Source organism: Schistocerca americana, chromosome 4 (assembly GCF_021461395.2).
Source record: "Schistocerca americana isolate TAMUIC-IGC-003095 chromosome 4, iqSchAmer2.1, whole genome shotgun sequence".
NCBI classification, from domain to species: domain Eukaryota; kingdom Metazoa; phylum Arthropoda; class Insecta; order Orthoptera; family Acrididae; genus Schistocerca; species Schistocerca americana.
Window position 1 is genome coordinate 624,396,994 of NC_060122.1, and position 72,089 is coordinate 624,469,082.

Consider the following 72,089-nt stretch of genomic DNA (forward strand, 5'->3'; position numbering starts at 1 on the left):
TGCGTTCTTCCTCTTCGTTCCAGCGCTTGGGGTTAAGCCAGAGCATCAACCTAGCCCTTCTTTAAGTAAGTGCCTAAAATTTATCTCTTCCCCAATTCGATTCAGTACCATTTCATCAGTTATCCATTTTACTCTTATAATCTTGAGCGTTCTCCTGTAGCATCACATTTACAAAGTCTCTATTCTCTTCTTGTCGGACTATTTACTTTTCACTTCTGGACAAGACTAAATTCCAGGCAAATACCGTAAGAATAGTGTAATATTTAAATATGTAGCCTATTTCATGTTAACAAATTTATTCTTTTCGTAAAGGCTTTTCTTTAATTTGCCAGTGTGTGTTTTATATGCTCTCTACTTAGACCACCGTGACGTATTTTGTGTACCTATTAACAAAACTCATCAGGTACTTCCAGTACATCAACTCATTTCCTAATGTAATTACATCAACATCGAATTACTTAATACGATCACATTCGACTCCTGGGTTACTTTCCTTGAAGTTCATCTCATAATATCCCTTAATGACGTCATCATCCTGTCAAATATTCTCGTAGGTCTTGAGATGTCTGGCATTACATAATGATCCCCGCAAATTTCAAAGTTTTAATTTCTCTCCCTGAACATTAATACCCTTCCCAAATTTTCATCGGTTTTCTTTATAGCTTGCTTAACATAAGGACTGAATAAAATCGGAGATAGGTTACAATTCTGTCTCCATTTATCTCTACGTACTGCGCTTATTTGATAAGCTACCAAAATAGACGCCAGCAGAAAAAAGGGCTTACAGCATTTTTGGCCATGTTGTGTAAATATTTCGAAGTATTTCACACCGTCTCCCATCACAACGACATACAGTAGTTCTTATGTCTTGATACTATTCATAACTATACGTATAACAGCACGGTCGCAACCTCGCAATCATTCACGTATCGCAGCTATACTCAACCATTGACCACTTGGTCTATGATGACAACATTGTCTCTAAATACTGCTGAGTATTACTGTCAAACTTAGCAAACGTATCTCGCCTGGCAAATACGACTCAATATGTCGCATCGTGTGATGTAAAGTTGGCCAACTGGACCGACCCTCCACGTATTCTTAACCTTTTCCTTATTTGAGGAACGTAACTTTGGCGTAGAATCGATATCTATCCTAAGTAGAAAATTCCAGGTCAATGTGAATGTGCTGATTAGTGTGTAATGTATTGGTCATCTGTCCTTTATATTGTTTCCATGTGGCCCCAGTCAGGTCATATGCTTCTAAAGTAATTTCTGACATCTGGAGATGATTTCAAGTACAGTGAAAAGATGTTTACTCTAATAACTGACGTGACATTATAGAGTTTGCACACGTGTGGCTGAATAAAACAGGTTCTCACAGCGAAATTAAACAATTTTGGAATAAATATCATTGCCACATTTTTCGTACCCAAAACATTCGAAAAAAATATGTAATGAGCAAACTGATACATCCATATCATCGGCTACTTCCCTGAAAATGTTTCGGCGATAGTTAAAAATTATTTCATTAATTTTTACACGATATCATAGGTTGTTAATGCAGTGGGACGTCATGAGCGCCCGTCGTCTTTAAGGTCTCCACGGTCTTCTTCCAAACTCTTGTAACACATGTAAAGCCTTGTTTTATTTAAAGCAACATTTCAGATTTCTAAAACTTTGCTGCACTGTATTCTTTTCCTACAGCTAAATTTACCGTCATTACTCCACAAAACGTGGATTTCGCTGAGGTGAGGTGGTCAATGTGCCTCTACGATGCAAACAGCCGTATCGTAGGAACAACCACATTGAAGTGGTATCTGTAGAGAGACCAGAACAACATTTGTGTTGTGAAGAGTGCCAAAGCATCTTTGGTGGTTGCCATGGCAACGATCTGGTTGATCGAGCAATATAACGAACATAGCTGCAATTCATTACTTTTCAATAAGAAAATTTAACGCAAGTACTATAATCCGTTTTTACGCAAAATAATATTTGTCGATGCTACGAAAATACGTGAAACCTTTTGACAGCTGACAGCAGACAATATCCAACATCGCTACAATAGTTTTCAAGACTTGTTTACCAATAGAACAGCGAAAATAACGTGCCAATCGGAGTCATACGCTGAATAACTAAACTCCCGGTTTTTAAATATACCCATTCTTACTAAATGCAAGTATTGTCACCCACACAGCGCACTCAAAAGTTGCAGGTTGTGACTTATCCATGTAACCAACATGAAAATACACAGAAATTATAAGGAATGCATTATGAATGTTTTAATCATTGCCTCAGTCACAATTTTTAATAAATCTACGGACTCTACTCAACATCAAGACGCACATGTTCTGACTGGGGAGGGAAACTGATGTTAAAAAGACTACTTACTTAAACAAGTAGCGCCAATACCGGTTTCGAACCGATAGATTCATCCTCAGACCCCTGTTCACATTCACATTAAATTTGTTGTTACTGTTATTTCCTGGTATGACAGTTCAAGCGTTCGTAAGAAAGTATTTATTGTCTAATATTTCTCACTATTCTTTGCAGCAATGCGGTGAGCATTATCGCTCATCGGTACATTTTCCTTAAAAAATTTTTGTATGCTGCATTATTTTGCGCTATTCGGAGATAACATTCGAAGATCTGCAACAAAAATAAGATGTAAATTGCCATGAATCTGTATCTGCAGCGATATATGAATCTCACTCGAACTTTCGAGGTGCTTCTTAGTGTCATTTACACTGTGTGTCAATGCTGTTAAGATGTTAGTTCCATTTCTTCCGTTAGTTGCTGTTCTGTTTTCTTGGCATATTTTACTCTCCACACTTCTAGAATCTAAAATTTTTAATACTAGCAAAATGAAATCGTGAATGCTTGGCGCGATCTGGATACTCTTCAGCAGAAAACCTTAGTGCTGCTCTAACAGTTTTGAGACATTCGTCACAAACGACATTCATTTTCTCTGCTGGTTTAAGACCAAGTTATTTGTTTGCTGCAACATGCTGATGGGCTTCAAATGCACAGGTAAACACAAGCACCACATCTGATGTTACGTTTTTGTGTGCATTTGTTATAACAGGGCAGAAGTCTGTGGAATCTCTTCCGCTGACGGCATAACAGTGGATTTACGGCGCTGTTATCTTGATATTTTTGATCAATTCTCATACATGTCATGTCTCTGAAGTTCAATTAAAAGCTTCTTTCAGATGCCCTGAAAAAAAATTGTGTAGTTACATTAGAAGAAACAAAGTCGTTGTAATTTGACGACTAAAAACAATGGAATTTACTTACGAACATCGGGAAATTTGCCGTATTGCCCTCACCTTGATATGTTTACTCATTATGGATATATGTGGAGTTGGCTGTCTTAGCTGCCTCACCCTGTACATGCCGGTTAATGACGAAAACACTAAAATTAGGGAATTTGGGGCTAATACCGAATGGCACAAACCGCCTTTCTTTCCACTTATCACCTTAAAATGGATAAGTGTGTGGAAATGGGGGCGCGGATGGGTGTGGAAGAAGTGAATGACACTGGTACACCACTAACTCTTTTCCACACATCGTACGGCGGCTTGCGAGGTAAAAATGTAGAAAATGTGGGCCATATGCAGACCGATCCCTGTGTATAATTTTGTGCTTGTAGTATAGTATAACGAAAATCTGTGCCTCTATGGAACATCTTTTCACGATGCCGCCATTGTACCAGATGAGTTATTAACAATACAGAAAGCATGCAGGGCTAAAAGAAGTGTGTCGGTCGGCACTCGTGAGCGTAACCTGAGAACAATCCCCTTTGTGAGAAGTTAACATTCGCTCACAAACATAACTATACTGGATTGTTCTACTTAATGTCTCTTTTTCTTCGAGCTATATGGCAGCTTTTTAGAACCGAAAGACTTTCACTCGTGCAGGCAGTGGTCCGTTGTCTAAATAAAGAACAAAGGGTGCCATAAACCCAGTGGCGTAATTTCTTATTTGGATAATTTTACGCCGTGTGCCGAACGCTACCATGTAAGAACTCAGAACCCTAATATAAGCAGGCGCGGCACCCAGAACAGTCATTCCGCACGGGGTGCAGGTGTGGGAACTTTTAGCGCAGAAACAACTCTACTACATAACCCAGCGCAGGTAAACAGGTAAGTCCTTCAGTTCTTCAGCAACATATCCGCCTGAATCGTTCATCTTCTCATATAATTTCATTTTCTTTATATTCTTCAGCTGTTCTTTCGATGATAAACTCCTGAAATCTGATTTATACAGTTGTTACGTTCTGTGTCACCTCATTTCAGAATAAACACTCAAGCGGAGGCGCTGCTGAATTTTGGTGACGCCATCTGCACTGGCTGCTACGATCATGAAGTCACCGCCCGCATACTTCGCGCTCTCCTTTGTCTTAGCGGTAAGTCATTGCTCAGAGCATCTGTCGCCTTGTTTTCTCAGTAACTGGAGATAATGTTCACCATTTTTAACTGTAGAGATCCGTCACTGTTTCGGGGTTATGGTGACGCCAACATTTGATAATGGATGAAATCTTGCACATGGATCTACATCTACAATTGCTCTCTGCAGTGCTTACGGGCGTGGTTTCCCCCTACGAATACATTTACGGATCTTGCGTCAGAAAAATACTGTTGGTGGTACCCCTCTGAATCTGCCAGAATGTGTCTAGTTAAAAAGTCGTGGCAAATTACACGAGATATAATATGCAGGAAGTAGATTGTTTCTCTACCTGTTTCGGAATTTATTTCAGAATTATATAACAATTTTTTTAAAAATTATTTAAGAATTTTTTAAGGATCTCTGAAATGTCACACATCTTCCACGTAACTGCCTCTCTTCTGTGATACATTCTTGCATAAGAAGCCCGTGACGATCCGTGCCATTCTTAATTGAATCGTTTCTATCTGTTGAATTTCACTTACTTCGCACTGGAGCCGACCCGGGAGAGTTAAGGGATCCAGTACTAGAACCATAATTTGAAAGAGCTTCGAAAGACTTAACATCAAATTAGGCACAAGAATTAAATAAGATTCCACTGGAATTTCTGAAATAACTGGGGAAGTGGCAGCCAAGGAACTATTCATATCGATGTGTAGAATTTGTGAGACCAGTGACATACCATCATATTTTAGGGAAAATCTCGGCCACACTATTCCGAAGATAGAATGAGCCGTTGTGGCCGAGCGGTTCTAGGCGCTTTAGTCAGCAACCAAGCTGCTGCTACGGTAGCAGGTTCGAATCCTGCCCCGGGCATAGATATCTGTGATGTCCTTAGGTTAGTTAGGTTTAAGTAGTTCTAAGTCTAGGGGACTGATGACCTCAGATGTTGAGTCCCATAGTGCTCAGAGCCATTTGAGCCAAAAGAGCAGATAAGTGAGAGCACTACCGCGTAATCAGCGTAACAACTGATGAATATAAGTTGCTGACAAAAATAAACTAGATTTGAAGGGAAAAGAGAAACGTGAATTTGTTAGATGCAAACAGTTTCGCTTTAGGAAAGATGTACCAGAGAGGCTGTCCTGACGTTGTGCAGAAGAAAAATCAAGACATCATCATATGATTTTCCGGCCTCGAAAAAGAGTTCGACAACGTAAAATAGTTCAAGATGTAAAGTCTGAGAAAAATAGAAGTAAGCTACAGGGAAACACACATTTTGTATACATTATTTACAGGAACCAAGAGGAAAAAATGAAGACCGGAAGACAAAGAACGAATTGCTCGGCTTAAGAAGTGTGTAAGACAGGAATGCAGTCTTTCGCTCCTAGTGTTCAGTCCATACATCGTGTAACATGAAAACTTGTGATCCCGAAGTAGACGAAATTTAAGGAACTCTGTTTTTTTTTTTTTTTTTTTTTTGCTTCCGTGGTAGCAAAATAGCCCTTGATGGGCGAAGCATAGTGGACGTAAAGAGCGGACTAGCACTAGCAAGAAGGGAATCCCTGGTCAAGAGAAGAAGTGTACTAGTATCAAACATAGGCTGCAATTTGAGGAAGAAATTTATAAGAATGTACGTTTGTAGCACAGTAAATATCTGATTTTGGGAAAACTGGAAGAGAAAGAATATCAGAGTCTCTGAGATGTCATGCTACAGAACAATGCTTATAATTATGGATGCTAGTAACGTAGGTAATGGGAAATTTCATCGGAGAATCGGCGAGGAAAGGAACGTATGGAAAACACTGACAAAAAGGAGGGACACGATAACAGAACGTGTGTTAAGACGTCGGGGAGTAACTTTTATTGTACATACTATTAGAAAAGTTGTAGAGTGTAAAAACTGTACAGGAAGACAGAGATTGGAACATACCCAACAAATACTTGAGGATGTATGGTACAGATGCTAATCTGAGGTGAAGAGGATAACTTAAAACTAAACTACGATCGAACAGGTCTCGGAAGACTCTAAGGTACTGACCAACCCCCGTGTGTTCCACAGCCTGTAAGCGTCACTGGTTGCGGGCATGGAGGGGCGTCTGACCAACACTCCGCTCTTCAGGTAGTTGTCAGTTTCCATGACCGTAGCCGCTACTTCTTAATCAAGTAGCTCCTCAATTTGTCTCATAAGGGCCGAGTGCACCTTGCTTGCTAACAACGCTCGGCAGACCGGACAGTCAGACATCCAGGTGTTAGCCAAGCCTGACAACACATTACTTCGGTAATCTGACGGGAACCAGTGTTACCTCTGAGGCAAGTCCGTTGGCTGAAGACGTTGGAGAGTAATTCGTGGCAGACTGCATCAAACCGGTCAAAAGGCTAGTGACTTAAGGAAAAAAGACATTATGCTGTCAAACCTGAATCTGGTGTCCGCCTCCCCCAAGAACATACTGGCGTGTAGTTACACCTTGAATGGGTCGGGAAAATGAAATTGGATACTTGAAGTTTGTGACTGTTTGCATTAATTGACCGCCAGTCGCGTTATTTACACGTATTGTATCACACGTTATATTTATAAGCTTTATATTACAATACTTTGAGTTCGGAGTTAACAGCTATTCCCTGTAACAGACACTGATTATCTGCAAGTCTTCATGAATTTCGTAACCAGTTTCTTGAGACGTCACCTCTGCACAACATACATAGTGGTTTGCAAAGAGTGTCCTAGAACTAAATCCACATCAACACTCCACAAGCTACCTTAGGATGTGCACCGGAGGGCGCTACTGGTGAAACTGTACGTCGCTCTCCCCCTTCCTGTCCCATTTCCGAATGTCGTGGTCTGAACAGTCGGACGAAAAGACAGACAGACAAACAGACTGCGAAGAATCCCTATAATGATTCCGCTGGCACCGAATGTTGTACGAAACCCAAAAAAATAACAAATTCCTCATTGTTCGAGGCGGAATCTTCAAGACAGACTTTCGTAAAGTGACGTTTTCTTCTGTTCGACAATTCTAACCTGTCACTTTTCACTGGCGTCGGTTATTAATCCCTGTAACCGGGTTGGACAATCTTTTCACTGGATGACGGAGAGAAAAACGTATCGTTGTCAGGCAGAGATCTATCGTTCGGGAAAGACTCAGTCTAAATTGATAAGCGAGAATGATGAAATTCCATTTACCGATGTCGTGCTGTTGATGTTAAAAGGATAAATAGACACGTTTGTGTAACTAAATAATTTTCTGTACAACTTTCTCTTCAAATTACGTTCGCTAAATCTGAACAGAATGGGGTTCACCATCACAATGACATCAAATAATCAGGGTACCCGTGAAAGATGGCAATACTGAGGAAGTTACTGATAAGCTAGCGGTTCTCTACGACAAACATTCAACAGTCCATACAGTCATAGTAAGAAAACTTCCTCCTTCTTTGGTGGCGCATCTCAAAAACGTTTCAAATCAAATTCAAAGGCACAACACTACGAAAAATAAAGAATGCAGCGAAACAGCGTAGGGCAATAACTCCGCAGTGCCAAAATCAGGTACGCTTTTTGTGTTGCTTGCAGCGAGACGACAACGGCGATTCTGTGATAGGATCTCCATTCTAGCCCTGTCAGTAACCTTTCCACAACTATGAACTCTGGAGAAAATCACCGGGCTACAGAACTAACTCTCACACTTTCCACCTGACGCGCATTACAAGGATATCGACGGTGAAAGAAATAATGAGAACCTCTTCTGAAGCGACCAAAAATAATTGGCTTGCCTAAAACGATGGATAAAAACATATCGCATTCAAAACGACTCCCAGTTGTCTGGAAATAGTGAATATAGATTCTGTAAAGGTTTCAAGGGACTCTTATAGCACTGTTCCTGCGAAACGATGGCTAGTTGGGATAATGATGATACAGGTGATAGCGATTACATACACTTCTGTCTAAATTAGACCACATATTGAGATCTGGTGATTGAGGTCGTCACGGTGGATGCGGCTATACATCCTCGTGCTCACTAAAGAAGTCCTCTAAGATGCGTGCGTTGTGAACTGGGACGCTGTCTCCTATGAACACAGCATCACCAGTGGGGAACAAACACTGGTATGGGAAGGACGTGATCACCCAAAATGGTCACAAAATCCTTAGCAGTAATGCGACCTTGCAGAATAACCATATGACCATGGAATAACATGAAATGACCGCTCAAATCATCACAGAAGCCTCACCATGTTTCACTCTTGGCAGCAAGCAGTGTGCATCGTAAGCTGGTCACATCGTACGCCAGACGCAAACTCGGTCTGATGTTGGAAACCGTATGAAACGAGACCCATCCGACCAAATGAATTTTTCCCCGTTGCTGCGTATGCCATATTTTATGGCTCGGTACCGCATTTCCCTATTACGGCGTGGTTTAGGAATCGAGCTCAGTCAGCACTTTCCAGCTTGGGGAGCACTTTTTTGTTTCGGTGCAAGCATGATCCACGAGCACGATATTCAGTTATGCAATGACTTTCACAGTCGTCGTCCTTTTAATACTTGTCACAGTCCTCTTTAATGACCGTCTGTCACAATCGCTCAACATACATTTTCGTCCACGTCGTAACTTAGCGGATGGCGCTTTTCCGCTTTCCCTGCATGCGATTTATATCTTCGATACGCCGCCTCTTGAAATACCAACCTACCTTGGCTACAGAGGCGCCCACGATACGAGCACGAATAACTGTCCACAATCGAATTCACTTAGCTCCGACGTAATGCACTCACAACAACACGTGACATTGTCCAGACCACGAATAACATCATTAACTCATTGAGGACATTGCACCTGAGCCGTTCCAAGTAAAATACTACAGTGCACCTTTCAGGAGTGGGTAGCATCTGCGTATGTTTTCAAGCTTGCATTTCTCGCTGCGTTTCCATATTTATGTGGAGTCCATGTATTTACCTATACAACTTGACCTTGGACATCATGCTGCTGTTACATAGGGCTTGTGGCAGTAATCGAAAACACGCTGACAGCTGCGAACCACCTGCATCCCTTCATGCTTGATGTCTTCTTCGACGGCGATGTCATAATTCAGAAGTATAATTGTTCGTGTCTCGGAGACAGACCCGTGGTACAGTGCTTTGAACATTATAGTTAACTCACGTTGATGCCTCGGCGGCCAGATTCACCTTATGCCTGTGGAACCCCTCTGGGTCACTGTCGGGCGTCATCACCACGTGCGCAAATTAGCGGCCCATTATTTACGTGAATTACAAGACCTGTACATAGGCATATAATGTCACACTCCTCCACACACCTACCAACAAACTTATTTTAAAGGGCCACACCAGCAGGTGACTGTTCTGTTGTTTATTTAAATACAATCCACGTTTCGGCCTATTACGCCATTTTCAAGTATTTGATTTTATGTATTTAACACATCTTGCAGGACACTTAACTGTTGTCCTGTAATATATGCTAAACACACGCTCTGCGAATAAACTGAAGTCTTTAGTTACACTAACCGATCAAAGTATCCGGACAACCCAATGTAATGCGAAATTCATCGATAGATGGCATGAGAGTTGTACTCGACAGAATAAAAGCACGTGGTGATTACTGTGTTTGCAGGAGGGCGTAGTAGTAGCAGCAGACTGGTTCAGTCAGAAGGACTCAGTAGCTTCGAATGTGGCTCGCAATTCTATGTCCCCTGTGTAACAAATATGTCAGGGACATTCAACCCTTATACGGCTGCGCATTCGACCTTTGATGATGTGGCAGTAAAGCGGAAACAGGAAGGAACTAACTACTTATAAACAACACCGGGCAGACCTCTGTACTGAAGGACTGGCAGCGTCGAACATGCCGAAGAGTCATTGTAAGAAATCGCATGAAATTAGCAGAAGAAATCACTCGTGAGTTGAAAAGTGGTTTGAGTAGCCAAGCTAGCACATTGAAAAGTACACTACTGGCCATTAAAATTGCTACACCACGAAGATGACGTGCTACAGTCGATAGATTTAACCGATAGGAAGAAGATGCTGTGATATGCAAATGAGTAGCTTTTCAGAGCATTCACACTAGGTTGGCGCCGGTGGCGACACCTACAACATTCTGACGTGAGGAAAGTTTCCAACCGAATTCTCAAACACAAGCAGCAGTTGACGGGCGTTGCCTGGTGAAACGTTATTGTGATGCCTCGTGTAAGGAGGAGAAATGCGTACCATCACGTTTCCGACTTTGATAAAGGTCGGATTGTAGCCTATCGCGATTGCGGTTTATCGTATCGCGACATTGCTGCTCGCATTGGCCGAGATCCAATGACTGTTAGCAGAATATTGAATCGGTGGCTTCAGGAGGGTAATACGGAACGCCGTGCTGGATCCCAACGGCCTCGTATCACTAGCAGGCATCTTATCCGCATGGCTGTAACGGATCGTGCACCCACGTCTCGATCCCTGAGTCAACAGATGGGGACGTTTGCAAGACAGCAACCATCAGCACGAACAGTTCGACAACGTTTGCAGCAGCATGGACTATCAGCTCGGAGGCCATGGCTGCGGTTACCCTTGACGCTGCATCGGAGCCAGGAGCGCCTGCGATGGTGTACTCAACAACGAACCTGGGTGCACGAATGGCAAAACATCATTTTTTCGGATGAATCCAGTTTCTGTTTACAGCACCATGATGGTCGCATCCGTGTTTGGCGACATCGCTGTTAACGCACATTGGAAGCGTGTATTCGTCATCGCGTCACTGGCGTATCACCCGGCGTGATGGTATGGGGTGCCATTGGTTACACGTCTCGGTCACCTCTTGTTAGCACTGACGGCACTCTGAATAGTGGACGTTACGTTCCAGATGTGTTATGACCCGTGGCTCTACACTTCATTCGATCCCTGCGAAATCCTACATTTCAGCAGGATAATGCACGACAGCATATTGCAGGTCCTGTACGGGACTTTCTGGATACAGAAAATGTTCGACTGCTGGCCTGGCCAGCACATCCTCCAGATCTCTCACCAGTTGAAAACGTCTGGTCAATGGTCACCGAGCAGCTGGCTCGTCACAATACGCCAGTTACTACTCTTGATGAACTGTGGTATCGTGTTGAAGCTGCATGGGCACCTGTACCTGTACACGCCATCCAAGCTCTGTTTCACTCAATGCCCAAGCGTATCCACGCCGTTATTTCGGTTAGAGGTGGTTGTTCTGGGTACTGATTCATCAGGATCAATTCACCCAAATTGCGCGAAAATGTAATCACATATCGGTTCTAGTATAGTGTATTTGTCCAATGAATACCCGTGTATCATCTGCATTTCTTCCTGGTGTAGAAATTTTAATGGCCAGTAGTGTATGTGGTACAATGGTCGATCAGTTCTACTTTATCTGCACTCTGCCGTGGTCAGGGGTAAGCAAAGATAGAGGAACAGTAAAGAGCGACGCCACTGGATTTCGAATAACCTGAAACAAGAGATTTGCAGTGTTTAACACGCTACACCCTATGGTTGTGCGAGGGTAGATTACAGATTTTGGCGAATTCCTTTAGGTTGTTAACTGACATTTGTGCAGCACCATTACTGAAGTACAGAGTGTTGCGTCGCTACTGTGGAAGTCAGCACGGACGCAAACAAGGAAGGAGAGAGGTTGCAGTGGTCGGTGGCAGGAGTCCAAAATGATCTGTACATTAAACTTCAAGATTAATTGCACATTTCATTTCTAAAAAGAAAATAAGCGTAACATCTTTTTATGCAGTGGCTTCTGTGATGTACCTTTCGCATTTCTTGCTTTTATGTTTTCGTTTTCTTCAAAGGCAAAGAGAAAAGGTGAAGCGGTAGCCCAGAGTAGAGCCCGCGCCTACCGTAATGTATTTTTGTTTTTCCAGGATTAAAAAACATAAGATGTTTTTTTCTGTTCCTCGGTAAAAGAGAATGGACTCCCTCTCTGTTAATGAACGAAGGTAGAGGCACCCTACGTGCACGTACATTAGTCACTATTACCACTCGGCTCAAGAGGGGCTGCCGTTCCTCCATAGACATTCAAACACCTGCCTTAAAGTGTCCCCATCACCGTTCGAGCCGTCGTCAGGGATGGAGCACCCCATATTAGAATTCACTGACAACTGGCCAGTTAGTTATGATTAAATTGCGTCTTTTCTTCCTAGTCTTAAAAGACAGACATTAAATTTTTCCCTCGTGAGTGGTAGATAACCATCTCAGTTGCAAAGTAGTACAGTCATGCCTGCCCTAAGAATGAAATCCCACAATAAATTTGTGACTTCTGCCCAACCAGTTTCTTACCCTCCATGTCCAAAGCCCAGTAATATATTATTCGCTATCATCTGACTGAATACTTCCGGAAATTCAACTTACACGACAAATATCAGGCTACGCTTCGTAAACACTACACTAATTAAGGTAACTAATTACCTGAATTAAGCTACGGGCAACCGTGATGCTCAAATACTGACACTGTAGCACTTCAGAAAAGCATTTTACACTGCCAGCTTTGCTAAATATGTTAGAAAATATGCACCAGCTAAATTATTCAGATAGTGTGCCGAAGTGTTTTGAAAGCCATTTGCAAATCAGACATGGGATGAGGAGCCGATCTGGAACGATATCCTCTCAGCACAGCCACAAGTCTTAATCCTGAGACCACTGTTCTTTTCCTTGTACATCAGTGACGTGCAGCTGATTTTGTGCTCCTACAAGCAACTATAATTTCTGCGCCGACAACCTTCATCCCTATCTTAATTCCACACCGGAATACATCAAAACGGTCATCGACGACGTGAATGACGATCGGTCTTCTGTGCTCAAATGAGTGCTAAACCTAGGATTTAACCGACATGGGAAAAAGTCCCCAGCAGTTCCAGTATCGCATCTTAAATGAATTAAATCCGAAATTTCGGAACAATTGTGTCCTATTCTTTCGATGGTGTCCTAAGAGCAGTACACCAGGAAATGTGAAGAGCCGGCCGCGGTGGTCTAGCGGTTCTAGGCGCTCAGTGCGGAACCGCGCGACTGCTACGGTCGCAGGTTCGAATCCTGCCTCGGGCATGGATGTGTGTGATGTCCTTAGGTTAGTTAGGTTTAAGTAGTTCTAAGTTCTAGGGGACTGATGACCTCAGATATTAAGTCCCATAGTGCTCAGAGCCAAATGTGAAGAACTTAATGTACCCTGTATGAACAGCTCAAGTAAGCTATAGTTACTGTCATCCGCTACAGGAAGACATTTGAGAAAGTTCAAAACATACAGACGTTTCAGATGATAGTTTCACAGACTATAAAACATACTCCCGTAGAACCACATTGTGCTGAAACTCAGCTACTACAACGTATTCCAGCACTGCATGATTAGTGAAGAGTCTAGTTGGTTAGAACTAACCATGGTTGTTTGTTGAACTACATCTGAAACTTCCATCTATTTGACCACGTCATTGCTTCATACTCCGAGTCAGGATGTTTGCGTCCAGTTTGCGGCCACACAAGTTTTGTGCCCATTTATATTATAAAACATCTCTGATCTGTTTCTACGTTTCGAGAAAAATCTGCTCCTGTTTTGAGTGAAATTCAATGCCCCCGCTGTTTTATGGAAAAATTATAGCACTTGGTTCTTCTAACCTTAAAATACAGAGAATAGACGACAGACTTCAGTTGCCAGAGACTACAATCATGTGTCTGTGAGTTGCGTTTGCGTGTGTGCGTGTGTGTGTCGACTATTCTTGACGAAGGCCTTGCTGGCCGAAAGCTTATTTGTGACAGGATTTCTGTTCTGCCTATCTACGACTCTGCATCTCCACTTTATGGTGGGTAGCAGCTTTCCTTTTCTTAATATAATTGCATTATCTTTGACTCCAATGTCAAAAATAATATTTATTCTGTGTTTTTACCTCACTCTAGATGAGTAACATCTCTTACAATGTTATCTACAAATGTTGGAACTTCTTTTACGACGATAATGTGACATTGTAAGCCGAAAACAGGTTTAATTAATAAATTAATATATCTTGCAGAATATTGAGTCTAACAAGTCCCTGTCTCTTTAAGCAAGCATCGTAGCTAATCGGTCAGTTGCCTTATTGTTGTTGTATTTGTAACGTGACACAGGCTGGAGTAAGCCAAGTTTACTGTCTTCAATTCTCTCTCTATGCTGTCAGCTTCCCATGAGTAATGGGGCTATTTTCACTAATAAATCGGTATTGTGAATCAGTGGTTCCCAAAGTTTGAAACGCTGCCTCAATTTTGTTACGTAGTGAAGAAGAGTTAAATCAAGCTAAACTACTGCTAATTGTTTCTTGTCTCTAAATGTCCCACCTGTCCGAATACATCCACACAGCAATGTCGTGCAGGAGCCCTTCAATAAGGTAAGAAGTCTAACGCTGCCACCGTCATGTTGACAGGAGAAATTCTCTGGTGCTAAGACATTACTTATAGACGAAAAAGGGAAGAAAGTGACATTTACATAAACGCAACAGCTCATAATTAACCAGGATACGGCCTGGCCCATGAACCGTTCCTTCCCTTTACCGTAATTGTACTATAAACCTCTTTTTTCCCCATTTAGATTCGGTACTTGCTAATTAATTATTCGATCTACTGGTTTAGGAAACCACTAAAAGTAGTCCTTGAAGGCACTTACCACCTTCTCTCACAGTGGGATAAAACAGTTAACGGTAACGGCGATTAATTTTGAAATAATAAACTGTTTACTTGTTTATCTTCCATTTGTTTAGGTTTTGACAGAGCCTTATCCTAGCTCAGTATTCGTTTCTCGCTGTGTATCTGAAACGAGTGCCTCTCTAGCATCACTCCAGTAGTAAGACTGTACAGTATTTTCCAACAGCTGCTATATGATTCCATCGAATTTTCAGAGTGTGTGCCTGCGCTATATAAGGATTTATCTCTCGATACCGTGTTCCTAGGATCAGTGTTGTAGACTGCGTATTTACACAAGGTGGTCCATTGATGGTGACCGGGCAATTTGTCAGCTACTGATGTGCGGATTAACCACGACAGCAGCTATAACACCTACTTGGGCATCATCATTTGTTGCAGGTCGTGGTTGACGTTTCGCATGTGGCTGAACACTTCCTGTTTCCTAAAATAACGTAACTATCCGGCGAAAGGTCCGGACACTTGGATGATGTCGTCCAGGATACCGAGCAGCATACATACACACGCCTGTTGGGGATTTTGAGCACAATAGCCATACATAAACGCGATATCGACCTCTTCCGCAATTGGAAAACCGTCCATTCTAACACGGATAATGTATCACGAAGCAAATGCCGTTCGCACTGGCGTAATGTTACGTGATACTACGTACTTACACGTTTGTGTCTATTATAGCGCCATCTATCACAAAGCGAAAAAAGTGGTCCAACTAAAACATTCTAATTTCTTTACGTACTACTCGAATTCGTAATAAAAATGCGGGTTCCTATTAAAAAAAAATGCAGTTGATATCCGTTTGACCTACGGCACCGCCACCTAGCGGGCCAACTATAGCGCCATCTGGTGTCCCCCTTCAAGCTAGACAAGTTTCGTTCTATGTAGTTTTTTCGTTTGACGCTTATTTCATGAGATATTTGGCCCGGTCATGATCAATGGACCACCCTGTATATGACTAAGCAGTTCATTTCTTTTATGATAATCTGCTATATTTTTTTAATTCGTACTTTTTACTTCTACAGGTCCTGTTCTTCTCGCAGGGCTATACTGGTTCCAGGTATGGTTTAAACTGTTCGTATTCAATGAAAGTCTTGCTGAAGATCGGCGTATTGTGCTGCTGCCAGCCTACCTGATTGTTCAGGTGTCAAAATAACAATAAAGTAAAAGAAAAAATGAAAGTCTTACACTTTAAGCAGTAGCGCCAATAATACACATAACATAATTTGCGTCGAATAAGAAGTATCAGCATTAATCAAATGCTAGTACCAATCTCAGAACAAAGGTACCTCTGAAACACTGCTAACTGATTACATCTACATCTACATCTACATCCATACTCCGCAACCCACCTGACGGTGTGTGGCGGAGGGTACCCTCAGTACCTCTATCGGTTCTCCTTTCTATTTTAGCAGTCTCGTATTGTTCGTGGAAAGAAGGATTGTCTGTTTGCTTCTGTGTGGGCTGTAATCTCTCTGATTTTATCCTCATGGTCTCTTCGCGAGATATACGTAGGAGGGAGCAATATACTGCTGGACTCTCCGGCGAAGGTATGTTCTCGAAACTTTAACAAAAGCCCGTACCGAGCTACTGAGCGTCTCTCCTGAAGAGTCTTCCACTGGAGTTTATCTATCATCTCCGCAACGCTTTGGCGATTACTAAATGATCCTGTAACGAAGCGCGCTGCTCTCCGTTGGATCTTCTCTATCTCTTCTATCAACCCTATCTGGTACGGATCCCACACTGCTGAGCAGTATTCAAGCAGTGAGCGAACGAGTGTACTGCAACCTACTTCCTTTGTTTTCGGATTGCGTTTCCTTAGGATTCTTCCAATGAATCTCAGTCTCGCATCTGCTTTACCGACGATCAACTTTATATGATCATTCCATTTTAAATCACTCCTAATGCGTACTCCCAGATAATTTATGGAATTAACTGCTTCCAGTTGCCGACCTGCTATTTTGTAGCTAAATGATAAGGGATCTATCTTTCTGTGTATTCGCAGCACATTACATTTGTCTACGTTGAGATTCAATTGCCATTCCCTGCACCATGCGTCAATTCGCTGCAGATCCTCCTGCATTTCAGTACAATTTTCCATTGTTACAACCTCTCGATACACGACAGCATCATCTGCAAAAAGCCTCAGTGAACTTCCGATGTCTTCCACCAGGTCATTTATGTATGTTGTGAACAGCAACGGTCCCATGACACTCCCCTGTGGCACACCTGAAATCACTCTCACTTCGGAATACTTCTCTCCATTTAGAATGACATGCTGCGTTCTGTTATCTAGGAACTCTTCAATCCAATCACACAATTGGTCTGATAGTCCATATGCTCTTACTTTGTTCATTAAACGACTGTGGGGAACTGTATCGAACGCCTTGCGGAAGTCAAGAAACACGGCATCTGCTGTGAACCCGTGCCTATGGCCCTCTGAGTCTCGTGGACGAATAGCGCGAGCTGGGTTTCACACGACCGTCTTTTTCGAAACCCATGCTGATTCCTACAGAGTAGATTTCTAGTCTCCAGAAAAGGCATTATACTCGAACACAATATGTGTTCCAAAATTCTACAACTAATCGACTTTAGAGATGTAGGTCTATAGTTCTGCACATATGTTCGACGTTCCCTCTTGAAAACGGGGATGACCTCCGCCCTTTTCCAATTCTTTGGAACGCTACGCTCTTCTAGAGACCTACGGTACAGCGCTGCAAGAAGGGGGGCAAGTTCCTTCGCGTACTCTGTGTAAAATAGAACTGGAATCCCATCAGGTCCAGCGGCCTTCTTTCTTTTGAGCGATTTTAATTGTTTCTCTATCCCTCTGTCGTCTATTTCGATATCTACCACTCTGTCATCTGTGCGACAATCTAGAGACGGAACTACAGTGCAGTCTTCCTCTGTGGAACAGCTTGGAAAAAAGACATTTAGTATTTCGGCCTTTAGTCTGTCATCCTCTGTTTCAGTACCATTTTGGACACAGAGTGTTTGGACATTTTGTTTTGATCCACCTACCGCTTTGACATAAGACCAGAATTTCTTAGGATTTTCTGCCAACTCAGTACATAGAACTTTACTTTCGAATTCATTGAACGCCTCTCGCATAGCCCTCCTCACACTACATTTCGCTTCGCTTAATTTTTGTTTGTCTGCAAGGCTTTGGCTATGTTTATGTTTGCTGTCAAGTTCCCTTTGCTTCCGCAGCAGTTTTCTAACTCGTTTGTTGTACCACGGTGGCTCTTTTCCATCTCTTACGATCTTGCTTGGCACATACTCATCTAACGCATATGTACGATGGTTTTGAACTTTGTCCACTGATCCTCAACACTATCTGTACTTGAGACAATACTTTTGTGTTGAACTGTTAGGTACTCTGTAATCTGCTTTTTGTCACTTTTGCTAAACAGAAAAATCTTCCTACCTTTTTTAATATTTCTCTTTACGGCTGAAATCATCAATGTAGTAACCGCTTTATGATCGCTGATTCCCTGTTCTGCGTTAACTGTTTCAAATAGCTCGGGTCTGTTTGTCACCAGAAGGTCTAATATGTTATCGCCACGAGTCGGTTCTCTGTTTAACTGATCAAGGTAGTTTTCAGATGAAGCACTTAAACAACTTTCACTGGATTCTTTGTCCCTGCCACCCGTTATGAACGTTTGAGTCTCCCAGTCTATATCCGGCAAATTAAAATCTCCACCCAGAACTATAACATGGTGGGGAAATCTACTCGAAATATTTTCCAAATTATCCTTCAGGTGCTCAGCCACAACAGCTGCTGAGCCAGGGGGCCTATAAAGACATCCAATTACCATGTCTGAGCCTGCTTTAACCGTGACCTTCACCCAAATCATTTCACATTTCGGATCTCCGTTAATTGCCTTCGATACTATTGCACTTCTTATCGCTATAAACACGCCTCCCCCTTCACTGTCCAGCCGGTCTCTGCGGTATACATTCCAATCTGAGTTTAGGATTTCATTAGTGTTTACGTCTGGTTTCAGCCAACTTTCTGTCCCTAGTACTATATGGGCGTTATGACCGTTTATTAATGAGAGCAGTTCTGGGACCTTTCTATAAACGCTCCTGCAGTTTACTATTAGCACATTAATATTTTTATTCCCTGTTGCATTTTGCCTACTCCTACCTTGCCGCGTCTCAGGAGGCGTCTTGTCGGGCCTAGGGAGGGAATTCTCTACCCTAAAAAACCCCCATGTGCACCCCACACATACTCCGCTACCCTTGTAGCCGCTTCCGGCGTGTTGTGCACGCTTGACCTATTCAGGGGGACCCTACATTTCTCCACCCGATAGCGGAGGTCGAGAAATTTGCACCCCAGATCTCCGCAGAATCGTCCGAGCCTCTGGTTTAAGCCTTCCACTCGGCTCCAAACCAGAGGACCGCGATCGGTTCTGGGAACGATATTACATATAGTTAGCTCTGATTCCACCCCGCGAGCGAGGCCTTCCGCCTTCACCAATTCCGCCAACCGCCTGTACGAACTGAGGGTGACATCTGAACCCAGACGGCACGAGTCATTGGTGCCGACATGAGCAACAATTTGCAGTCGGGTGCACCCAGTTCTCTCTATCGCCGCCGGTAAGGCCTCCTCCACATCTCGGATGAGACCCCCCGGCAAGCAGACAGAGTGAACACTGGCCTTCTTCCCCGACCTTTTCGCTATTTCCCTAAGGGGCTCCACCACCCGCCTAACGTTGGAGCTCCCAATAACTAATAAACCCCTCCCCCCGTGTGCCTGCTCGGACCTTGCTGAAGGAGCAGCCACATGTCCACTCACAGGCAGAGCGTGCGATGCCACACGGCCAGCCTCCACATTTACCCCCCGCCTCGTGCGCCGCGAACGCCACTGAACCCGCCACTCCCGTTGGGGAGAGGGTGGCCCAACCGCGCCCGGTACCCGCGAATATGTCTCGACAGCAGGGACACTGGGTGAAGCATGTAACACCTGGGGTGTACCTTGCGACGCACCAGACTCCCCACTGCCGCTACACTCCGAGGCAGCAGCCTGAAGACGGCTGAACGCGGCCATCAACACGTTCAGCTGTTCGCGAACAGTGGCCAGCTCCTCCTGCGTCCGTACACAGCAGTCACACATCCTATCCATCCTAAGGAATCAATTTACTGAAGAGAGTTAATCAACTTTTAACTAGACTGCTAATTCACTAAAGGCGGCCGACTATTGACTAAACTGTGATTGCTAGCCACTTCTTGTACAAAACAAAGAAAATAGCACTACCTGTCTCTGGACTGTATTGAAAACAAACACTAGCACTACTGTCACTATGGTTGACTAAAGGGACTCTCTCTGACTGTATTCAAAACAAACACGAAATCTATGGAACACTATTAGTAGCACTCGACAAATAAAGCTTCCTAAAAGCAAAAACACACGGAAGAAGAAGTGACAAGTAAGAAAAATACTGTTAATACTTAAATTAAGGTAGCTCGCTGCACAGCAGACGTGAAGCAGACGGCGGTTTTCAGTTACAGAAGCACGTTAGGCCATAGTAGCAGTAGGTAAATCACAATTCATGGCGACATGAAAAATGTGTTAGTCATTTTGGAAAATATATTTATTTAGAGAAGCCAACGTGTACGACGGGCAGAGTTACGAACTACCGCACTGGTCACGGTTATTATCGACGGCGATTCTTTACAAATTATCCTGTTAATAAGTACAGTAAAACAAAAGAAATGGTATTCGTAATGACATAATTTGGAAAGCGAGTCTCTAATTTGTTGTCAATAAGGTACCTTCGTAAACAACAGGTACGAAGCTGGGCATCCATGACGCCCTTTTTCCTGTGCTAGTTAATAGTCTATTTCATGTTAAAATTTTCCACAAATAGTAAGTCTTAGGGAAAAATCGCTATACAATGTCAGAAGCCGGTTAAATAAGTTTCTAACGGTACTTAATTAACCACTGTAGGATTATTATGTGTTGAGAAAAAGGAATGTTGACTTGAGATATAGTATACATGACATACTAAAGCTATGAATGGAGGTTTCTCTCTCATCAATCTCTCCTATAAAATACGTCATACGTCAATATTACCTACCGTTTTACTGCATTTCTCCTGAACCCAAACAGATCTAGCCCCAGACAGACATCTACGACTCGTTTCCTTCTGATGAAAATAATTCCTGTGATTATGTTGCATGAGTTGCAAAATTTGTAGCGACAAAAGTACTGCAACGTGCCGAACGTCGCTGCCAGAACAGGTCAGCACCGAGCACAACCACGACGTGGATAACGGCCAACTCTTCACTACTAAAACTGTATATACTGCTGTGCATCGCTGTTAATGGGAAAGCAACCCTAAGAGAAATCCGAGCAGCAGCGAATGCAAGCTTGAGGGCACAGAAGGAAAAAATTCCTATTGGCAGTGGCAAGCACCGTGACTGACGAGATCCTTCACGTTTTCTCGGTGTCACTGATTAATGATGAGCTTACATTTCTTTACACAATATTTTGACGACCCAGTCCTCTTCTTCAGGTGCTGTGAGTTGCGATATTATGTGCACTCGCTCCGAAAGAGAAGTCACGAATCTCTAATCTAATTTTCTGGCGAGATTGGTAAACTTCTAGAGAACAATGACATTTGCTGTGTTTCGCTCCCGTCAAAGAAGATAAAAAGTGTAGATATGAGTGATGTATGCTGTGTTTGATGGTCGAATATATGCTTTTCTGAAACAGTGTGACGGTTCCTTGAAGTTATTTTCAGTGCAGGTGCACTAGTACAGTCTACACTCCTACGAGAATCATTCTTTTGCGTGCAAGATAATTAATGGACGAGGGACCCTGCATTGCAGCGTACGATAATTTGAGAATTTGGTTTGGATGGTAAGCATGCTCGGATAGCAGAGGAAGTTAAGGAAACCGTTCTACGGACGTGGAGCATCTGAATTCAAGTCCCGCTATCGCACAAATTCGACTTTCGGCATTGCATTACCACAATACCCTAAGCGGCTGGAAGTCACGAATTCTCATACTTCCTTTCACATTCTTTCCCCATCCTCTGTTTCATATAAAAATATAAGGAGTGTTTTATAATGTTAAAGACGATCGAATTACCCGAAAGCCTGGTGTGTACCGTGTTCCATGCGAATGCGGCGCGTCTTACACGGGGCACACAATTAGAGAAGTCGAGGCGAGATACAGTGAACATTAGCGACACACCCGTCTAAAACAACCAAGACCATTTGGTATCGCCAAGCACTCTTTGAAATACGATTATAATATGAAATACGGGGCGATCAGTATTGCAGTGCAAACTCCAAGTTCGTGGAAGAGAGCGTTTAAGTAATATATCTAAATGAAGATTATGCAAAATATAATAGACGGGAAGGGAGGCTGCAATTTGAACTATGATTGAAGTCTGGCGCTTTATTAAGATCTCGACGGCTGTCACATCCATCACAGCTGGAAAAGACTGATAGAATATGCCTGTGCCTATACGGGATCTGAAAAACGAAAGAACATCAAAGTGCGTACAGGGCGTCGGGAGTCGAACACACAATCAACTACAAACAGCGGAGCGGTATCAACATTGGTTAACAGTGTGGCTGGAGTACATGGAGCGAGTGCACGTAGCACCGCAACTTGCAATACCTGAACACGACGGCTGCATAACTCCTCGAAACATATTCTGAAAATTGAACAACAACTGGGCTGTATACCCGCGAGTACACAAATACCGTTTAGTAAATTAAACAAGTTAGTTTCCATAGAACACACACAACGTGTAATGTCGTCATTTGCACATTTGAGCCGATATTTGCAATGCATTACAAATTTGGGCAAGAAATCAACCAGCCATGAAACTCCACGGATTTACACAACACCTTACCAGATGATGGGAGAATAAAGAAGACCACTTGACTCCACATTGTTTTAATTATGTAAATGCTTACACCCAACTGTCTTTTCTAGCGAGGGAGGGTAGATATTTTGTTAAAATGTTACATGGCCATTATATCGAACTGCCACCAGGATGAGTTTTTTCTCCATAATCACGAAGAAATTCATCGGTGCACGAAGTATTTTGCTGGTTTCAAGAAGCACAGACTGACAACTTAAGGTATGTCTTACTGTAGTCTTGAGTCCACTGCCCTGCCACGCACTGGTTATGTGATATTGTCTAAATGCTCTTCGTGTCCCCAAGCCTCATACATTCAAATGCTGGGTTCGAACATCTGCAACGCTACAACGAGGTGTGACTGATGGACAATGAATCTTTCCGAGACTTGTCAATTACTAAGGGCTGTAAACTGAAAGCTACTTCTACATACCATCCTAAGCCCAAACCAAGATGGAACGACTTCAGCACAAGTTGCAGTTTTCCATGTGAGCCAAATTACAGAGAAGTTGAGTAATAACTTACCCAATAAATCTTCTTGGTGTCCTTTATTCTTTGCGGTGTGGAGAAATGAAAACGCTAAAACGCTGAAATGAAAATTACCGAACTGTCAGTTTAAAAGGTGATGGTCGCAAAATACTAACACGAATTCCTTACAGATGAAGGGAAAAACGGGTTGAAACCGACTTCGGGGAAGATCAGTTTGGATTCCGGAACACGCTAGGTAGTACTGACCCTACGACTCCTCATAGAAGATAGGTTAAAGAAATGCAAACCTACGTTTATAGGAATTGCAGACATAGAGAAAGCTTTAGACAATGTTCACTGGAAAACTCTCTTTCTAACTCTAATGGTGGTATGGGTAAGATACAGGGAGCGAAAGCTCTTTACAGTTTGTACAGAAACCAGATGGCAGTTATAAGAGTCGAGGGGCATCAAAGGGAAGCAGTGATTTAGTAGGGAGTGTGACAGGGTTGTAGCCTATTCCCGGTGTTATTCAATCTGTATATTCAGCAAGCAGTAAAGGAAACAAAAGAAATGTGTGCGTTAGGAATTAAAATGAAGGGAGAGGAAAGATAAAGTTTGAGGTTTGTCGATGACATTGTAACTCTTTCAGAGGCAGCAAAGGACTGGGAAGAGCAGTTGAATGGAACGGCAGTGTCTTAAAAGGATGATAAACGATTAACATCAACAAAAGCAAAACGTGTATAATGGAATGTAGTCGAATTAAATCAGTTGCTGCGGAGGGAACTATATTAAGGAGTAAGACACTTAAAGCAGTAGATGAGTTTGCTATGTGTGCAGAATAATAGCTGATGATGGTCGAAGTGGAAAGGATATAAAATGTAGACTGACAATGGCAAGAAAAGATTAAGAGAAATGTGTTAACGAAAAGTATAGAATTAAGTGCTAGAAAGACGTTTCTGAAAGTATATGTCTGAGGTTAATCACGTATGGAAGTGAAACATGGAGGATAAATAGTTCATACATGAGGAGAATAAAAGCTTTTGAAAGCTTCTGCAGAAGAAAGCTGAAGATTAGCTGGGTAGATCAGGAGGTACTAAATAGAACCTGACTAGATGAACGGATCGGTTTGTAGGACACATTTTGAGACATCATTAACAATTTATTATGGAGGGATTCGTAGGTGGTAAAAAATGGTAGAGGGAGACCAAGAGATGAATACAGTAAGCAGATTCAGAAGGATATAGGGTGCAGCAGTTACTCGGAGATGAAGAGACGCCACGCGACAAAGTAGCATGGAGAGCTGCATCAAACCAGTCTTTGGACTGAAGACCACACAACAAACAGCAACTAAGTGTGGTAATACACTGAAGTTACGTAACCACTTCTTTCAGGAGCCTGAGATTGTGATATCAGTACAAGAAAATGTAACTATTACGTATAAATAACGAGGAAGATCCATTTTTATAATTACACGATTGCAACATAATCATCGAAAACAGTCGCATCCGTTAGATATCTGGAACAATACTAAAGCAAACTGTAAGCAAGCAGATGACAGTCTAAGATCCGATGAAAGTATCTTCAGGAACTATAGTCCACCCATAAGGAGGTAGCTTACAAAACCCCGTTCGACCAGTACTTGCATATTGCTCCCCAGTCTGGGATCCGCACAGATAAGATTCACGGAGGAAACAGAGAAGATCGAAAGAAGAGCAACGTGTTTCGCTGAAGGTTCTTCCGCACAGATGGGATTCATTGAGGAAACAGAAAAGATCGAAAGAAGAGTAACGTGTTTCGCTGGAGGTTCTTTTAGAAAATTCGTAAGCATCAGGAGGATGCTAAGCCAACGTCAGCTTCCGAGATCTTACGTTCCAGGTAGAGTCAACAAATTAATTGCTTCTTCCCATGAATATGTCACGAAAACACGATGAAGGCTTCTTTTCTTTCTTATTTAACAAGTAGTGGAGCCACATGACGCCAGCACTATCATGGTGACCAACACAGGACGTTCTACTGTCACCTCTACGAGTTAGTATTCGAATCTAGGAGTCACAGGAAGCGGGTCTGTAACACCTGTACGTCTGGGTGCGATACCCATTGATACGATCACTTCAGGGAGACACTAGACGGAAAGTGACTGTAGGCTAGCAGTTTTAAGTGCAGAGGCGGAAAAAGCGCTACGTTAAGTCGATTGGGAAAAGAGACCTCTGCAATTGTCTGGGCGGGAAATAGGACTGCCGATAAATTTGTGCCAGTAGCGGCAACTCATGCTTGGGTATTGGAAAATTTTAGTGGAGAGGTGATACCGGTGTAAATTATCTTTGGGGAAATCTCTTGGGCCACCAACAGTGTCTGCGTATCTGTAACTTACCAAGTCGTCATATTACTACTAAAGTTGACTATAAAACTGGCCGCTTGTTGCATAGAGTTGTGTGGGCTTTGTTTTTGCACGGAACGTTTCACGTCCCTGCTTGTGTTGAATCGTTGAACTGTACAGCTGGTGGTGCCTATCATTTAGCTTCAAAGCTTGTATGCTTAATTTAAGCCCTCCATAGATGGTTAATTTTCCCTAAGGAACAGAATTGTTGAGCGGTTATACTTCCACCTCTGGGTATGACAGCAGTTTCTCAGATTCAGATTGAAGGGTTTGTTCGAGTGTGTCGAGGCGTTGTAAAGTCGTGTGGCGAGTACTTTGAATACCTCTACAAGAGTATCGAAGAGGATTCCATTATATAAATTCTCGGTACATGCGTAACTTGGGTCACTGCTTATGATCTGTAATACCTCACTCTGTATGACGTGCAGGCGGCACGGATGTGATGGGGCTGCTTAACCACGGACTGTGGCTGCGTACGAGGGGGCTAGCCTACAGAAGTTCTCGCTGTGGGAAGGTACCATCTCCCGTATGTAGATGCGCCCCCCCCTGCTTATCTTCAGTCAGCAAACTAATGAACAGAACAAGCTACCTGAAACAAGAAGATCACTTCCGCAGCGCCAAAGCAATTCCAATCGCTCACAAGAATCTTCACGTACAAGCATATGTTCACAGAATTGACAGGATGAAGGGTACACTCATACAGACAAATAAAGGTCCTTGTAATGTAATTCAGTGACTTCTGTTGCTGTGTGCCACAAAGACTAAAGATGAGTTAATGAACTTCTTACTCATCGGCTCAATCCAGACATTTTACTCTCAAGGGGCTGCACAAGAGGATCTAAAATTATTAGATCAACTGGCAACTAACACAGATACGAAGATCTCCATACATCCCAAAATAAACATGTGGTTAAGTTCCCAACCAAGTTCTCAGACGTCATTGACTAACACCATCATTGATACGGCATTCCAAACTGGTGACCAGTAACGTAAAATGAAAAATTGCTCAAGGCATATTATCATAAAGTATTTTATCTTACTATTTGTTGATGCAGTTGTAAGGGAGAGGAACGTATGTGGGTGTGGAATAATAAACAATAACGAGGAAAGGGTTATTTCTGTTTTTAGATCTCGTACTAAAAGTCTTTAATTGTAAGGGAAGCTCTCCTCAGTGTCTGCTCAACATGTTGGCAGTACTTTGATTAGTTGTTATACATGTCGTCCTCCCCCCATGACCCATAGACCTTGCCGTTGGTGGGGAGGCTTGCGTGCCTCAGCGATACAGATAGCCATACCGTTGGTGCAACTACAACGGAGGGGTATCTGTTGGGAGGTCAGACAACTGTGTGGTTCCTGAAGAGGGGCAGCAGCCTTTTCAGTAGTTGCAGGTGCAATAGTCTGTATGATTGACTTATCTGGCCTTGTAACATTAACCAAAACGGCGTTGCTGTGCTGGTACTGCGAACGGCTGAAAGCAAGGGGAAACTACAGCCGTAATTTTTCCCGAAGCCATGCAGCTTTACTGTATGGTTAAATGATGATGGCGTCCTCTTGGATAAAATACTCCGGAGGTAAAATAGTCCCCCAATCGGATCTCCGGGCGGGGACTACTCAGGAGGATGCCGTTATCAGGAGAAAGAAAACTGGCGTTCTACGGATCGGAGCGTGGAATGTCAGATCCTTTAATCGGGCAGGTAGGTTAGAAAATTTAAAAAGGGAAATGGATAGGTTAAAGTTAGGTATAGTGGGAATTATCGAAGTTCGGTGGCAGGAGGAACAAGACTTTTGGTCAGGTGAATACAGGATTATAAATACAAAATCAAATAGGGGTAATGTAGGAGTAGGTTTAATAACGAATAAATAAATAGGTTTCCCTGTAACCTACTACAAACAACATAGTGAACGCACTATTGTGGCCACGATAGACACGAAGCCCATACCTACCACAATAGCACAAGTTTATATGCCAACTAGCTCCTCAGGTGACAAAGAAATTGAAGAAATGTATGATGAGATAATAGAAATTATTCAGATAGTGAAGCGAGACGAAAATTTAATAGTTATGGGTGACTGGAACTCGGTAGTAGGAAAAGGAAGAGAAGGAGACGTAGTAGGTGAATATGGATTGGGGGTAAGAAACGGAACCGCCTGGTAGAGTTTTGCACAGAGCATAACATAGTCATAGCTAAAACATGGTTCAAGAATCATAAGAGAAGGTTGTATACATGTAAGAATCCTTGAGATACTGACAGGTTTCAGATAGATTATATAATGGTAAGACAGAGATTTAGGAACCAGGTTTTAAATTGTAAAACATTTCCAGGGGCAGATGTCGACTCTGACCACAATCTGTTTGTTATGAACTGTAGCTTAAAACTGAATAAACTGCAAAAAGGTGGGAATTTAAGGAGATGGGACCTGGATAAACTGACTAAACCAGAGGTTGTACAGAGTTTCAAGGAGAGCACGAGGGAACAATTGACAACAATGTGGGAAGGAAATACAATAGATGAAGAATGGGTAGCTATGAGGGATGAAGTAGTGAAGGCAGCAGAGGATCAAGCAGGTAGAAAGACGAGGGCTAGTAGAAATCCGTGGGTGACAGAAGAAATATTGAATTTAATTGATGAAAGGAGAAATTATAAAATTGCAGTAAATGAAGCAGGCAAAAACGAAAAATGAGATCGACAGGAAGCGCAAAATGGCTAAGCAGGCGTCGCTAGAGGACAAATGTAAGGATGTAGAGGCTTATCTCACTAGGGGTAAGATAGATAATGCCTACAGGAAAATTAAAGAGACCTTTGGAAAAAAGAGAACCACTTGTATGAATATGATGAGCTGAGATGGAAACCCAGTTCTAAGCAAAGAAGGGAAAACAGAAACGTGGAAGGAATATATAGAGGGTCTATACAAGGGCGATGTACTTGAGGGCAATATTGTGGAAATGGAAGAGGATGTAGATGAAGATGAAATGGGAGATATGATACTGCGTGAAGAGTTTGACAGAGCACTGAAAGACCTGAGTCGAAAAAAGGCCCTGGGTGAAGATAACGTTCCATTACAACTACTGATAGCCTTAGGAGTGCGCCGAGCGGTTCTAGGCGCTACAGTCTGGAGCCGCGCGACCGCTACGGTCGCAAGTTCAAATCCTGCCTCGGCATGGATGGATGTTTGTGATGTCCTTAGGTTGGTTAGGTTTAAGTAGTTCTAAGTTCTAGGGGACTGATGACCTCAGAAGTTAAGCCCCATAGTGCTCAGACCCATCTGAACCTTAGGAGAGCCAGCTCTGACCGTCTGCTGAGCAAGATGTATGGGTCAGGCGAAATACGCTCAGACTACAAGAAGAATATAATAATTCCAGTCCCAAAGAAAGCAGGTGTTGACAGATGTGATTTCTCTGCCTCGTGATGACTGGGTGTTGTGTGATGTCCTTAGGTTAGTTAAGTTTAAGCATTTCTAAGTTATAGGGGACTGATGACCATAGATGTTAAGTCCCATAGTGCTCAGAGCCATTTGAACCGTTTTTGACAGATGTGAAAATTACCGAACTGTCAGTTTAATAAGCCACGGCTGCAAAATACTAACACGAATTATTTACAGACGAATGGAATATCAGTTTGGATTCCGTAGAAATATTGGAACACGTGAGGCATTACTGTCCCTACGACTTGTCTTAGAAGGTAGATTAAAGAAAGGCAAACCTACGTTTCTAGCATTTGTAGACTTAGAGAAAGCTTTTGATAATGTTGACTGGAATACTCTCTTTCAAATTCTGAAGGTGGCAGGGGTCAAATACAGGGAGCGAAAGACTACTTACAATTTGTACAGAAACCAGATGGCAGTTACAAGAGTCGAGGGGCATGAAATGGAAGCAGCGGTAGGGAAGGGAGTGAGACAGGGTTGTAGCCTCTCCCCGATGTTATTCAATCTGTATATTGAGCAAGCTGTAAAGGAAACAAAAGAAAAATTCGGAGTAGGTATTAAAATCCATGGAGAAGAAATAAAAACTTTGAGGTTCGCCGATGACATTGTAATTCTGTCAGAGAAAGCAAAAAATTGGAAGAACTGTTGAACGGAATGGACAGTGTCTTGAAAGTAGAATATAAGATGAACATCAACAAAAGCAAAACGAGGATAATGGAATGTAGTCGAGTTAACTCGGGTGATGCTGAGGGAATTAGATTAGGAAATGAGACACTTAAAGTAGTAAAGGAGTTTTGCTATTTGGGGAGCAGAAGAACTGATGATGGTCGAAGTAGATAGGATATAAAATGTAGACTGGCAATGGCAAGGAAAGCGTTTCTCAATAAGAGAATTTTATTGATATTGAGTATAGATTTAAGTGTCAGGAAGTCGTTTTTGAAAGTATTTGTATGGAGTGTAGCCATGTATGGAAGTGAAACATAGACGATAAATAGTTTGGACAAGAAGAGAATAGAAGCTTTCGAAATGTGGTGTTACAGAAGAATGCTGAAGATTAGACGGGTAGATCACATAACTAATGGGGAGATATTGAATAGAATTGGGGAGAAGAGGAGTTTGTGGCACAGCTTGACTAAAAGAAGGGATCGGTTGGTAGGAGAATTTTTGAGGCATCAAGGGATCACCAATTTAGTATTGGAGGGTAGAGTGCAGGGTAAAAATCGTAGAGGGAGACCAAGAGATGAATACATTAAGCATATTCAGAAGGATGTAGGCTGCAGTACGGACTGGGAGATGAAGCAGCTTGCACAGGATAGAGTAGCATGGAGAGCTGCATCAAACCAGTCTCAGGACTGAAGACCACAACAACAACACATGTCGTCCTCTCTTATATTGTTCCAGGGTCAGAAGGTTGGAGTGCCTCGAGGAAGGTGTGGCGTCCGCTTGGTTCGCCTGCGAATTGTTCTTTGTCTGCGATCGTGTAGGCGTGTCGCCGCTGTTAGAGAAGTGCAACTGGCTCGAGACTTACGACCTCGGCTCGAGGAGGTGCCTGCCACTGAGGAACCCGGATGAGGAAACTGTGGTGAGCAAAAAATTTTACCTATTCTCGTCTCGGCTGGTCCCGGCGGAGGTTCGAGTCCTCCCTCGGGCATGGGTGTGTGTGTTTGTCCTTAGGATAATTTAGGTTAAGCAGTGTGTAAGCTTAGGAACTCATGGCCTTAGCAGTTAAGTCCCGTAAGATTTAACACACATTTAATTAATTTTCATTCTTGTCTTTCGTACGTAAAGTTCATCAAAATCGGTAAACCGCGTCATTTTAGAGGCCAACTACACACGATATTTTTGTTAGTACTGGCCACTTAAAGGTCTCGAAATAGTGCTCTAGATGCAATATAATAATTATTAACGTGGTGATTGAGGTGTTCGGACTGGGGTTGTGCAGACATGGGACTCAGTATTTTTATTACCCCTGTTTTCACAATGAAAAAACTGTTTTAACCAGATCTAAACAAGTATTATGATCAAAATATTCCTTGAGGCCCGAATAAACTTCAACAAAATATGGTTAATGCGATATACCTTCTTCAAATGCTGACGGTAATTAATATAAAACCATCATACATAGTCCCAAATGGGAAATCTAAATACACTACATTAGAAAGTCTGTGGCCTCCAACTGTCATGACAATATCAACTTTTTGTAAAAGTAAATATTCATTTATGTACAACAGAAAACTTGAATCTCACTGGCTGAAGTTGAGTGGTCTCCGTTGATGGCCCACCGTGCGACGCGGTGGGATACCAGCCTAAATATTGCCCGCCATATGGACTGACAACCAGGATTTACGGTCTGGAGTGCCATTTCCTTTGGTAGCAGGACCCCTCTGGTTGTCATCTGCGGTACCCTTACAACACAGTGCTACGTAGACGATATTCCACGCCCTGCGCTCTTGCCAATCACGCCAAGCCATTCTGTTCTTAAACTTCAGCATGTAGTTCCCGCCCGCAAATGGCGAAAGTTTTGAGTGCGTATCTCCATGCTTGTCTAAACATACCTCGACCAGCAAAGTCGGCGAGCCTCTCCCCGACTGAGAACTTTCGGAGTGTTGTGGGCAGAGTCCTCCAACCAGCTTGGGATTTTCACGATGTAACCGCCAATTGTACAGAACATGGCACGATACCCTTCACATAGGCACCCAATAACTCAGTCAATCAATATCAAGCCGAATAACAGCTTGTATAAGTGCCAGAGGTAGACCCATGCGTTATTAACTAGCACAACTGTGAAACCTTTTCTGTTGAATAAATCATAAAAATTTTCTGAAATCATAATCATTTGTTTATGTCTACATGCACATCGCACCCACCGATTCCGCAGTGAGCCGTTCTTTTTTGTTTGTCTTAGAGTATATATTGAGAATATATTAATATAGAAATTCGCAGTGTACATGGATGAACCACAGGTTCAATTACAGGAAGTGAATCGACAAAATAACCAAGGAATATGGAATAGATCCACAGTTGTGACAAGATGCTAAGTTACTTTTGAATAATCACGAGCACTGCATGCACCGATGTGAACCAGTTTGCTTTCGACGCAATATCCTCTAATCACTGTCTCACGTACAATAGGCCAATGAAGCCATAGCGATCGCAACTTCTGGATGAAGTGAGCTATCACTGACGTCACATTTGTATGTAACTCTGTCACTCGACTTGAATACAAAAGCATCCGGCTGCCGAGATTAACTCAAATGCACTCTCGCTGAGGTCCTTGCAATCTGCTGAAGCCATTCCTCGCCTACCACCAACAGAGTTCATGTGACTGAAGAAAACAGCACCCGCTCCAAAAAATGCGTGTGGAATCTTATGGGACTTAAGTGCTAAGGTCATCAGTCCCTAAGCTTACACACTAAGGACAAGCACACACACTCATGCCCGAGGGAGGACTCGAACCTCCGCCAGGACCAGCGGCACATTCCATGACTGCACCGCCTCAGACCTCTCGGCACCCCTTCCAACAGGTTGCAGTCCACACGCCAGTTCCGGTGCTGCCCGTGCTGACCACGTCCGTTTTTGTGTCGCTACACACGCCAACTTAGAGTCTTGGACTCACGTACCACCAGAACTGCTCTTCTTGGGGTCTCTCCAGAAGGTCCCTTGATTCACTGTCCATCTCTAATCACCGGTCGAGCTCCCAGACTCGGTGGCCGTCATAGCCCTCTGTTCCCCCTCGCTGAATTTCGACGGCGTGCAGACAGCCCCTCCTACAGACTCGGCGCTAGCTTCCGGGAGGTGTCTGTCCCCTCTACTTCAGTCCAACTGACTGCCGCCGTTCGCGCCTCTCCTCAGCACCGCCACGTCGGCGGTCTCTTCGGTCACGTGTCTAACAGGAGTGCCAAACACAGCGCTAAGATCCAAATCACTGGCGCAGGGGAACATAAGCAAGCCGTCCTACATGGTGCAGTGTATGTCTTGAATACTGCTCGTGTAACCAGTGGTACACTCACATTTCATTCTTGCACTTTTTTTCTTCATGTGATCCACTTTCAGTTAAAAATTTGTTTGTAGGAGAGATGAAGTGGTCAAGGAGAAATGATTGTCGGCCAGTTTTTACATTTGTTTTGCTTTTTATTACGTTTTCAGCCAATGGAAAAAAGTTGAATCTCTTATTTAGCAAAATGAGAGTGAAACCACTACCTGGCAGATTGAACAGTGTGCCGGAACGAGACTCGAGCTCGGAACTCTTGCTTACTCGGATAAGTACTCTACCGACTGTCGGTAGAGCCCCTGTCCGCGGAAGGCAAAGGTCCCGAGTTCGAGTCTCGGTCCGGCATACAGTTTAATCTGCCAGATAGCTTCAGTTCTTTAGCAATTTATTACACAAGACGTAAGTGGGAGGAGTGGACGTCAAAAAGCGGGCAAGATGAAATTATACAGTGAAAGATGGAAAATTAAGATATATTCTAAAGGACAGGTTACATATGCATGGCCACCCTGCGCAATGTCGAACAACTTTTCGGCCACCGAAAACTTTAATTGTTGTGCCGAGAGAAAATACGTTCCCTGGTTCAACGGTGCGTTCTTTGGTTTGCTTTCGGTGGAACTGTAAGACATGAAATTTGACTAACTTCCAGCATACTGCATAAATGTTCATTTACAGTTATTTATACGTATATTTTTGCTATCTCCACAAGTTTCTTATATTTTGGGAAATACCATTGTGACTCTCTGCATGTTTTGAAACTTGGCGCCGACACGAAACTGATTCTGTCTAAGATATCTAACATACTGGAAAAGTATATGCTGTCGTTTTGCTTGGTGACTGAGATTTGCGGTGAACTTCCCCTCTGTTTAGCTGCAACTAGACCATCGAATCCAGTGGCGTTGCATATCTCTAGGAGGCGTCGCTACGCTGACACACATCATGCCTTGGTACGACCTGAAGAGACGGCATGCAGCAACTATTGTTTTCTATGGGTTCCTTGCGAGGTGCCAACCGTGCTTTGCCGCTCCCCGCCAACCGCACCTTCGCACCGTCGTCGTGCAGGGAGCATGCACGTGGCTTTGACGAGAGTGAGGAGGGGATGGGGTGATAACTCAATGCTGACACAATGGAGAACACAGCGAGCGTAAAGAGGGCCCACACCACATTGTGGTGACCAGGAACACTGGACGAAGAACCAGTCGCAGATGGCACACTTGCATCCAGACACGCAGACACTGTGGTGTCTTGAACAACAATGTGGCCATCTGTGGCGGCACAAGACACTTCTGGGTGTGGACATCGCTTCAGCCTGCTGGACAGGCGCCCAAATTGGTGACATCAGGGGCGGCTGTGAGCCATTTACCTCCATGAACAACAATGTGGATTGTGCCACCCGCGACTTGCGGAGACACAAATGCGATTGCTGGTGTGGGCTAGGCCGACGTACTCGGTCTGAGGATAGGCATTCTGCAGCAAAATCAATAATATACGAAGAAGAACACCATGAAACTTCCTGGCAGATTAAAACTGTGTTTTAATCCGCCAGGAAGTTTCATATCAGCGCACACTCCGCTGCAGAGTGGTACTTCCACTATTCCGACAAGACATCGAACCTGGTGTGCATCAGCACTAAAGAGGTCATTGGCCATCCTCATCTTTATTATTCATACACCGATCACCCAGAACATTATGATCACCGACTTACTATCTATATAAACGTCCAGGCGGAAGCAGAGTCACCTGGCGAGGAAAGTGTGGAAGTCAGACACATGCATGGTGCGTGTAGTATCAGTGAGTGTCTATCCGTGTGTAGAATGGGGAAGGTGTGTTGTTTATCTGAGTTTGACCGAGGCCAGATTGTGATGGCTGGAGGCTCAGCACGAACATTCCGGAAACTGTACGACTTTTTGGGAGTTCGAGGAGTACTGCTTGAGTGTATTCAACACGTGGCGAAAACAATGTGATACCAGGTTCAGGGGTTGGGTGGACACCCCTCATTATACATGTCAGACTTCGTAGGACTGGCAGACTTATAAAACAGGAAAGGCGGCGAACTGTGTCGGAACGAACATCAGGCTGGGCAGAGTAAAACAATGTGTGACCACGCAGTGCGCCCAACACCCCTAACGATGGACCTCCGTAACCGACGGCCCAAGCTTTTGCCGCTGTGAACAACACGACATCGACAACTACGACTGAAATGGGCAAGCGACCATCGGCACTGGTGGCAGAGCACTCCATGACCCGATGAACTCCGATTCTTTCGTCATAATGTTCATGCCGACTGGAGGTCGCGAGTCCGTCGCCTTCCAGGGGAACAGTTCCTTGACACATGTACTTCGGGTTATGGACAAACTGGCGACTTCTCCACTGAACTAAGGCACCATGATGGCCAAGGAGTACCCTTCACCGGTTGGAGACCACGTACATCCCTTCATGACGATCACTTTTCCCGATGGCAGTGGCATTTTTCAACAATACAAAGAGTCATGTCACAAGGCCAGTACTGTTGTGGAATGGTTCGCAGACACAGAGGCAGGTGGGTGTTTGTCGGCAAGTAGACCTTGTGACGGCAGAAATATAGGTAGAATTTTGTAATACATAGATAAGGCGAGTGTCTCTTTTCTAATCTGGCTGTGGTTACACTGTGTTTTGTTACGAGTTATCGAGACAAAAGCTATAGGTCTACTGGAATAAACAATTTTATGGGAGAGCGCTGCCCCGATCCTGCATGAAGGTCCATCTACAGCTAACACAACCTCCTTAGCTGGGTCGAGGTGAATGAAACGTCGAGGACTGAACAATGCTTCGTTTAATGCGTTCTGGAGCTCTTTGAGCTACACGAAAGGAACATTTTCGCAGCGCAGGCAGTTGAGCGATGCAGCAATTTACACAGAGTTAGCAATAAATTTGATGTAGTATGCATGCATCCACACGACTGACTGGAGCTCCTTAATGTTTTGCAGATCTATAAACGCATCCAAGTGTGATGTAGTAGAATGAATACTTTGTGCATTAATTAAATGACCTAAGTAGTACAGTTCTTCCTAAGGTGAAGCTCGACCAAACGGTAGTCTTTATGCTGGAACACAACCCAAGTGAGAGCTTATCGCGAAGTATTGCTTGGACTGCTCGTCCAGTGGCAGCTGAAAATACGTCTCACACAGATCTTTACTTGAAAAATATCGACCTTGCCCCAGATTCTCTGTAAATTCCTCCAAACGTGAAATAGGAAAAGAATCCACGGCAGTTTTTTGGTTTGGTGATGCTTTAAAATCGGTACACAGACGTAAACCACCTGAAGACTTCCTGAGAATGACCAAGGACGATGATCACTAGATTGCAGAAACGGGATGGACAGCCCAGCTGTCTTTACATATTTACAGTGCTTCAGCAACTTCCTCACGTATTGTATGGGGGGACAGGCCGTGCGCGAAAAAATCTTGATTGTGCATTGTCATTCACAGTAATGTGCGCTTCAAAGACTGTACCCTTGCTAAACCTTGCTCGAACAATTCCTCGTATTTACTACTCAATTCTTAAACGTTACTGTGAGGCCATGAAACATTGATTTGTATTCAAATGGTTCAACAAATGAAATGAGTACCCTGATGAGCCAGAGAAACTGATATACCTGCCTAATATCGTGTAGAGCCCCGCGAGCACGCAGAAGTGCTGCAACACGACGTATCCTGGTTTCGACTAATGTCTAAAGTAGTGCTGGAGGGAACTGACTCCAGAATCCTGCAGAGCTGTCCATAAATCCGACCCAATGCGAGAGGGTCGAGATCTCTTTTGAACAGCACGTTGTAAGGCATCCAAGATATGCTCGATAACGTTCATGTGTGGGGAGTTTGGTGCCAGCGGAAGTGTTTAAACTCAGAATACTGTTCCTGGAGGTACTCTGTAGCAATTCTGGAGGTGTGTGGTATGCCATTGCCATGCAGGAATTAAGCAAGTCCGTCGGAATGCACAACGGACATGAATGGATGCAGCTGATCAGACAGGATGCTTACGTACGTATCGCCTGTAAGAGTAGTATCTAGACGCATCAGGGGTCGCATATTACTCCAGGTGGACACGTCCTACCGTTACAGAGCCTCCACCAGCTCTAACATTCCCCTGCTGACATACAGTGCCCATGCATTCATGAGATAAAATTTGAAACGAGACTCTTTCGAACAGGCAACATGTTTCCTGTCATCAACAGTCTCAAATCGATGTTGGCGGGCCCAGGCGAGGCGTAAGGCTTTGTGCCATACCGTCATCAAGGGTGCACGAGTGGGACTTCGGCTCCAAAATCACATGTCGTTGATGGTCCGTTGAATGTTTCGCACACTGACACTTACTGATGACTCAGCATTGAAATCTGTAGCAATTTGCGGATGCATTGCCCTTCTGTCACGCTGAACGATTCTCTTCCGTCGTCGTTGGTCCTGTTCTTTCAGGATCTTTTTCCGGCCGTAACGATGACGGAGATTTGATGTTATGGCGGATTCCTGATGTCGTACGGGAAAATCCTCACTTCAGCGCTACTTTGGAGATGCTGTGCCCATTGCTCGTGTGGCGACTGTGACACCACGTTGAAACTCACTTAAATCTTGATAACCTGCCATTGTAGCAACAGTAACGGATCTAATAACTGCGCCAGATACTTGTCATATCATGTAGGCGTTTCCTACCGCAGCGCCGTATTCTACCTATTTACATGTCTCTGCCTTTGAATAAGCATGCCTATACCAATTTCTTTGACCCTTCAGTGTATAACCGAAATGTGTTTGCACTGTTTCTAGAACTAAGAACAAGAAGCGAAAGACCCTCTGTCACTCCATGAAAAGTTGTAGGCGAAATACACACGTCAAGGACTAGAATTTCTTGTCTGTTGTAGGCAGACAAAATAGAAGTAGGCTGCTGTAGCGGTAGAGTATCAATTGAGCCATATGTGTCTTTGTCAGTTAGAGAAACAGAAGTACCAATATCCATTTTAATTTAATTGTTTTTGTTCCACAAATAAATGAACAAAGTTATGTTTTGCCTGCCTGCGTACTATAGTGAAAGATAATGCGACGTGGAAGTGCGCGGCATGGCCTGTTCCATTGTTAATGGCTTCCCCATAACTGTGTGCTCTTGTTGACAGCATTGCTATAGCCACGCGTTTTCCTGGTGGCCCCAGTTGCCAGAGTGAGGGTTGCCGCGTAGACACTGTTTAAATGTGAATTTGTTGTCCGCATTGGTAGCATTTTGCATCATGACAAGGGCAAACTGTCTGGTCATGATGCGAAAAACACGGAGTAGAAGACTGCGCCCCAGAATTTTGTAGCGCACTTTGAGACTGAAGGTTTGTACTTCTACATTTACTGTGTACCTGAGCACTACGTTTTATCACTTTAACCTTGTCTTGTACTTTAGAATGAGCACTGAACAACAGAAATGCATGGTGCCTCAAAATCAACCTCTATCGGCTGTACAATAGTGACAGATGCCAAAGTAGACAGCACTCTTCTTAAATAAGTACCTGATAGTTTTAGAATTGCAGCACTAATGCACGTATCTGATACATTATGAGTTATACAGTAATGTATCATGACCTTACTGTAATTGACAGCGCAAGAACACTTAAACGTACGATGCCTGGTTAGTACTCTAATCCAGTGGTTTATTGTTGGTGTAAGCTGCTGTTTGAGATGAAAAATATATAGGTCGATGCTATGACATGGACCTGACTATCATAACGTTCATCCAGTAACTTAACAAGGTTTTCCTACTTAACTAATTCGGGACTTAAGTCTGAACACAGTGTAACACAGAGCGGTAGACTGACTGCGACAAAAAGACAGCATTGCAGTCCATACACGTTTTGTTGTCTACAGAAAAATCAGCCTCCAATTGCGCTAGATATTCCGACATTCTACAACAGATGAAATAGTAAACCACTTTATTACAAGGTAAGAAAGAATGTTTACCTAACTTAGTACAATTCAATTCCACAGGAGGTTTTCGTGTATTTGATACTGTTTCTGAATATTAAAGCGTCACCTGATACAGCAAAAATTCCAATATTCTTCACTTGAAGTATACCTGACATATTGTTCACATTAAGTCATGCCTAAGACATTTATTATACTGGCGAAATTGTCGAATGATGCTGGCGTCTTGATTGGTGCCAACCTGCCTTTTTTTCTACTACTGTAGTAACTATGAACAGAAATAGACTGTTCTTTTGTAGTTTTATTAGCAAGTGAATGAATTGTGAAATGAGAATAAAATGTCTAATGCTTTCAAGAGTTGTCAGTAGTATGATGGTAGGTGAACTACGTACATTACCTGAACTGCTCTTTCCACGGAATATATTGCCCTAAAAATTGTGCCATACGATATAAATATGAGAAAATATGTATTATACCTTGTAATGTTGATTTGTCTTCTTCCATAACTATCCACTATTACAAACCCAGAAGTAGACTGTTTCAGAGTTTTCGTTTGAACTGCATACATCCTCCTCTTCCAATCAGAGCTACCTCACACTCCCTCCATCCATCATCTACCATCCCCTACATTCTTACCCCTCCCCCCCTATTTTTGGAATGCGAATGCCTCGATTAACGTACAATTTAGTGATAACACAGTTAACATCAGATACATTAGTGTGGTGTAGGGTAGCATATTTGACAAATAACTAAATTATAGGATCTACATCTATAGTCATACTTAGTGAACCTCTGTGAAGGGCCGGAAGTTGGTACTTCCTATTGTACCAGTTATTACCGCTTCTTCCCATTTAAGACTTCACCGTCGTTCTTCCAACGGCTTTGTCTAGGCTGCGGAGGAGCAGATAGAGGTTCGGGGCATCTCATAACCGTTGGAATGGCGAACTGCCGCTAAAGGCGGAAGACCCCGCAATGCTGAGTTGCCCTTGTACTTATACACCAGGCAACGATTTTATGGTATTAACAATATATGCAGATATGTCTCATCGTGTTGACAGTTTGAACACACAGTTTGGCGTCTCTAGACAATAACTATAATAATTCTGCACAAGATCAACTCCTTGCCACTATAGCAACACGGACATCGTCTATATCTTTGCATGTAATTTGTAGTGAGCATCCACTAAGATACTGCCCCAATAATTCCATTATCTTAAATGGTAGAACAGTCAACCAGCAACTGGTGGCAATGGAAACGAACACAGATTTATCAGAGCATATCTGCCCATTCCTAATATTTGGTGTTTTCCTTTCAGGAGAAAGGCTTCAGGAGTTTCCCATGCAAACCCTGGCCAGGGACGAATGAAAAATATTGGCTCACAATGCTGAAAGTTTTGAAACCACCATCTGAAGCTGAAACGTAAGTGGATTTGTTTTTCTATTTTCTGGTTGTTAGTCCTTTACTCCACTTTAAATAATGATTTAGTAGTACCCATGTGCTGGCTCTTCCAGTACACATACTGTCAAATCTCAAAATTACATCATTTTCTTGTACGTAACGTGGATAGGCGTAGTTCATGATGTACACTGTTGTGGTAAAGGTCATGAAATACTTTCTAATCTTGTGTCGGATCTTCGTTTGTCTAGCGTAGTGCGGCAACTCGACGCGGCATGGACTCAATAAGTCGTTCAAGTTCCTCGCGGAAATACCGATCCATGCTGTCGCCTTAGCGGTACGTAAATGCGAAAGCGTTGCCGGTGCAAGATTTTGTACACGAACTGACCTCTCTATTATGTTCCACAAATGTTCGGTGGGGGTTCGTGTTATTTGGAACCATAAAGTCCATGAATGGCTGAGAATGGTCTCCAAGTAGCCGAACATAAAAATTTACAATCAATGATAGGTTCAGTTGGACCAGAGGACGAAGTCCATTTAATGTAAACACAGCCCACACCATTGTGGAGCAATCACCAGGTCATACACTGCCTTGTTGACTACTGGAGCCCATGGCTTCGTTGAGTGTTCTCTACATTCGAACCCAACCATCAGCTCTTACCAAGTGAAATCGGACTCATCTGATCAGGCTACGTTTCCTGTCGTCCCTAGGGTCCAGCCGATATGATCACGAGCCAAGTAGAGAGGATCCAAGCACCGTTCTGCCGTTAGCAAAGGCACTCGCATCGGTCGCCTGATACCATAGGCCATTAAGGCCAAATTTTGTCGCATTGTCCTAATGGTAGCTTTCGCTGTACGTCCCACGTATATTTGCGCGATTATTTCACACAATGTTGCATGTTTGATAGCACTGACAACTCTACGCTAACGCCGCTGCTCTCGGTCGTTAAGTGAAGGACGTCAGCTATTGCGTTGTCTGTGGTGAGAGGTAATGCCACAAATAGTTTTCTCGGCACTCAGTTGTCACTGTGGATCTCTGTCTCATATGTATAGCTCCAGTCAACATTCTGCTTTCAAAGTCCGCCAGTTCCTGCAATGCGTCAGTACTCACGAGGACAAGTAGGAGCTACGCCAATGTGCTGCTCCTTTATTCCTTGTGTACGCAATACTACCACCATCTGTATACGTGCATATCGCTATCCCATGACATTCGTCATCTCATTGTATATTTTCACAGTGGCTATTTGAATGAATATGCTTTTCACTTAGTCTTATCATGGATAAACAAGGTGTCGAAAGTCGGTAACCATATGCAGCAGATATCCGTCTTGTTGGAAAAGCGATAATGGTGACACGTCGTAGCTCTTTGGAGACACATCGTAACTGTATTATAAAAGCGAATCTTTAGTGAACTAAGGGCTTAGTTACGTGTAATTGTGGAGGCAGTTACGATATCTTCTTGCCAATTCATGGTGCGTGAAGTCCTCCACAGAATGCCACATCGCAGCACCCCTCACCCAGTCTGATAAACTTGGGGTAAATGCCTACAAGAGATGGTCCATTCGTTCTACTTCCGGACACTTGACGGTGTCAACGCCAATCTACCAACAGGCATCGACATAGATTTCGCTTCGAACGGCAGCATTCCAGCTGTTTTGCTGATAATTTTTTAAATGTCACACATTCTGCCTGAGAAAATATATGGATGACAAAACGCTCTTCCCTAAATCGGTGGAGGTTAGTGTCCCGTAATGTTGGATGGACAAGTGATGACAGGGGCAGCATTATGGATATCAGAACGCTTTTGTGGTGGTCTCTTCTTTTTTCTTCAGTTATCCGTCTTCTGACTGGTTTGATGCAGGCCCCCCACGAATTCCTCTCCTGTGCCAACCGCTTCATCACAGAGAAGCATTTTCAAACTATATCGTTAATTATTTGCTGGATGTATTCCAGTCTCCGTCTTTATTGCTTTTGCCGTCTACAGCTCCCTTTAGCAGCATGGAAATTATCCCCTGATGTCTTAACAGATGTCCTATCACTCTGTCCCTCCTCCTTGTCAGTGTTTTGCACATATTCCTTTCCCCTACAATTCTGCGAAGAACCTCCTCATTCCTTACCTTGTCAGTCCATCTCATTTCCAAGATTCATCTGTAGAACCACATCTCAAATACATCGATTCTCTCCTGTTCCTGTTTTCCAACAGTCCATGTTTCACTACTATACAAATCTGTGCTCCGAACGTACATTCTCACAAATCTCTTCCTCAAATTAAGGTCTATCTGTCATACCAGTATACTTCTCTTAATCAGAAATGCCCTTTTTACCAGTGCTAGTTTGCTTTTTGTATCCTCCTTGCTCTGTCAAAAAAATGGCTCTGAGCACTATGGGACTCAACTGCCGTGGTCATCAGTCCCCTAGAACTTAGAACTAATTAAACCTAACTAACCTAAGGACATCACACACATCCATGCCCGAGGCAGGATTCGAACCTGCGACCGTAGCAGCAGCGCGGCTCCGGACTGGAGCGCCTAGAACCACGCGACCACCGCGGCCGGCCCTTGCTCTGTCCGTCATTGGTTATTTTGCTACCGCGGTAGTAGAATTTCTCAATTAAAATCTACTCGGTGACCATCAATCCTGATGTTAGGTTCATCACCTGTCATTCCATTCTACAGCTGATGGTAGTCATTATTCGCAATTGCATAGTCATCTGATGTGTATCAAATAATTATTCTTCACTTTCACTCAGTATAGCAATGTCATCAGCGAAACCTTTCACCTTGAATTTTAATTTCACTCCTGAAGCTTTCTTTTATTTCCATCATTGCTTATTCGATGTACAGTTTGAACAGTAGGGGCGAAAGACTATGTCCTGGGCTTGCACTCTTTTTAACCTGAGCACATCGTTCTTGGTCGCCTACTCTTATTGTTCCGTCCAGGCTTTTGTACATATTGTGTATTGCCCGTTCCTCCCTATAGTTACCCAAATTTGTCTCAGAATTTCAAACAACTTGCAGCATTTGACATTGTCGAACGCTTTTTCCATGTCAACAAGTGCTATGAACGTGTCTTTATTTTTGTTTAGTCCTCTTTCTGTTATCAATAGCAACATCAGAATTGCCCCTCTGTTCTCTTTACCTTCCCTAAAGCCAAGCTGATCGTCGTCTAACAAATCCTCAGTGTTGTTTTCCATTCTTCTGTATATTATCCTTGTCAGCAACTTAGGTGCGTGAGCTGTTAAGCTGCTTGTGCGATAATTTTCGCACTTGTCAGCCCTTGTAGTCGTCGGAATTGTGTGGATGATATTTTTGCAGGGGTCATATTGTATGTCGCCAGACTCATATATTCTAACCACAAATGTGACAGTCACTTTGTTGTCACTTCCCCCAGTGATCTTAGAAATTCTAATGGAATGTTATCTAACCCTTCTGCCTTATTTGTTCATAAGTCATCTATAGCTCTCTTAAATTATGATTCTAATAGTGGATTTCCTGGACAACCTTTAAATCGACTCCTGTTTCTTCTTCTATCTCATCTGACAAATCTTCCCACACACAGGGTCCTTCAATGTACTCTTTAAACCTATCCTCCTCTCGTCTGCGTTTAACAGTTGGTTCCCCACTAACATTTTAATGTTAACACCGTTGCTTTTAATATCACCGGAGAGTTTTTGACTTTCCTATATGCTGAATCAGCCCCTCCGACAATCACTTCCTTTCCGATTTCTTCACAGTTTTCATCCAGGCATTTCCTTTTATTTTCCCTGCATTTCCTATTTACTTCATTCCTCAGTGACTTGTATTGATTTATTCCTGAATTTCCCTGAACATTTATGTACTTCCTTCTTAATCGATCAACTGGGACATTAAAATCTCAATTTCAGCGGTAGAAGTCTACTATAATTTCTTGTGGTCATTGATTACCTGTGACTATCCTCACACTGGCTTCACGGGCTCTCCCATTAACCAACCGACGAGCAGTTTTGGTTCCCACTCAGCTGCAGATTATGGGCCAGACAAGCAGATTTAAAACGGAAAGAGAATGACAGGAAGAAAAATAAGAGTAAGATTACATTTAGACCAATTAATTGAGTAAAAATAATAATCAAAATCTTTCATTTAGAACTGGAAAAATAAAACCTTTTATTCTACTTGACAAGATTTTTTTTTTTTTTAATTTCGTTGATGCACCCACGTAGAATCCATACATTGCCAAGAGAGGACACCATACCTACAGTTCGGTGAATTTTTTTCGACGGCTGAAGTCTTTCAGGCTGGAGCCTTCGGATTTATTTGCGAATTTTGATACAATATCTGTATTCACATGAGTCCGCTTGCAACTGTCCTTCAGTCTGACTAGTAAAAAACTGGATGACGAGTTGGTGAAGCTTTGTCGTCATTTGCTGACATCCACGTACTTTTCATCTACTGCTAACATTTACGAACAGAACGACGGAGAGGTCCTTTCTCGCCCGTAGTCATCAATTTATACACTGAGGACATAGAGGACAGAGAACTGAGGACTTAAGTATTGCAACCTGTATGTTTCTAGATCATATCTATATTATTTGATATCATGCACGTCATACTCTTAACTGACTTTTAGACTACTTAAAATGTCTTCATACCGGCATAAAATTTACCATCGAGGTCGCAAGTGTTAGGAGACTTTCAGTTCTGGACGTCACGGTTTACAGAATACGTGGCGGTACTCTAGGACATATTGTTAACCTAAAGCTGATTCATACAAGTCGGTAACTGCATGCTAAGATTTGCCACCCACTGAACCAATGAAAGAGCGTCCTTAGGACTCTGGTAAGCATTTTAACGCAGAATCGCGCACATTTGATGCTTGTGTTTCACCAAAATGGATTCTCTGAGAAACAGATACGTCGTAGCCTTTGGACCAATCCCAGAGGTGCATCAAGCGTAGCACAGATCTGTGGCCTTTATTCTTTCCGCTAAGGCATATCCCTGAAAACTGGAGGAATGTTGAGGAATTTCAACCTTAACAGTGTGTTCCGCCCATCTACCAAGATTGGGGTACATCTTGGCTCCGCTAGGGACAATTCGCTACGTAGGATGCCAGTGTGCGAAACTTTACATCGCCGTTGGATTCGCAGGTTCCTGAGACATTGCCCTCACGCAAAGTTACGACTGTCTGAAAAAACGGCTTCATCGAAACATAGTTTAAACTACAGCCAAAGGATAACATTTGACGAGACTCATAGTTGCCAGTACTTCCGGTACCTGGAACAGTGTTTATAAAGAGGTAGACGATGTAATTAAAGAAGACACGGGTTTTCCTCTAAACACCTCAAAAGACCATGTTCTTTGGTGCGGCCAGTCCGCGTGTACTGAGTACGAAATATCGCTGCCGCCACTGTTCTACTAAGAGGACCGTCACCAACCCTCTCTCAGGGGCAGCAAACGTGATGGACGACGCATGCGCTGTGTGTGGTACAGTGGTCTACATTGGACGACGATTTGCAGCCTTGGCATCAGTTTTCGGCAGGATTCAGCAACAGTTGCATTCTCCTGAAGATCCTGGGCATGTGGGGCGCCGAAATATCGAGCCGTTTTGATTTTACAATCCGGCGGAAAATCGGAGGAGACACCCGGTTACCGGGAATGTTCTCTTGCGGTACAGGTGGCGGTCAACTTGTCTCAGAACCCGCCCCATTCTAGTGCAGCAGCAAAAATGACTGTATACCGCCAACAGGCAGACCAGTAGCCCAGTCAGCGGTATGTGCCACAGACCCATGTACAGTGTCGCTACTATAGGAAATTTTTTCCTGTTTCCAGACATGCATTCAGATCCGTGACATATTGCACTTTTCCTTCGCTGTTTATTTTTTATTATTAATCATATTATTTTTTTACTTTTTCTAATTCTTTTACTAGTAATGGATCACAAACTAGTGAATTCGGTCACTAAAATACTCTTGTGTAGTCTGCCTAAATTGTACTGCAATTTTGATAAACTGTAGTGATTTCGTTGTATTCACCAAATACACTTGGCGTCAAAAACCGAAATCGTAGGAAGATAACTCCCTACCACCGAATGTAACTGCTGTTATGAAATTGCATTCTTACATGTAGAATCTATACATCTTCTTCGCACTTCCTATTACGATAAAACTGGAGGAAGTACAGAATAACTACAATTTACAATAAATGATTAAGGAAAAACAAACATGACGAATTTAAGTGTGAAGATGATGCTTGACAATGTGGTTAAAGTTCACTTGCACTGTTATAGCTTTGAACACTGGTCTAGTCCAACGTGTATTACAGTTGCAGGTAGTCAGTATGGGTGTGTACAAGATCAGCAAGGCATTACACGTAAAACTATTTGATTAAAACACCAGAAATTCTCTGCTCTTCGCGTGTATCGATGCATTAAAGGAATATGGAGAGGTGAAGTTGAGGAACATGATTCAGAGATTCGATTTAACTGGTGATTTTGGAGCTGCTCTTGAGGGAAGCCGACTACCAATTGCATCAAGTTTTGCTGAAGAGGTTATTGTTTGTACAGCTGAGAGTGATGGACCCAATATGCGATCTGCAAGCAGTCCACAAGCTGTGTTACGACAGCTGAACATTCATTCCGAGGTCCACCGTCCGAAGTGTGGTGCAAACAATGATCTTTCTAGCATGACTTACAAATGTTTCCGAAAAACATTATCGCCCTTCTATGATTCTTTTTTCATGAGGGTCCTCTCAAGTAGCGAAAGTTTAATCATAACCACTCTGCAGAACGTCCATTTGGACTTTTCTTAGCCACGACGATGGATATATACAATTGCTGTCTTGAGGCATGGTGTTAATACTGTCCGACTCGCGACGGTAGGGGTAGAAAATATTTTGGGCTGTAAATTAAATTCGATGGCTCTCATTTTCTATCACAGAAACGAACACGATCCATTAGCTATGTGATCCTTTAATACAAACGCGCCCCCACAGGAATGGCTATGTGAGTTCCACCCTTGACAGACCAAACTCACACAGCAGAAAATTCATTAGGACAAACGCAGACCAGTCCCGCCGCAGTTTGGAGAACAAGACGCGTGACTGCAGTTTTGTTCAAAAAAATGGTTCAAATGGCTCTGAGCACTATGGGATTTAACAGCTGAGCTCATCAGTCCCCTAGAACTTAGAACTACTTAAACCTAACTAACATAAGGACATAACACACATCCATGGCTGAGGCAGGATTCGAACCTGCGACCGTAGCAGTAGCGCGGTTCCGGACTGAAGCGCCTAGAACCACTCGGCCACAGCGGTCGGCTGCAGTTTTGTACTTCAGATTCTGTGATCAGTGTCTTTGCGCAGAAACAACAGCGACCAAATTACTGCATCCATCAGAGAACGGCACCTTTGCCTCAGTTAAGTTACTCTTGGTGCAATCAATCAATCAAGCAAATAAACTGGCACACCAACTATCTCTACATAAAATTTGAGCATGACGGCACAAAATCTAAATAAATTTTATTAAATATCATGAAATCGGCCAAACACCGTTACATGTACCTCCGCACACCAAGAATTAATCCACAAGACTAATTTCACTAAAACTTACCATAAGTAAAACATACATAACATACATACAAAATAAATTCCAAAAAATCTTAACTTATATCTATGTACAAATGAGTTAGTAACGTTTCACCACAAAGTGAATGTTTGAAACGAAGGTGGTTCCGATTAGTGCCAACGTTCAGTCCAATATATCCGTCTTGGTAACTGATGCTACCAGAATAGTTTACCAGAAAGTCTGTGCCTACTTAAATATTGATACACACACACACACACACACACACACACACACACACACACACACACACAGCTCCACCACGTCCAGCCGCCATGTCATGGTGCAAGTGCCATTCAAATGCTGCCCTCGACCAGACGCTATGTTTCACATATGAACACATTCTGCATTGTAACAGACTTTTAGTACACTCTCAGTGGAGTAGCGCGGCGGATTGTATTCTAATTTGACACATGAATTCCACTTGAGAACTATTCAGGTGAAATCAGACAGATGCATAACATAGTCCGTGTTGTGAGCCCTCTGTGGCGTCTGACCATAGCGATGTTGCGCGACTCTGGAGGCTCAATTTACACTGTGGGGTCCTCTTCGTGTATGGTACTATCTCTTATACGTTGCATTACACAGAAGATTGTTTTTACAGTCAGGTATATCCCACGATACTTAGTTTGTTAAAATGTTCTAAGAGCTTTTGTATCATTCATTTTAGAAGTTCCATTGTACATTACTGTCTCCTATTGTGTATATAATTGTGTTTCTGCGTTATTTGTAACACAGTATACTTATTTATTACATATCGTATCGGTAGCATATGTTTACTATATCTTTCCGCAACATTATTCGATCTGTTCTGTACTTCCCGCATTCAGAACGGAAGCTATTACCCACTACTGGTCCCCGACGCAGTTTCTGATGCGTCACTGCAACTGTCCCTTCTGGAACCTGCTTTCATTCAGCGGTCCCCGCCACCTGCACCCCAGGAGTGGACTTAGCACATCCTTCCAGCTCACTAACATCTACCTTCTTTAGCGCGTACTTTTCAGGCCCGACGGCCTTTGCCATATTGAACCTGTGATCTGTCTGTCTCTATTCTCATTCATGCAACGAGTTTAAAACATCACAAACTGTAACCTAATCTGAAAATTGTCGTGAAGTAGCTGATAGAAGAAAATGTGGAAATCGTCTAATGCATTGTATCATAATGCTTGCAGAACATTCCTTTGGCTGATCCAACCAGTATATTCAAGTTGTGTCACAGTGACATGAATGACAATCAATAAAACTTTAGTTTTCATTCGCTTATCAGATGGTGTTATTTTTAGTTCTTGCGTTTTATTAACCACATCTGCATTACCATGACATTTTTAATGACTGAAAAAGAACGATAAGCAACGAGGTATATTAAAAACTAAGTAAAACTTGCAGTGTAGTGTTTTTTTTTTTTTTTTTTTTTTTGTAGTGATTGCAAAGATTTGAAGAATAAATAACGAAGTAACGACATTGGCTGCAAATAAAAGGGTAAACATAATGCTGCATGGAGAAATATTTGAACATGATAAGCTTTAAATACCTAGGGAGCATGTTAGAAACCGACTGGAAGAGCAGTACAGAAATTAAAATCAAGACAGCAAAGGAGAAAGAGGTGTTTTATAAGATAAGGAGGAATTTCTGCAGAAATATGGACAAAGAAGTCTGGAAAATAATGTATTTCCTATGGGCTGTGGTTTTGATGGTGCTGAAGCTCTGGACACTGAGGAAGAAAGACAGAACAAGGCTGGAGACCTGTGAAATGTGGACTTGGTGGAGGACGGAATGAAAATCTTCAATAGAGTGAAAACTGAAGAGATAATAGAAAAGTGCAAGAGCAGAGAGAATGACTGTATGTAACAAAAATAAGAAAAACTAGCTATACTGGACACGTATTAACAGAGAAGAAGCGGATCAGAGAAAGAGTGTTAGAGGGGTATGTGGAAGGGAAGATGTGGCGAGGAAGGAAGAGATCTGAGAATGGTTCAAGAGGCTCTGAGCACTATGGGACCTAACTTCTAAGGTCATCAGTTCCCTAGAACTTAGAACTACTTAAACCTAACTAACCTAAGGACATCACACACATCCATGCCCGAGGCAGGATTCGAACATGCGACAGTAGTAGCAGCGTGGTTCCAGACTGAAGCGCCTAGAACCGCTCAGTCACAACGGCCTGCTAAACAAGTGTAATGAGTCACAACAAGTGTGATGAGTCATTACACCCACTCCTGTTTAACTTAACAGTAGACGATATAACTGATGCCATAACAAAGAAACCAGGATATAAAACTGGAAACAAATGTGATAAATGCTATAATGTATGCTCATAGAGAAGATAATTTTCAAAAATTGCTTAACCAATTCAGGAAAACTGCTAGGTAATATAACACGGAAATCCCATCTAAAAAACCATAGGGTATGGTAATATGAAAAGCACATTTAAAGTGTAAATTAGAAGTAGATGGTGTGTCAATTTAACAAGTGATGAGCTTCAACTAACGCTTACTGTATGAAGAAACAACTGACGGAAAACTAAAAACAATTAAGAAAATAGTGCATGTTGTTGTGATATATTCAGCATAAACAAGAGCGGAAATAGAAAAAAATGTAAAACAAAAGTTAATGGCAATGGAAATGAAAGTAGTAAGACAGATCCTGGCAGTAACCATGCGTGACAAGAGAACAAATGTATCTACAGTGGACCAGTGTGGAATACAAGATATAAATTAATTGAGGCTGACACAAAAAGAAATTGGGAGGATAATATGGAAATGTGAACCGCGCAAGACTAATTAAAATTGGAAAACATGGACGACTGCAAGGGAAACGATTGCCTGGACGACCACCCAACAGATGGGACAACAGTTGGTCTAATTCGTCCATGGAATGAGGCAGACAAATAGTGGAAACTCTAATGAGGAGCAGAAGTAGAAGATCTGACACTGTCAGAAAACACGATCAACTTAGACGATTTTGTGAAGGCACGTTCCAAAATCTAACGGCGCTACAGCATTTGATACTAGAAATGCGAAGATTATGTCACCAGATCATTGTCGTGCATATCAGATTCATGACTTTCGGTCGTACTGCACAGGAGATAATGTGAACACTGTAGGGAACTGATGGAAGAAGTGGAATCGAAGACGGACGTTCACTATTTTGTAGTTAAATGCTGCGAATGACTATTAAGCTCTCTTTCCAGCTCTCGTTCACACATACTCTTTATGGGGTCTGAGAAGCATTTCTTACTTTCTGTCCTGTCCCTCTCATTGTATTCGAGCATTCTTGCTGAAAGTTAGGTGTTGCGATTTGTTTCTGTGGCTGATAATGAGAGGTGGTATGACAGTGAATCTGATTTTGTAGGTAGCTTAATGTTAACTGTTGGTGACAAGAGTTAAACTGTGAGACTGCGTGGATAATTCTAACTTCGATATCTTAAGGAAACCAAGCTCTGCCTGGAACTTATTGCAATCACAAGATCTATAAACCTCGATTGAAAAAAGCTAATAACATTGAAAGTAAAGTTGGTCCCTGTGAAATTTAATTAATAGAAGAATCTGTTCACTACACATTTTGTCTAACCTGGGTGCAAATGGCTCCCATAGCTACTGCACGTCTAGATAACAGAACTGCAAAATCTAACTACAGAGATTGCAATTCGCACTCTAAAACATTGCTATCATTCTTGCTTCACAGTTTTTGATTATGGGTTTCGAATAAATTGAAAATTAATTGACTATTTGGATGTGGACAATGACTCTGGTTTAAATAGACTCAATTCCAGTCTCATTTCCTGTAACTTAATAAATTTATGAAAGTTCAAAAAGAGTTAAGCTGCCCGTAAACTCGCGTAGCAGTAATCTAAGAATTAGAAAATGTGAACTTCACATGTATAATTTCAATATCTATTTCTTAAATCCATTTCTCTCTCAATGATCGTAAATCATAACAAAAAATCAAAAGCAAGAAGCTTCTGGATGTGGATGTCTGACGAACCAGGAATGCTGCATTATTAAACTGATACGCTAATGAAACAAACTTCATCTTTATCTGTAATCCATTCTTCGCAAATATAATAGTACCAAAGTGAAATCAATTTTTTTCTATCTGGAATAAATCTTCTGCTGATTCATAATATTTGTTCTTTTTGGTACCAATTCAAAACCGAACTGTTCACATCTAGCAACAGAGTTCAACTAACTGTCTCCTCTTCTCTCCTTGCGATTGAGTGGTAACTCTGCAGCGCCTCTTCACAGAGAAATGATTATTTTTGATTCATCTCTATCGAGGCTGCGCCCGCATGTCTAAGAAATTAAAACCTTACGAGCGCTATTTCAGACGTCCGAAACAAGAAAAGTTCCTACAAAATTAACATACATACTTTTCATTGTCCCTCGACCTCTCTGGCCGAATTTTGCTGGATGAGATTTGTAATTAATAGAGATTAGACTGCAAAATTCGCTAACGGAGTTAAAATTCAAAATTCATAAGTATAGATAAACGAATGATAACTGTAAATGGTGTAAAGCGATTGCAGGTTCCAGAAGTTACAAACTGTTTTCAACTGTCGTTCACAGGCACACTAACAGTCCATCACATACTGGTTTAAATTGTGCACAGGCGCATAAACAGTCCACAACAAATTGCTTTAAGTAATCGTGTACAGGATCAGCAGCAGTCCATAAAACTTTGTGTGTTCAAAGCGTCAGTAGGAAAACAAATACGGTAAAATTACTGTTTTATACACCAATACATAAGCTATGTAGCTATCGTTGAACTACATGTACTCAGTGAAAATCATCTTAAACTTGAGTGTTCCCAGTAAATCCCTTAAAAAAATCATCGAAGTGTGTCTTGAAGTAAACAAGGGTTGGAAGGACTGAATGCAAAATCATTTACATCACTGTACTGGATTATTTGTGAGGCAAAGCGTAGACTCAGAAAATGCAGTATTGGTCTATAAATATTCGGATGACGTCTCAGGGCCAAAGTCACTCACAGTAGCACTGTAAAGTCCCATAGTGTAGTAGCATTTTCTCACCAAATGTTTTTGAAATAAAAAGAATAAAATCCAGTTCACATGAACTAACAAATCGTTATTGTAAAAATACATCCACACGTTACAAAAGGGTTTCATGGCGTAGAAGAGAATGTCCAAATACGCCTATGAATTTTCTGATTCAGTGAAAGATATAACATGCAAACAATTATACGAATGAAAAAATACTTCAGCTAGAATAAAAATTGAAATGTGTGTATATTACCATATGGAAACATCTAAAGTTAGTTTGCTTAAGAGAAAGAGTTAGTTGGTTGCATTCAAGACCAATCCACAACATACAGGTAAAGCTGACAAATTACCATAAAGATTGAATGTCAACATTACATGTGATTCTTACATCAGTGGTACACCGTATTCTAGGTAAGAAAAGACGAGAAAAACATCGTGTGTATAAAAGGAATTAACTGAGGATAAAAATTATAGCATTTTAGTACAAATATCTGTAAGACAGCTACAAAAGTAAAAGCTGTCGTAGATACTCTATCAAGTAATCGTGAAACATAATGCAATTTTCTATAAAATCCATTAGCTCGTTCAACAGTTCAGAAGGAAATCGGATGGGGCAATAACGGTTTGCGCACAAAATTATTGCTGTACCTGTCAAAAGAAATCAAATGAAGGCGAAAATGTGGCCACAGATGCTATATTATCACTATTATCTACAAATATGCTTGGCTTCCACGAAAATGCAAGAAAGACAAAATGGTACCAAAAATACTTCGCAGCTATACGTAAGTAAGATAAATAATTGTGCTAACTGTTAGTAAACATAAACCAGTCCGTTAAGCTGCGCTCAAAATGTAGAAAGTGTCATTAACCAGTTAAACGACAGAGAAGGGTTCTTAGGTCAAGCAGAACCAGACAGTTGTCAAGTCAAGCCCATGAACGGAAGTGTTAGCCACCACAAATATCACCACTCGTACAGAAAAGTTCTCACAGGCCAAAAGTTCTCATTACGATGTTTCATTTAAAGTAATAAATTTCCCAATACATCTCGTCTCTTTTAATAAGAGGTCTCCTGCTCTAGACAAAAATCACTACACAACAACAACTCAGAGTGTGGACTGCAACCAAATCATCACATAATACCTAACAGGCCACAGCCTCATTCCCTTTCTCCTGAAATCTTAGAACATATCACCTCAAATACGTAATCCGAAAGTTCAAAAAATCACCTAATTCATCATCACTAACTCCGAATTACTTTCATCACACACTATATATTAAAAAAGAAATAAAGTTCGTAGACGGAGTCCCTACAGGTGCTACTTCGTGTTATTATGTTCAGAGTTCCAAAGAAAAACTCTGTCTGTTCCGCAAATCCGTTTTGTACAACATTTGTCACAAACATCCGGTTGTTGCATGTATCAATGAGTTATCCCCAAGAAAAATTCCATTACTGAACGCAGTACCCTATGTTAACAACCAACACTCATAGTTTTCTTCCATTGCACAACTCTACTCGTTTGAAAGTTGGTGCTTCTTTCTTTGGAATGTAGTTTTGCCTAAATATTTGTGTGACACACTCAGCTAGAAAGTTTCTTTATTAGTGACGTAATTTATATATGAAACAGTAAAGGTCATTTACTAACTAATATACATAAAGTGAAACAAATACAAAGAAATGGAAAACCTCTATTACCTTAGGCAAAGAAAAAGTTATGATCTACACACACACAGGATGAACTGGCCTACGACTTAACTTCTATATCCCATCGTTAGTGAGATAATCACATGTATCAAAACATGGCTGTGCTAAGAAATGTGTACCAACCAGCAAAAAGAGGAAGGATAAGAATTACTTTACAAAATTAATTGATGTTTTAGTTTGATGTAGCCTGTTAATTTCCTGTTCCTGCAATGAAAAATTCTTCTCTAAATGCAATGTAACTAGCGCATCATTGTTTTGTAGCAATATACGTGACTTCTCAAAGTCCAGTACTGCTTTTCGTCTGTTTAAGAAATCCACGCCAAGCATAGTTTCTGTTGTTAGTAGTCGAACGATCCTGAAGTTTACATAACAAGTGGTACCTAGTACAGTAAAAAAAGATAAAGAAACTGTAAATGTGGAATAGCTCCTCTAACTCTTGTTCTATGTAATAGTAAAGTAGAAATAGTTTCATCCGAATAATATTTATTGAATGCTGCATCAATGGTACTGAAACTGGAAAGCCTAGATCTAAAACTGCATTTAAAGTGTGTGTGGCTTTTTTTATGCTGATGACGGGATGATAAGTTCGTTTTTGAAGTTCCTCTTTTTCCTGTAACAATGTCTCCCTGGGGTCTTTGTGCGTGAACCTTCTGTAGTCTACTCCTCTAGTCACTGTCGTTCGCCCCTGTCACATTGCTGTGAAGTAGCTTGCAAACCTTAAACTGTTTGTACAGCAATTGTCTGTTCTGCAGTATTAGAATTAACTTGTCGTGGGTGTAACGACTGTCCGATTCATTCAAAACTAAATTTTGCTGTTGTCTGCAATTTTCGTCTCTCCTATTCCCATATCTATAACTTTCTCGGAAATTATGGCTTTGTTGTCGTTGTAGTTGTGATTGAGTGGTTGCTACCTATTCATATGCAAATTGTTATTCGTTTGTATGTAATTGTTTAATTGTTTTCAAAATTTCTATGATGCTGTGGAGGACTGTCCATGTTGCCCATTGCATTATAAAAGCACTGGTTGTTGTGATAAAAATTCGGAATTTGTTGCAGGTTGTGTTGTAGTGATCTAGTGAAACTGTTATTCCCCTGATATGGGTTTTGGCACTGTAGTTTATTCCCGTGTGTTCTTTCTCTGTAGTCACTAAATGATCTGAAATGTCCCCGATTCATATTGTCATTGTGGTTGTGGTTGTTCTGATAAAGATTTCTTTTTTACGTACATTCGGATACTTGTATCTCAAGCAATTGCAGAACGTCACGGAATGCATTGATGTTTCCTTTCTGGTATCCAGTCAGCAAAGAAACACATAAAGATCTAGGAATTTTAGAAATACAAAGCTGGATTAAAGCAGATTGGCAAATCGGATCTATTAAATATTGGTTCTGCGTAGCCACATAGTCGAAGAAATGCGTTAAAGTTGCAAATTGTGAATTTTCAAAATATGGCAGGCTGATGAGTATGTCCTCAACTAGACACTACGTGGTCTCTGACCAGTACGCTGCAAGAAATGCATTTTGAAGTTCATCTAAAGAAGAGTTTTGTCTTCCTGTGGGTCGCATCCGCGCCACTGGTTCGTCTTCCAAACAACTGCAAATATATCCTGACTCGTATGTCACTGACCAAGCAGGTGTCGAAGAAAAGGTAAACTACTGTATCCAATCTAAAGGATGTACATCTTTGATGCCATTGCGAAAAACATAAAATATCCTAACGGATAAAAAATTTTGGTAGTCAGATCCGTCGTGTTTTTTTAAGTCATTAAATTTGTGTTTGGTTGAAATACGTTTGTGACTGTTCGCGCTCATTTTCAAAGTATCTTTCACGTCTGAGTCGGCCAAAATGTTGTTATTGCACGAAATCTTTTTCTCATCCGTGACAGCTCTCATTACAATCAGGTGTCGCTTGGTCTTGTGGCAAATGTTTTTCAATGTCAGCTAGATGAGTGTGTAACCAATTTATTTCCTGTTTGTGCTGCTTGTTTACTGTCGTAAGTCCGTCCTTAAAATGCTCTAAAGATTGAAATGTTTTCGTTTCTTTACAGTGTATTCGTTGTGTGTCTGCTGGGTAATCGTCTGTGTTTACTTGGAATTGCTCAAGTTTGAAAGTTCATGAAATTGTGCTTTCAGTGTTTCAAATTTTACTTTTGCTCTGGTGTCAGTTTTATTTGTTTCTGTTTCCAAAGTCTGTAACTGTTCCGCATAGTTTTGTAATTTCCGCTGTATTTTACCGACTTTGGCACATGTAAATACTTGCCGCTGTGTTCCATAACTTAATTTTGTGTTTTCGTTATGTATCTGTAACTTCGTTAAATTTTCTATCAACCTCAGCCACAATCTGAGAAAACTAAAATTGTGATTGTGTGTGTGTTTTGACAGTTTCTTCTGTTTCTGTGGAGATATTACTTAATTCTGTTTTGATGAATGTCGTCACATTCTTTACGATTGAATCAATACTTTCTTTTCGATTTGCTTCAAATATTTTGCCATGTCCGTGTAATTTTGTTTAATGGTGCCTCGATAATTTATTTCCTAATGTTTTGTTACCTTCTTGTAATTTTGTCTAGTTATTTTGTTGTTTTCTTGTAACTTTGTTGGAAGGGGAGTTGATAAACGATTACCTAATATTTTGTTACTTTCTTGTATTTTTTCAATTAATTTGTAGTTTTCTTGTAATACATGCTGAAGCATAAGGTCAAGATCGTTTTTCTGCGAATAACTCGTGGTAACAGTTGTGTGATGAATTGTTTGTTCGTCTGTATTTTAATTCGCTGCCGCTTTTCCCGAACAATTTCGCGAGGAGTAATCTTGATTTGACAGTTCCATGAAAATATCAGCATGATCCCCGACGCCTGAATGTAGAAAAACTGTCGCCATGTGAAACTTACAGTTTCGATTTGTTTTTGTAAATGAAAGTGGGTCTGAAACAGAATGGGAATATGTAAGTAGCGTAACCCTTAATGTTGACGAAAAAATTCAGCTGCGAGCAAGCATAGCTACCATTAACTGCGAAAACCTTAAGAAAATTATGTTGTGTGTCTGGAACTTACTGTAATCGCAAAATCTGAATATTAATTTTGATAAAAGATAACTGATTACTGCGAAAGTAAAGTCAGTCCCCGAAAAGTTTAGTGAAAGGAAGATTCTGTTCACTACCCAGTTTGTGTTACCTGGATGCAAACTGCTCTAGTAACTACAGTACGTCTGTATAACAGAGGTGTAAAATTTAACCACAGAGATACGCAGAGGTGTAATGCGTGCTTTAAATACATTACTATCATTACTGGTCCATAACTTTTGTTATTGGTTTTAAATAAACTGAAAATTAATCGACTCTTGGGATATGGACCGTGACTCTGGTTTAAATGAACTCACTTCCAGTTTCATTTCGTTTGACTTGATGAAGTTTAATGAAATTCCAAAAACTGCGAAGCCTTCCTGAAATCACGTAATAACAATCTAATAATTACAAAAATTGAACTTCAGGAGTATAATCTCTCGTTACACACAATTCCCAAAACTAGTTCTTAAATCTATTTCTCTGTCCTAGCAAAAATGCAGATGCTAAAAATGTTCCCTATCTGGATATCTGACGAACAAAAAATGCTGCATTTTGAAACAGCTACCAATAATAAATCAATCTTTGTCATTACCTGTAATCCAGTCTTCACAAATGCAGTCGTACCAAAGTTAATCAAAATTCTTTTCCTCTCCAGAATACGTCTTCGGATTCATAAAATAATTCAAAAAAATTCGATTGCTTGTCGCTTGTTGCTGTCTATGTCGAGGCAGCGTACACATGTATAAGCAATTCCAACCCTTCGAGCGCGATTTCAGACGTACAAAACAAGATAAATTCCTACAAAACACTTCTCATTGTTTCTTAATGATCGTTTTGTTTCTTCTTTTTTAGAGACAGTAAATGGCTTTGGATTTGGACGTAGCAACAACTTCAACGCGGAGCTAATGGAGATCCTAAGACGAAATCGGCGTGTAATGGTCTACTGAATATATATTCATATATAACCTGCATCACTTTAAATTTTGACAAATAAAATAACGCCTCTATGTGAGGAATATATGAAATTCACCAAATAAATGTATTCTCAGACTGATGAATATTTGTAATCAGTTGGTCACATTTACTTGAACATTAAACCTGAGCACCTCTTTCCCTGATATCTTTCCCGATGTACTCAGTATAACTACTAATGCATTTACATGCATTTCAATTCACAGGTAATAAACACAACATAAAATCGACTATTATTTCTTAACTGAAGTATTATGATACAGCATTACTTTGAACTCAGATTGTCTCTCTAGCTCATATGAAAAGATGATAAATACTGTGGGCCAAGAACATTACGTAGCACACCTATATGCAGTGGTTGTGGATGTAAAAACGATGGCATATAATCATAACGCCGCTACTCTGATGGACATTAAATATTCTTGAAGGGACAGTTGACACAGTTAGCGGTGATGTGGAATATGTGAATGGGATGAATTTAAGTATAACACAATTATGAAGCGGCTACAAGGGTAGCGGAGTACGTGTGGAGTGCACATGTGGGTTTTCTGGGTTAGAGAATTCCATCCCTAGGCCCGACAAGACGCCTTCTGAGACGCGAAAGGGTAGCAGTTATCAAAACACGACATGGAATGACAACATTAATGTGATAACGGTATACTGCAGGAGAGTCTATAGAAATGTCCCGAAACTGCTCCCATTAATAAACGGTCATAATGCCCACATAGTACTAGGGACGGAAAGTTATCTGAAACCAGATGTAAGCAGTAATTAAAGTCTAAACTCACATTGGAATGTATACCGCTTAGACAGGGTGGACAGTGAAGGCGGAGGAGTGTTTATAGCAATAAAAAGTGCAATAGTATCGAAGGAAATTGACGGTGATCCGAAATGTGAATTAATTTGGGTGAAGGTCACGGTTAAAGCAGGCTCAAACATGTTAACTGGATGTCTCTATAAACCACCTCGCTGAGCAGCTGTTATGGCAGAACACCTGATGGAAAATTTGGAAAATATTTCGAGTAGATTTCCCTCACATGTTATAGTTTTGGTTTGAGATTTTAATTTAGCAAACTGGGAGACTCAGACGTTTATAACGGGTGGCAAGGACAAAGAACCCAGTGAAACTTTTTAAAGTGGATTATTTGAAGCCGGCCGCGGTGGTCTAGGGTTCTAGGCGCTCAGTCCGGAGCCGCGCGACTGCTACGGTCGCAGGTTCGAATCCTGCCTCGGGCTTGGATGTGTGTGACGTCCTTAGGTTAGTTAGGTTTAAGTAGTTCTAAGTTCTAGGGGACTGATTACCATACATGTTAAGTCCCATAGTGCTCAGAGACATTTTTTTGATTATTTGAAAAATACCTTGGGTAGTTAAACAGTGAATCGACTCGTGGCAATAACATATTAGACCTTCTGGTGACAAACAGACCCGAACTATTTGCAACAGTTAACGCAGAACAGGTAATCAGCGATCATATAGTGGTTACAGCGTCGGTGATTTCAGGCGCAAATAGAAATATTACAAAAGGTAGGAACAGTTTTCTGTTTAGCAAAAGTGACAAAAAGCAGATTTCAGAGTACTTGACGGCTCAACACAAAACTTTTTTGTCAAGTACAGATGGTGTTGAGGATCAGTGGACAAATTTCAGAACCATCGTGAAACATGCATTAGATGAGTATGTGCCAAGCAAGATCGTAAGAGATGGAAAAGAGCCACCGTGGTACATCAACCGAGTTAGAAAACTGCTACAACTTCGCAACAGCAAACATGAAAATAGCCAAATCCTTCGAAACAAACAAAAAGTACACGAAGCGAAATGTACTCTGAACAGGCCAATGCGATAGGCGTTCAACGAAATCGGAAGTAAAGTTCTATGTACTGACTTCGCAGAAATTCCTAAGAAATTTTGGTCTTATTTCAAAGCGTTAGGTGGATACAAACAAAAAGCCTAAACACTCTGTGACCAAAATGGTACTGAAACAGAGGATGACAGACTAAAGACCGAAAGACCTAATGTCTTTTTCGAAAGCTGTTTCACGGAGGAAGATTGCATTGTAGTTCCTTCTCTAGATTGTCGCACAGATGAGAAAATGGTAGATATCTAAATAGATGACAGAGGGATAGAAAAACAATTAAAATAGTTGAAAAGAGAAAAGGGCGCTGGGCCTGATGGGATACCAGTTCGATTTTACACAGAGTAAGCGAAGGACCTTGCCTCCCTTCTTGCAGCGGTGTACCGTAGGTCTCTAGAAGAGCGTAGTGTTCCAAAAGATTGGATAAGGGCACATGTCATCCCCGTTTTCAAGAAGGGACATCGAAAAGATGTGCAGAACTATAGACCTATATCTCATACGTCGACCAGCTGTAGAATTTTGGAACACGTATTACGTTCGAGTATAATAACCCCAACAACTCAGAGAGTGGACTGCAACCAAATCATCACATAATACCTAACAGGCCATAGTCTCATTCCCTTTCTCCTGCAATCTTGGAACATATCACCTCAAATACGAAGTTCAAAAAATCATCTAATTCATCATCACAAACTTCGAATTACTTCCATCACACACTATATAATAAAAAAGAAATAAAGTTCGTAGACGGAGTCCTTACAGGTGCTACTACGTGTTATTATGTTCAGAGTTCCAAAGAAAAACTCTGTCTGTTCCACAAATCCGTTTTGTACAACATTTGTCATAAACATCCCGTTGTTGCATGTATCAGTGAGTTATCCCCAAGAAAAATTCCATTACTGAACGCAGTACCCTATGTTAACATCCAACACTCATAGTTTTCTTCCATTGCGCAACTCTACTCGTTTGAAAGTTGGTGCTTCTTTCTTTGGAATGTAGTTTTGCCTAAATATTTGTGAGACACACTCAGCTAGAAAGTTTCTTTATTAGTGACATTGTAATTTACATCTGAAACAGTAAAGGTCATTTATTAACTAATATACATAAAGTGAAACAAATACAAAGAAATGGAAAACCTCTATTACCTTATGTAAGAAAAAAAGTTATGATCTACACACACACGCAGGATGAACTGGCTTATGACTTAACTTCCATATGCCCTCATTAATGAGAAAATCACATGTATCAAAACATGACTATGCTAAGAAATGTGTACCAACTAGCAAAAAAGAGGAAGAATAAGAATTATTTTACAAAATTAATTGATGTTTTAGCTTGATGTAGCCTGTTAATTTCCTGTTCCTCCAATGAAAAATTCTTCTCAAAATGCAATGTAACTAGCGCAACATTGTTTTGTAGCAATATACATGACTTATCAAAATCCAGTACTGCTTTTCGTCTCTTTAAGAAATCCATGCCAAGCATAATCTCTGTTGTTAGTAGTCGAACGATCCTCAAGTTTGCATAGAAAGTGTTACCTTGTACAGTAAAAAGAAGAAATTAAATAAATAAATATGGAAAACTGTAAATGTGTATTGGATTTTACATAGAAAATTTCCCTGAAAGAGCTCCTCTAGATTTTTTTCTATGTAATGGTAAAGTAGATTAAGTTTCATCCAAATTATGTTTATTGAATGCTGCATCGATGATTACTGAAACAGGAAAGCCTGGATCTAAAACGGCATTTAATACGTGCGTGTCTATTTTTATGCAGATGACTGGATGATAAGTTCGTTTTTGAACTTCACATTTTTCCTGTAACAATGTGTGCATGAGATCTTCCAAACAAATGATATTTTCAGTAATGTCAGCAGGACTGGTAATTCGTCTTGTTGTCTCTGTGTTTAAACCTTCTGTAGTCTTCTCCTCTAGTCACTCTTCTTCGCCCCTGTCACATTGGTGTGAAGTAGCTTGCAAATCTTCAACTGTTTGTACAGATGTTGTCTGCTCTGCAGGATTAGAATTATCTTGTCGTGGGTGTAAAGACTGTGCGATTCATTCAAAACTAAATTTTGCTGTTGTCTGCAATTTTCGTTTCTCGTATTCCCATATCTGTAAATTTCTAGGAAATTGTGGCTTTGTTGTCGTAGTAGTTGTGATTATATGGTTGCTGCCTATTGTAGCAAATTGTTATTCCTTTGTATGTAACTGTTTAAATATTGGTATGTTGCTGTGGAGGACTGTGATGTTGCCCATTGCATTATAAAAGCACTGGTTGTTGAGATAAAAATTCGGAATTTTTTGCAGGTTGTATTGTGGTGATCTATTGAAACTGTTATTTCCCTGATATGGGTTTTGGCACTGTTGTTTATTCCCGTATGTTCTGTCTCTGTAGTCACTGATGATCCGAAATGTCCCCGATTCCTATTGTCATTGTGGTTGTGGTTGTTCTGATAAAAATTTCTTTTTTACGTACATTCGGATACTCGAATCTCAAGCAACTGCAGAACGTCACGGAATGCATAGATGTTTCCTTTCTGGCATCCAGTCAGCAAAGAAACACATAAAGATCTAGGAATTTCAGAAATACAAAGTTGGATTAAAGCAGATTAGCAGAACGGTTCTATTAAATATTGGTTCTGCAGTACCACATAATCGAAGAAATGCGTTAAAGTGGCAAATTCTGAATTTTAAAAATATGGCAAACTGGTGAGTATGTCCTCAACTGGACACTATGTGGTCTCTGACCAGTACGCTGCAAGAAATGCATTTTGAAATTCATCTAAAGAAGAGTTTTGTCTTCCTGTGGGTCGCATCTGCGCCACTGGTTCGTCTTCCAAACAACTAAAAATATATCCTGACTCGTATGTCACTGACCAAGCAGGTGTTGAAGAAAAGGTACACTGTTGTATCCAATCTAAAGGATGTACATCATTGATGCCATTGCGAAAAACATAAAATTTCCTAAGGGATAAAAAATTTTGGTAGTCAGATCCGTCGTGTTTTTTTAAGTCATTAAATTTGTGTGTGGTTTAAATACGTTTGTGACTGTTCGCGCTCATTTTCAAAGTACTTTCACGTCTGAGTCGGCCAAAATGTTGTTATTGCACGAAATCTTTTTCTCATCCGTGACAGCTCTCACTACAATCAGGTGTCTCTTGGTCTTGTGGCAAATGCTTTTCAATGTCAGCTAGATGAGTGTGTAACCAATTTATTTCCTGTTTGTGCTGCTTGTTTACTGTCGTCAGTCCTTCCTTAAAACGCTCTAAAGATTGAAATGTTTCCGTTATTTTACAGTGTATTCGTTGTGTGTCTGCTGGGTAATCGTCTGTGTTTACTTGGAATTGCTCAAGTTTGAAAGTTCATCAAATTGTGCTTTCAGTGTTTCAAATTTTACTTTTGCTCTGGTGTCAGTTTTATTTGTTTCTGTTTCCAAAGTCTGTAACTGTTCCGCATAGTTTTGTAATTTCCGCTGTATTTTACCGACTTTGGCACTTGTAAATACTTGTTGCTGTGTTCAATAACTTAATTTTGTGTTTTCGGTATGTATCTGTAACTTCGTTAAATTTTCTATCAACCTCAGCCACAATCTGAGAAAACTAAAATTGTGATTGTGTGTGTGTTTTGACAGTTTCTTCTGTTGCTGTGTAGATTTTACTTAATTCTGTTCTGATGAATGTCGTCACATTCTTTACGATTGAATCAATTGTTTCTTTTTGCTTTGCTTCAAATATTTTGCCATGTCCGTGTAATTTTGTTCAATGGTGCCTTGATAATTTATTTCCCAATGTTTTGTTACTTCCTTATAGTTTTGTCTAGTTATTTTGTTGTTTTCTTGTGACTTTGTTTCAAGGGGATTTGATAAATGATTAGCTAATATTTTATTACTCTCTTGTATTTTTTTCAATTAATTTGTAGTTTTCTTGTAACAAATGCTGAAGCATAAGGTCAAGATCGTTTTTCTACGAATAATTCGTGGTAACAGTTGTGTGATGAATTGTTTGATTGTCTGTATTTTCATTCACTGCCGCTTTTCCGAAAAATTTCGGGAGGAGTACACTTGATTTGACAATTTCAAGAAAATATCAGCAGACTCCCCGACCCCTGGATGTGGAAAAACTGGAACCAAGTGAAAGTTACAATTTCAATTCGTTTTTGTAAATGAAAGTGGATCTGAAGGAGAATCGGAATATGTAAGTAGCGTGACGCTAAAAGTTGATGACAAAAATTCAACTTCGAAAACCTTACGAAAATCATGCTATGTGTCTCGAACGTACTGTAATCTCAAAATCTGGATATTAATTTTGATAAAAGAAAACTGATTACTGTGAAAGTAAAGTCAGTCCCTGAAAAGTTTAGTGAAGGGAAGAATCTGTTCACTACCCAGTTTGTGTTACCTGGATGCAAACTACTCTCGTAACCACAGTACGTCTGTATAACTGAGGTGTAAAATTTAACCACAGAGATACGCAGAGGTGTAATGCGTGCTTTAAATACATTACTATCATTATTGGTCCATAATTTTTGCTATTGGTTTTAAATAAAATGATAATGAATCAACTCTTGGGATGTGGACCGTGACTCTGGTATAAATGAACTCACTTCCAGTTTCATTTCGTTTGACTTGATGAAATTTAATGAAATTCCAAAAACTGTGAAGCCTTCCTGAAATCACGTAATAACAATCTGATAATTACAAAAATTGAACTTCAGGAGTATAATCTCTCGTTCTTAAATCCATTTCTCTGTCCTAACAAAAATTCAGATGCTAAAAATGTTCCTTATCTGGATATCTGACGAACAAAAATTGCTGCATTTTGAAACAGCTACCAATGTAATCCAGTCATCACAAATACAATAGTACCAAAGTTAATCAAAATTCTTTTCCTCTCCAGAATACGCCTTCGGATTCCTAACATAATTTTAAAAAAATCGATTGTTTGTCGCTTGTTGCTGTGTATGCCGAGGCATCGCACACGTGTCTCAGCAATTAAAACCCTTCGAGCGTGATTTCAGACATAAAAATCATGAAAAATTCCTACAAAACACTTCTCTTTCTTTCATAATGATCGTTTTGTCTCTTCTTTTTTAGAGACAATAAATGGATTTGGATTCATGTGTAGGAACAATTTCTCCTGGAGCGTGGAGCTAATGGAGATTCTTAGACGAAATCGGCGTGTAACGGTCTACTGAATATATGGATATACAACCTGCATCACTTTGAATTGTGACAAATAAAATAACGCTTCTATGTAAGGAATACATGAAAATTACCAAATAAATGTATTCATTTCAGAGTAGTTTCACTTATTGTTTTTCTCAGGCTGATGAATATTTGTAATCCGTTGGTCACATCTCCTTCAACATTATAACTGAGCACCTCTTTCCCTGATATCTTTTTCGATGTACTCAGTATACCTTCTAATGCATTTACATGCATTTCAATTCACAGGTAATAAAAACACAACATAAAATCGACTATTGTTTCTTACCTGAAGTATTAAGATACAGCGTTACTTTGAACTCAGATTGTCTCTCTAGCTCATATGAAAAGAAGATAAATACTGTGGGCCAAGCACATTACGTAGCACACCTATTTGCAGTGGTTGTGGATGTAAAAACGATGGCATATAACCATAACGCCGCTACTCTGGTGGAAACTAAATATTCTTGAAGGGACAGTTGACACGCTTAGCGGTGATGTGGAATAAGTGAAGGGGATGAATTTAAGTATAACACAATTATGAAGCGGCTACAAGGCTAGGTGAGTACCAGTGTGGATTGAACATGTTGGTTTTTTACGTTAGAGAATTCCCTCCCTAGGCCCGACAAGACGCCTCCTGAGACGCGACAAGGCAGCAGTAGGCAAAACACGACATGGAATGACAACATTGATGTGGTAACAGTAAACTGCAGGAGCGAGTATAGAAATGACCCAAAACTGCTCTCATTAATATACGGTCACAATGCCCACATAGTACTAGGGAAGGAAAGTTATCTGAAACCAGATGTCAACAGTAATGAAATTCTAAACTCCGATTCGAATGTATACCGCTGAGACAGGCTGGACAGTGAAGGGGACGCGTATTTATAGCGATAAAAGTGCAATAATATCGAAGGAAATTGACGGAGATCCGAAATGAGAATTAATTTGGGTGAAGGTCACGGTTAAAGCAGGCTCAAATATGGTAACTGGATGTCTCTATAAGCCCCCTGGCTCAACGGCTGTTGTGGCAGAACACCTGATGGAAAATTTGGAAAAAAATTTCGAGTAGATTTCCCGCCCACCCTATAGTTTTTGGTTGAGATTTTAATTTAGCAAACTGGAAAACTCAGACGTTTTAACGGGTCGCAAGGACAAAGAACCCAGTGAAATTTTTTTAAGTACTTCATCTGAAAACTACCTTGAGCAGTTAAACAGTGAACCAACTTGTGATGACAACATATTAGACCTTCTGGTGACAAACAGACCCGAACTATTTGCAACAGTTAACGCAGAACAGGGAATCAGTGATCATAAAGCGGTTACAGCATCGGTGTTTTCAGGCATAAATACAAATATTAAAAAAGGTAAGAAGATTTTTAAGTTTAGCAAAAGTGACAAAAAGCAGATTTCAGAGTACTTGACAGCTGAACACAAAAGTTTCATCTCAAGTACAGATAGTGTCGAGGATCAGTGGACAAAATTCAAAACCATGGTACAACATGCATTAGATGAGTATGTGCCAAGCAAGATCGTAAGAGATGGAAAAGAGCCACCGTGCTACAACAATCGAGTAAGAAAACTGCTACAACTTCACAGCAAACATGAACATAGTCAAAGCCATGATGCGAGAGGCGTTCAACGAAATCGAAAAAAAAGTTCTAAGCACTGACTTCGCAGAAAATTGTAAGAAATTTTGGTCTTATGCCAAAGAGTTAGGTAGATAAAAACATAAAGTCCAAATACTCTGTGACCAAAATGGTACTGAAACAGAGCATGACAGACTAAAGAACGAAATACTAAATGTCCTTTTCCAAAGCTGTTTCACAGAGGAAGACTGCATTGTAGTTCCTTCTCTAGATTGTCGCACAGATGACAAAATGGTAGATATCGAAATAACTGTCAGAGGGATAGAAAAACAATTAAAACCGCTCAAAGGAGGAAAGGCCGCTGGACCTGTTGGGATACCGGTTCGATTTTACACAAAGTACGCGAAGGACTTCGCCCCCCTTCTTTCAGCGGTGTATCGTAGGTCTCTAGAAGAGCGTAGTGTTCCAAAAGATTGGATAAGGGCACAGGTCATCCCCGTTTTCTAGAAGGGAAATCGAACAGACGTGCAGAACTATAGACCTATATCTCTAACGTCGATCAGTTGTAGAATTTTTGAACACGTATTATGTTCGAGTATAATGACTTTTCTGCAGACTGGAAATCTACTCCGTAGGAATCAGCATGGGTTTCGATAAAGACGATCGTGTGAAACCCGGCTCGCGCTATTTGTCCATGAGACTCAGAGGGCCATAGATGCGGGTTCCCAGGTAGATGCCACGTATCTTGACTTCCGCAAGGCTTTTGATACAGTTCCCCACAGTCGTTCAACGAACAAAGTAAGAGCATATGGACAAGCAGACCAATTGTGTGATTGGATTGAAGAGGTCCTAGGTATCAGAACGCAGCATGTCATTCTCAATGGAGTGAAGTCTTCCGAAGTAAGAGTGATTTCAGGTGTGCCGCAGGGGAGTGTCGTAGGACCGTAGCTATTCACAGTATATATATATATATGACCTTGTGGATGACATCAGAAGTTCACTCAGACTTTTTACGGATGATGCTGTAGTATATCGAGAGGTTGTAACAATGGAAAATATTACTGAAATGCAGGAGGATCTTCAACGAATTGACACATGGTGGTGGGAATTGCAATTGAATCTCAATGTAGACAAGTGTAATGTGCTACGAATACATATAAAAACAAATCCCTTATCGTTTAGCTACAATACAGCAGGTCAGCAACTGGAAGCAGCTAATTCCATAAATTAGGAGTGATTTGAAATGGAATTAACGTGTAAAATTAATCGTCAGTAAAGCAGATACCAGATTGAGATTCACTGGAAGAATCCTAAGAAAATGCAGTCCGAAAACAAAGGAAGTAGGTTACAGTTCGCCCACTGCTTGAATACTGCTCACATGTGTGGTATCCGTACCAGATAGGATTGATAGAAGAGATAGAGAAGATCCAACGAGAGCAGCACGCTTCGTTACAGGATCATTTAGTAATGGCGAAACCATTATGGAGATGATAGATAAACGCCAGTGGAAGACTGCAAGAGAGACGCTCAGTAGCTCGGTACGGGCTTTTGTTGAAGTTTCGACAACATACCTTCAACGAGAAGTCTAGCAGTATATTGCTACCCCCTAGGTACATCTCGTGAAGAGACCATGAGGATAAAATCAGAGAGGTTAGAGACCACACAGAGGCATGCCGACAACTTTCTTTCCCCGAACAATACGAGACTGGAATAGAAGGGAGAACCAATAGAGCCACTCAAGGTACCCTGCGCCACACACTGTCAGGAGGCTTGCGGAGTATGAATGTAGACGTAGATGTAGATGTAAATTTGGGTGGTGGTAGACTTATCCGCGCCAGTCCCGATATTTCACATCTGTTGATTAGGTGGATGAGCAGAAGAGGGGAGGGGGGATTACGAATGATAATGATGCAAAAGTATCGGAAACGTGGCAATGTGTACAAACAGAATTGAAAATATGTAAATCAACAAATTTTTATGTATACTCCAGCAAATATTTATTTTAAAGCAACTAATGGAAAAGGGAAGAGAGTTCAAGAAGCCACTATTTATGCTCATCTTAGACTGTGAGAATTCTATGGTAAGGCAGTCAGGATGAAATTATAGGAAATAATCACTGACTACAATGTACTCATAAAATCGTTGAACATAGTTAAATCGGTACAAGATAAACTAAGATAAGTAAAAACAAAGAATTATTGACTGTAAACCAAAGAGTAAACTAAAGGTGTGGTCTCTCCTCAGCCGTTTCTTGTATCCCAGAAAGGAACAACTTTATTAACTCTATTTTATCTGCAGACAACCTCTTGATCTCGTAGCAGACAGTGAAAGATCTTTACAAGAAAGTGTGTTTCAACAGAATAACGTTTTACAAACTTATCAAATGGTTATATCCATAAATAAAACAAAAATAATGGCAATGGAAGAGAAATATATAAAAAGAGCAAGAATGGTGATAAATACCAAAAATTACTTGAAATATATCTCGACAAAGACATCTGTATAAGAAATTAATTCAGTTGTGGTTCAGAATATACGGAAATATAATGCTGTAAATGATTGTATCAGGAAGTATTTTGGTACACGTATGAGGAAAGAAATAGCATTAAGATTATACAACGTAGCGGCTGAGCCTACTCTTACGTATGATAATGAATACTGTACCCTACTAAAATGAATGATGAACTGGAGCAGCTGAGATCACGTTTCCAAGATCACTTCTTGGAATAACGCTAAAAGAGAGAATACGGTCTCAAGAAATAAGACAACAATCTGGCGTAAAAAAGCAATAACAAAGGAGTTTAGCCACTACTAACAAATAAAGTTTCGCATGGATACATCAAAAGGATACCACTTGAGTGTATGCCAAGGAATTCATAATGTTTCAACCAAAATAGAAAAGTGCATACATGGTGACCAAGATGAGATGGAGACAATGTAAGAATGTAAAACATGGAAGACCTGGCGGTCCAAACAGTATCAACCGACCACCGTGTCATTCTCTGAGTCAATGGATGCAGTATGGAGGAATGAGGAGTCAGCACAATTCTGTTCCGGCCGTGTCGGTTTTCATGACCTGGAGAATATGGATTCGATTCCCGATAGTGACAAACATTCTACTACGGAGGCTGGACTGGAATAGAGTGCACTCAGCTTAGTGAGCCCAATTGAGGAGCTGCCTCATCTGACCACTCAGCTATGGAGGCGACAACAGCTTTGTTAAACTGCTTTTGTTTCGGGTTTGTTTAACACCCATTAATGGAAATGGCAAAAGAATATTGGGACAGGTAGGTAAAATGGCAACACGAAGGGTTTTGCCGATAGAATCAAACTCTCACTGCAAAAATATGCTACGGTAAACGTTCCATGCTCATCTACTGTTATATTCAGACAGCTTTTTAAAACATGGGCGTTCTAGTTATAGCGACACAGTGTATTTACACGATGAAACACCTAACACTAGCACCTCAAATATTGGAGAAGTGGAAACTGCCGTTCATGTGCGGTTTTCACAGAATAGATTCTTAGTCAGGGGCTCGTATTGTTAGTCAATCAACACACTGTAATAATACTTAGAAAGCGTACTTATTGTGCAAACTTACACATTTTTAAATTTAAAAATGTCTGTTGACATTAACAAACTAAAAGTAAAGTAGAGTAGAACGCCAGTGGTATTTGTTGTAGGATTCTAATGCAAGTCGTTCACGAACTTTTGTATTTTGAATACATACTACACCGACACTCGTACAATATCTGTGGTAGCAGACACTAAAGAACAACACAAGGGCATAAACTAGATAGTTGGATAGTAAAGAGATAATTGGCCACCACAGTTTGTGTTCAAAATGACCACCCGCAGCAGAAATTCCATTCTGGTATGGAATGACTGCTGCTCACGTACTGGTATTTCACTGGAGATGTGCCAGCCGGCTGTAGTGATACGTCGTTACATATCATTGGGTGTAGTTGTATGTCCTTGTAGATAGCATCTTTCAGCTTTCCCCACAGGAAAGTCTACAGGCTTCAGAAGCGGGAAATGGCCAACGTACAGGTCCTCTGCGTCCAGTCCAACGATTTGGAAACAATTCACGAAGACGTGCTGTAGTACTTCTTGCACAATGGGCTCGACAGCCATCATGTTGGCACCACAGATCCATCTTAGTCTGCAGAGGAACACGTTCTAGCATCTGTGGAAGATACGTGTGTTAGGAGCCAGAGATACTTGTGCGCATTCAGTGTGCCATCTGTGAATAACGGGCCAATGAACTAATGGTTCGTTATCCCACACCACATGATTGTAATCAATGAACGCTAACGTTCCAACTGCCGAAGGCAATGAGGATTGTCAACGTACCAAAAGTGCATGTTTCGGCGATTTACTTGACCATAATTGGTAAATGTTGTTTCATCACTAAACATCTGGAGTATCCCGCCTTAATGCCATTGTACAGAAGTTAACACTATTCCCATAGTCACTTCCATGCCACTCATAATGGAGAGAGATGTGATGGGGATGGAACCAATGTGCATGGAGAAAGCTTGTGAAACTTGCCTAAAGCTCCTTGTGGAATTGCGCAGGAGATAACGTGCGGATCAAGTGAAACGGCAGCAA

General features: G+C 41.4%; 1 protein-coding gene across 1 annotated transcript; it reads left to right on the plus strand.

The window, feature by feature from the left end:
• Nucleotides 1–4,294: 4,294 nt before the first annotated feature.
• Nucleotides 4,295–58,850, plus strand: LOC124612302. The gene is made up of 5 exons (XM_047140415.1): nt 4,295–4,407; nt 16,071–16,105; nt 30,595–30,775; nt 40,425–40,528; nt 58,715–58,850. The coding sequence occupies exons 1-5, from the start codon at nt 4,363–4,365 to the stop codon at nt 58,743–58,745; spliced, it is 396 nt and encodes a 131-aa protein (XP_046996371.1). The 5' UTR covers nt 4,295–4,362; the 3' UTR covers nt 58,746–58,850.
• Nucleotides 58,851–72,089: the final 13,239 nt, after the last annotated feature.

What these genes read in the sequence shown, in the direction of transcription:
- LOC124612302 (XM_047140415.1), top strand. Translation starts at nt 4,363, where the DNA reads ATGAAGTCACCGCCCGCATACTTCGCGCTCTCCTTTGTCTTAGCG. An exon ending in CAGGGCTATACTGGTTCCAG is followed by an intron (nt 16,106 to 30,594) that starts GTATGGTTTAAA and finishes ATATTGTTCCAG; the next exon opens with GGTCAGAAGGTTGGAGTGCC. An exon ending in ACCCGGATGAGGAAACTGTG is followed by an intron (nt 30,776 to 40,424) that starts GTGAGCAAAAAA and finishes TTTTCCTTTCAG; the next exon opens with GAGAAAGGCTTCAGGAGTTT.